The sequence below is a fragment of the Chiloscyllium punctatum genome, chromosome 22, assembly GCF_047496795.1.
Source record: "Chiloscyllium punctatum isolate Juve2018m chromosome 22, sChiPun1.3, whole genome shotgun sequence".
NCBI lineage: Eukaryota > Metazoa > Chordata > Chondrichthyes > Orectolobiformes > Hemiscylliidae > Chiloscyllium > Chiloscyllium punctatum.
The window spans coordinates 77,309,520-77,376,634 of NC_092760.1; the positions used below are offsets into that span (position 1 = coordinate 77,309,520).

The window sequence follows — 67,115 nt, forward strand, 5'->3', positions numbered from 1 at the left end:
AAAAGTGAAGTCAGGTAAACTATCTGGTAAAGATGCTAGAGAAAAAAGACTGTATCAGGTGTGTCATCTAAATATGTTGAAACCTTACCATAATAGAGACAGGAAATTGGAGAAACAGTGTTAGTTACTGCCCTGCAGAATGAGGAATCAAACCCAGGTGTCGTGGAGTTTGATGTGCCTCAAAATATGTTAAACAATGAGGAAGTCCTTGAGGAGTAGGACAGTTTAGTGAACTATCTGTCTCAGGGGCAAAAAGGTTTGTTGCAGCAGTATGAGGACACATGCAGGAATAAGATGGGAGGACTAATGATTCGATTAGATTAGATTCCCTACAGTGTGAAAACAGGCCCTTCAACCTAACAAGTCCACACCGACCCTCTGAAGAGCAACCCACCCAGACCTATTCCCCTACATTTACCCCTTCACCTCATACTACAGGCAATTTAGCATGGTCAATTCACCTAACTCTGCACATCTTTGGACTGTGGGAGGAAACCAGAGCACCCAGAGGAAATCCACGCAGACACGGGGAGAATGTGCAAACTCCACACAGACAGTTGCCCGAGGCGGGAATTGAACCTGGGTCTCTGGCGCTAATATTATTGTGCATGAGGTGGAAGTAGGGAATGCTGTTCTGATAAAGCAACACCCCTACAGACTTAATCCTTTCAAAGCCACATAGGTCCAGAAGGAAGTGAAATTAATGCTCAATGAAGATATCGTCGAACTGAATCAGAGTGAGTGGAGTTTGCCAGTCGTGTTAGTTCCCAAACCTGACAGGACTCAACAATTTTGTGTGGACTATCGGAAGGTCAATGCCATAACAAAATTGGACTCATACCCAATACCAAGATTGGAGAACTGTATAGAGAAAGTTGGACAAGCCAACACACATCACAAAGTTGGACTTACTGTATGGTTATTGACAGGTACTTTTATCAGAGGAAGTGAAAGAATTTTCTGCGTTTGTAATCCCAAATGGGCTATACCAATTCAAAGTGATTCCTTTGGAATGAAGAACACACCAGTCACATTCCAAAGACTCATGAACAGAGTCATGGCTGGATTAACAAACTGTGCTGTTTATCTGGATGATGTAGTGATTTTTAGCAAGTCATGGAAAGATTACTTAGCAGAGTTCTTTGAACGATTACGAGAAACAAAATTGGTAATAAACTTAAAGAAAATAGAATTCACAAAGGCAGAGATGATATTCTTGGGACATAATATCGCTCATGGAAGGTTGACCCCAAGGAATGCAAAGACAAAGGCCATTGAGGAATTTCCACAAACATCCTCAAAGAAAGAGGTGCTTCGATATTTGAGACTAAGCGGATTCTATTGGGAGTTTGTTCCAAATTTCAGCAGGGTGGTGGCACCGCTAACAGATTTACTAAAGAAGAACACAAACTTTCAGTGGACAGAACAGGAGGCATTTGAGAATTTAGAAGCAGTATTAACTACCACATCAGTTTTAGTTACAACAAATTTTTTGAAAGCCTTCAAAGTTGCAATTGATGCGAGCGATATAGGAGTGGGAGCTGTACTGCTACAGGAAGATGATAATGAAATTGAACAGCCAGTTGGCTACTTTTCAAAGAAACTCAACAGCCACCAGTGAAAATACTCTACCATCAAATAAGAATTTTGAGTTTAGTACTGACCTTACAACATTTTAATATTTATGTGGCGAATAATATATCAGAGACAGTTGTGCACATGGACCACAATCTTCTTATATTTTTGTAAAGATTTAAAGACAAAAATATGCAACTATTTCATTGGAGTCTTATGTTACAGACTTTTAATTTATAAATTTTACCTGTTGCAGGTTGTCGCAGATACATTATTGTGGATTTAAAGAAAAACGTATAGATAAAATTGAACAGATATATGTGTGCAGAAATTAATATGAACTCAGATTAATTACCTCTCTATTTCATTGTAATGGGATTAAGAATTAGGAAAAAAAATGAAGCCATCTTTTCATTATGATGGTTCATTTCTTCTTAAGGGGGAGGTGTTATGAAGTTGAAAGCATGTACTGTACCTTTAAGAAAGAGTGAATGCTGTTCTACACTGACACCTAACAAGAGCAGTCTCAAAGTGTACTGGAAATTTGAAAATATGTAACGTTCAGCTGTGAAATAGATACCTGAGTTGGTTGCTGTTTTGAATTTAACTAATCAGTTTAAATTATGCCCCAGGATACTAAAACCCAATCACATATGAATTTATTGTTTTGCCAACATCAGACCAATGAGACGATCCAATGTTGCGGATATAAAAAGTCAGGCATTTTCAAAATCATACAGACTAACTGTCATCAGTAGAGACTCAAGACATTGAAACACTGTCTATCAAAGGTACCTTTTCATATAAAACATATTTTCAGTAAAAGAAAGAAGATGACCCAGGGAGATCTGCAGCCAGAAGAAGAAAGACACTGAAGACAACAGCCGCTGTTGGTTTTGAAATTAAGTTGATGTAATTTTAATAAATTGGAACAGTATATTGTTATAGAGTTGGAGGCATGTAATAAGCAGTTAAAAAAAAGAGGGGCTTAGTGTTGTGAGTAGCTGCCGTTTAATGTTCACTTTTAGAGTTAAAGAATAAATCGATATTATGTTCTTTAAATAGTGGAATTTGGGAGTTCTCTGTCACTCATATTTTAACAGGTAAAGAGGTAAGGTGAGCTTTTCTGGTTCATTAGTTAGTGAGGTGGACCATTATGAATCATAGAATCCTAATGATGCAGACAGAGACCATTCAGCCCATTAAGTCTGCATTTAAGGTTTGTTAGAAAGTTCAAATATAGGGTGTTTTTAAGCTTAGGGGAAGCACCCATAGCTTAGAGGGAAGCTGAATAAATGTAAGATCATGTATATGATAGCTGCAGGAAGACGCTTTCAGTGTTTTCAGTCAAGGTGTTACAATCACAGTTATCTTAAACCTGTTAAGGTAATAAAACATTTTTTTTCTGGTGTGAAGGCTGTAAAACGGGTATTTTAAAGTCCCTGTACAAGGGATTTTTTTGGAACTTGGAAAGGAATATGTTGGGTTTAAAAGGGTTCTATTTTTACAATATGCAATGTACATTATAAGTAATTAGTTTCATTTATTCTATTTTATCTTCATTTCATTTAGTTAATCGACTTTTGTCTTATTATTAACACAAATCTGCAATATTCCATGCTTCTGTTTCAGTGAGAGACCACTCATTAAAACCAAAACAAAAAATGAGTTGTCACACCAGGTTTCAATTTTGGATCTAACCTGTCTAGTGATAAGTTGGAATCATAACTCAAGTTGTTACGCAGGTGTTTTTTTTCTTGGGAAGAAAATTTAGAGTCAATCTACCTCAGCCACTTCCACAAGCAAAGCTGCGTTCTGTTAACTGAGCATTGAGAAGCAGTGACATTATCACCGTTTTCACATCATCCAACAGTCATAAATCATGGTATACCCTAAGAAATCAAAGGCAATAATGAGAGAGCAGATATGCACAGAAATAAAGAGGGAAATAATAAAGTGTGATCGAACGGGTAGAAAATACACATGGATCAGTGTAGCAGAAATGAAAACGAGAATAAGTATAATGGTAAAAATTAAAGCTTCTAGCTCTTTATCAATGGGCATGCAATATTTGCAACAAGGTGATGAGTTGATAACACAAATTGAGATAAATGAATATGACTTGGTAGCTATTACAGTGATATGTTTGCAAGGAGAAAGTGGGGATTGCAGATGCTGGAGATCAGAGTGCAAAAGTATGATGCAGGAAAAGCACAGCAGGTCAGATACCATCCAAGGAGCATGAGAATCGATGTTTCAGGCATAAACCCTTCATCAGGAATGTTTGCAAGGTGACCAGGTCTTGGAAATCAATATTAAGTGATGTTTGACATTTTGGAAAAATAGAATAAGAGTACAAAATCAGAAATTGCAGGGAAACCTCAACAGGTCTAGAACCCTTCTTCGGAACTCTGATTTTTCTCTACAGATGCTGCCAGAACTGGTGAGCTTTTCCAGAAGTTGTTTGTGATTTTGTTTTTGATGTCCTGCATCTTCAGTTCTTTGGGGTTTTTTTGTTTAGAATTACAATTAGCTTTATTGTCACATACGCTGCAATGAAAAGTTTGCAGTGTTGCCACTTATGGTGCCGTTTTAGGTCCAAGATACCTAGGTACAGATAATTAAATATTTGGTACAAAATTGAAAGAATAATAAATAAAAGACTAGCAACAGAATAAAAAGGAAATAAAGTACTCAAATAAAGTCCTTTTAGAAGGAAAAGGGAGGGAGAATAACTTTAATAAAGGAAGGTTTCAGTGCAGTGATAAGTAGTGATATAGATGCAATAGATGTGATATGGAACCAGTTTGGCTGGAAATAAAGAATAGCAAAGTACAGAAGTCATGGGTGTGAGTTGTCTAAGGCTCTTGAAGAGTTGTCTTACTGTGGGACAAAGTAAAAATCAGGAAATAATAGATATGTGAAGATACTCATTACAAATTTTCATGAATGTATTTTAATCTGCAAATTGACCATAGAACTTAGATGGGCCAGGGTAACATGAAAGGTGAATTTGTTGTGTGCATTCAGGGATTGTTTCTTAGAGCAGTATATTGCACAACTTATCCAGGATAGGCATTTTTGGAGCGAGTAATGCGTAATGAGGTGGGATTAATAAGAGATCCCACAGTTAAAGATCCTCTCGGGGATAGCGATCATAACATGGTTTCAGAACTTCCTTATCTCTCTGATTGTGCTCCTGCTTTGTAGTACCATGTTACCTAGTAGGATGATGAAACATCTGGAAACGAACCCTCCAACTCAGCGAGCAAACCTACTTCCAGAACCTCAACCTGAGCTACAAATCTTCTCAAAACTCGGTGGTTGGCAATATTGACTTGAAGTCTAAGGATAATGTCTAACTTCATAAACAGCATACTATTTGCTACATTTGTTGGACTGTCATCCAATGAAAAATTTGGTTGATTTCTCTTTGGACTGCTCTATTCAATTGTGTGGGGTGTAGACACAACCTGAGCTCACCGTTTGGCTTAGAAACTGTTACAAGCACTGAAGAGCACCTTGATGGCTCTGTGTCAGGTGATATAACTCCACTAGAAATGGACTGTCAAACTATGCTTGAACCTTCTTCATCAAAGACTGGTAGCCTACTGGTTGTTTATAAACATATTGGCTTAGCATATTAACATAGGAACATAGAAAATAGAAGGATTAGGCCATTCAGCCCATTTGATTGTCCAACTGAATAGCTTGTTTCCACTTTTCACCCACATCCTTTGATCCCTTTAGCCCCAAGTTCTTTATCCAACACCTTCTTGAAATCATCTGATGTTCTGGACTTGGTTGCATTTGTGGTAACAAACCTCACAGGTTCACCACTCTCTGTGTGAAGATGTTTCTCCTCATCGCAGTCCTAAATGGATTATCCCATAGCCCTAAGCTGTGACCTCTGGTTCTGCACTCCCCCGCCACCAGGAACATCATTTCTGAATCAAACCTGTCTAGTCTTCTTAAAATTTTGTAGGCTTCTATAAGATCCTCCCCTTATTCTTCTGAACCCCAGCAAATATAACCCTAACCACTTCAACTTCTACTCATATGTCAGTCCCGGCCAACCAGGAATCAGTCTGGTAAACCTTTGTGCGCTCCCTCAATAGTGAAAACATCCTTCCTTCAATAAGATCTACAGGGATGGTGCAGGAGGGAGGGTTTTGGATTATTGGATAATTGGGGCTCTTTCTGGGGTAGGTGGGACCTCTACAAGCAGGATGGTCTTCATCTGAACCAGAGGGGTACCAATATCCTGGGGGCGGGTGCGGAATTCGCTAAGGCTATTGGGGTGAGTTTAAACTAATCCAGCAGGGGGATGGAAACCAAAATTGTAGTTCGAGTATAGAAAAGGTTGAGAGTAGGGAGGTCCAAAACCAAGTTTCAGGGACACAAGATGGCACTGGCAAGCAAGAAGTTGGTTTGAAGTGTGTCTACTTCAACGCCAGGAGCATCCGGAATATGGTGGGTGAACTTGTGGCATGGGTTGGTACCTGGGACTTCGATGTTGTGGCCATTTTGGAGACATGGTTAGAGCAGGGACAGGAATGGTTTTTGCAGGTTCCAGGATTTAGATGTTTCAGTAAGAACAGAGAAGATGGTAAAAGGGTGGGGGGGGGGGGGGTAGCATTGTTGATCAAGGACAGTATTACAGTTGCAGAAAGGATGTTTGGGGACTCGCTAACTGAGGTAGTATGGGCTGAAGTTAGAAACAGGAAAGGAGAGGTCACCCTGTTGGGAGTTTTCTATAGGCCTCCAAATAGTTCCAGAGATGTAGAGGAAAGGATAGCAAAGATGATTCTCGATAGGAGTGAGAGAGACAGGGTAGTTATCATGGGGGACTTCAGCTTTCCAAATATTGACTGGGAACACTATAGTATGAGCACTATAGATGGGTCAGTTATTGTCCAGTGTGTACAGGAGGGCTTCCTGACACAGTATGTAGACAGGCCAACAAGGGGCGAAGCCACATTAGGTTTGGTACTGGGTAATGAGCCAGGTGTTCGACTTAGAAGTAGGTGAGCACTTTGGTGATAGCGATCACAATTCTGTAATGTTTACTTTAGTGATAGAAAGGGATAGGTGTATACCACTGGGCAAGAGTTACAGCTGGGGGAAAGGCAATTATGATGCAATTAGGCAAGATTTAGGAAGCATAGGATGGGGAAGGAAACTGCAGGGGATAGGCACATTAGAAATGTGGAGCTTATTCAAGGAAAAGCTCCTGAGTGTCCTAGATAAGTATGTACCTGTCAGGCAGGGAGGAAGCTGTAGAGCATTGGAGCTGTGGTTTACGAAGGAAGTGGAATCTCTGGTCAAGAGGAAGAAGAAGGCTTATGTTAGGATGAGATGTGAAAGCTCAGTTAGGGCGCTTGAGAGTTTCAAGGTAGCCAGGAAAGACCTAAAGAGAGAGCTCAGAAGAGCCAGGAGGAGACATGAGAAGTTGTTGGCAGATAGGATCAGGGTAAACCCTAAGGCTTTCTATAGGTATTTAAGGAATAAAAGAATGACAAAAGTAAGATTAGGGCCAATCAAGGAGAGTAGTGGCAAGTTGTGTGTGGAGTCAGAGGAGATAGGGAAGCACTAAATGAATATTTTTCAACAGTATTTACTCTAGAAAATGATAATGTTGTCGAGGAGATTACTGAGATATTGGCTACTAGATTAGGTGGGATTGAGGTTCACAAGGGAAGAGGTATTAGAAATCCTGCAGAGTTTGAAAATAGATAAGTCCCCTGGGTCAGAAGGGAGATGTCCTAGGATCCTCTAGGAAGCCAGGAAGGAGATTGCCGAGTCTTTAGCATTGATCTTTAAATCGTCATTGTCTACAGGAATAGTGCCAGAAGACTGGAGGATAGCAAATGTGGTTCCCCTCTTCAAGAAGGGGAGTAGAGATAATCCTGGTAATTATAGACCAGTGAGCCTTACTTCAGTTGTTGGTAAAGTGTTGGAAAAGGTTATAAGAGATAGGATTTATAATCATCTAGAAAAGAATAATTTGATTAGGGATAGTCAGCACGGTTTTGTGAAGGGTAGGTAGTGCCTCACAAACCCTATTGAGTTCTTTGAGAAGGTAACCACACAGGTAGATGAGAGTAAACCGGTTGATGTGGTGTATATGATTTCAGCAAGGCATTCGATAAGGTTCCCCACAGTAGACTATTGTACAAAATGCGAAGGAATGGGATTGTGGGAGATATAGCAGTTTGGATCAGTAATTGGCTTACTGAAAGAAGACAAAGGGTGGTGGTTGATGGGAAATGTTCATCCTGGAGTCCAGTTACCAGTGGTGTACCGCAAGGGTCGATGTTGGGTCCACTGCTATTGGTCATTTCTATAAATGACCTGGGTGAGGGCGTAGAAGGGTGGGTTAGTAAATTTGCAGATGACACTAAGGTTGGTGGAGTTGTGGATAGTGATGAAGGATATTGTAGGTTTCAGAGAGACATAGATAAGCTGCAGAGCTGGGCTGAGAGATGGCAAATGGAGTTTAATGCGGATAACTATGACTCTAAGTGTGAGGTGATTCACTTTGGTTGGAGTAACCGGAATGCAAAGTACTGGGCTAATAGTAAGATTCTTGGTAGTGTAAATGAGCAGAGAGATCTCGGTGTCCAAGTACACAGATCCTTGAAACCCAGGTTGACAGGGCTGTTAAGAAGGTATACAGTGTTTTAGCTTTTATTAATAGAGGGATCGAGTTCCAGAATCATGAGGTTATGCTACAGCTGTACAAAACTCTAGTGTGGCCGCACTTTGAGTATTATGTAGAGTTCTGGTCACCGCATTATAAGAAAGATGTAAAAACTTTGGAAAGGGTGCAGAGGAAATTTACTAGGATGTTGCCTGGTATGGAGGGAAGGTCTTACAAGGAAAGGCTGAGGGACTTGAGGCTGTTTTCGTTGGAGAGAAGGTTGAGAGGTGACTTAATAGAGACATATAAGATAATCAGAGGGTTAGGTAGGATGGACAAGGAGAGCCTTTTTTCCAAGTATGGTGACGGCGAGCACGAGGGGGCATAGCTTTAAATTGAGGGGTGATAGATGTAGGACAGATGTCAGAGGTAGTTTCTTTACTCGGAGAGTAGTAAGGGTATGGAATGCTTTGCCTGCAACGGTAGTACATTCGCCAACTTTAAGTACATTTAAGTCGTCATTGGACAGGCAAATGGATGTACATGGAATAGTGTAGGTTAGATCGGCTTCAGATTGGTATGACAGGTTGGTACAACATCGAGGGCCGAAGGGCCTTTACTGTGCTGTAATGTTCTATGTTCTATGTTCTGTGTTAAGATCAACTCTGCACACAAAGCTCCAACTGTGGTCTCACCAAAGCCCTGTATAATTGCAGCAAAACATCTCTGTTCCTGATTAATCCTCTTACTATGAAGGCTAGCATAGCAATTGCCTTCTTTACATGCCTACCTTCAGCAACTGGCGTACGAAAACACCTAAATCTGATTGCACATTCCCCCCTCTCAGTTTATAGCTATGCACATAATAATCTGACTTCCTGTTTTTGCTACCAAAGTGGATAACCTCACATTTACCCACATTGTACTGCATCTGGTATGCATTTACCCATTCACTCATTTTGTACAAATCATGCTAATTTATCTCTTCATCCTCCTCCCAACTCACTTTCCCAACTAGCTTTATCTCATTGGAAAATTTGGCGATAATAAGCTTTAATTTTACATACTAATCGCTTATGTGGGACTTTGCTAAATGCCTTCTAAAAGTTCAGATAAACCATTTATGCTGGCTCCCCTGCAGCAACTCCACTTAAGAGTCATAGAGCTGTGCAGAACAAAAACAGACCCTTCGATCCAATTCATCCACGTCAACTAGATATCTCAATCCAATTTCGTACCACCTGCCAGCACCCGGCCCATATCCTTTCTTATTCATATACCCATCCAGATGCCTTTTAAATGTTGAATTGTACTAGCCTCCACCACTTCCTCTGACAGCTCATTCCATACCCATACCACCCTCAGAGTGAAAAAGTTGCCCCTTAGGTCCCTTTTATATCTTTCCCTTCTCATCCTAAACCTATGCCCTCTACTTCTGGATTGTCCCACCCCAGGGAAGAGAATTTGTCTATTTATCCTATTCTTGCCCCTCATGATTTTATAAACCTCTACAAGGTCACGCCTCAGCCTCCGACGCTCCAAGGAAAACAGCCCCAGCCTATTCAATGTCTCCCTACAGCTCAAATCCTCCAACCCTGGCAACATCCTTGTAAATCTTTTCTGAACCCTTTTGAGTTTCACAACATCTTTCCAATAGGAAGGAGTCCAGAATTGCACGCAATGTTCCAACAATGACCTAACCTATGTCCTGTACAGCCACAACATGACCTCCCAACTCCTGTACTCCATACTCTGACCAATAAAGTAAAGCATACCAAATGCCTTCTTCACTATTCTATCTACATGAAACTCCACTTTCAAGGAGCTATGAACCTGCACTCGAACATCTCTTTGTTCAGCAACACTTCCTGGGACCTTACCATTAAGTATAGGAGTCCTGCTAAGATTTGCTTTCCCAAAATGCAGCACCTCACATTCATCTAAATTAAACTCCATCTGCCAGTTCTCAGCCCATTGGCCCATCTGATCAAGATCTCATTGTAATCTGAGGTAACCTTCTTCGCTGTCCACTACACCTCCAATTTTGGTGTCAACTGCAAGCTTACTAACTATTCCTCTTAAGCTCACATCCAAATCATTTATATAGATGAAGAAAAGTAGTGGACCCAGCACCGATCTTGTGGCACTCCACTGGTCACAGGCCTCCAGTCTGAAAAACAACCCTCCACCACCAACCTCTGTCTTCTACCTTTGATTCAGTTCTGTATCCAAATGGCTAGTTCTCCCTGTATTCCATAAGATCTAACCTTGCTCACCAGTCTCCTTTGGGGAACCTTCTCAAACGCCTTACTGAAGTCCATACAGATCACATCTATCAATCCTCTTTGTTACTTCTTCGAAAAACTCAGTCTAATTTGTGAGACGTGGCTTCCCATGCATAAAGCCATGTTGACTATCCCTAATCAATCCTTGCCTTTCCAAATATATGTACATCCTGCCTCTCAGGATTCCCTCCAAAAACATGCCCACCATCGACATCAGGGTCACTGGTCTATAGTTCCCTAGCTTGACATTACCACCTTACTTAAAGAGTGGCATCACGTTAGCCATCCTCCAGTCTTTCGGTACCTCACCTGTGACTATCGATGATACAAATATCTCAGTAAGAGGCTCAGCAATCACTTCCCTAGCTTTCCGCAGAGTTCTCGGGTACACCTGATCAGGTCCTGGGAATTTATCACTTTTATGCATTTCAAGACTTCCAGCACTTCCTCCTCTGTAATATGGACATTTTTCAAGATGTCACCATCTATTTCCCTAAAGTCTATATCTTCCATGTCCTTCTCCACATTAACTGCTGACACAAAATACTTGTTTAGCATCTCCCCTATCTCCTGCGGCTCCACACAAAGGCCACCTTGCTGATCTTTGAGGGGCCCTATTCTCTCCCAAGTTACCCTTTTGTCCTTAATATATTTGTAAAAAACCTTTTGGATTCTCTTTAACTCTATTTTCTAAAGCTATCTCATGTCCTCTTTTTGCCCTCCTGATTTCCCTCTTAAGTATACTCCCACTTCCTTTATACTCTTCTAAGGATTCACTCGATCTATCCCATCTGTACCTTACTTCTTTTTCTTAATCAAAACCTCAATTTCTTTCATCATCCAGCATCCCCTATACATCCCAGCCTTTCCTTTCACCCTGATAGGAATATACTTTCTCTGTACTCTTGTTATCTCATTTCTGAAGGCTTTCCATTTTCCAGTTGTCCCTTTACCTGCGAATATCTGCGCCCAATCAGCTTTTGAAAGTTCTTGCCTAGTATCGTCAAAATTGGCCTCCCTCCAATTTAGAACTTCAACGTTTAGTCACCTGCCCTGCCTTATTTCCCAAGAGTAGGTCAAGTTTTATACCTTCTCTAGTAGGTACATCCACATACTGAATCAGAAAATTTTCTCATACACACTTAACAAATTCCTCTCCATCTAAACCCTTAACACTATGGCAGTCCCAGTCTATGTTTGGAAAGTTAAAATCCCCTACCATAACCACTCTGTTATTCTTACAAACAACTGAGATCTCAATACAAATTTGTTTCTCATTTCCCTCTGACTATTAGGGGGTCTCTAATACAATCCCAGTAAAGTGATCATCCCTTTCTTATTTCTCAGTTCCACCCAAATGACTTCCCTGGACGTATTTCTGGGAATATCCTTCCTCTGTACAGCTGTAATGTTTTCCCTTATCAAAAACGCCACTCCCTCTCCTCTCTTGCCTCCCTTTCTGTCCTTTCTGTAGCATTTGCATCCTGGAACATTAACCTGTCCACCCCTGAGCACATTTCTGTAATTGCTATGATATCCTAGTCCCATATTCCTAACCATGCCCTAAGTTCATCTGCCTTCTGTTCGGTCTCTTGCATTGAAATAAATGCAGTTTAATTTATCAGACCTACCTTGTTCTCTGCTTTGTCCCTGCCTGCCCTGACTGTTTGACTCATCTTTGTTCTCAACTGTAACAGTCTCAGACTGAAATCTTTCCTCACTATCTCCCTGGGTCCCACACCCCCCACCTTACTAGTTTAAATCCTCCCGAGCAGCTCAAGCAAATTTCCCTGCCAGTATATTAGTCCCCTTCCAATTTAGGTGCAATTCATCCTTCTTTTACAGGTCATTTCTACCCCAAAAGAGCTTCCAATGATCCAAAAATGTGACTCCTTCTCCCATAGACCAGCTCCTCAGCCATGCATTCATCTGCTCTATCCTCCTATTCCTGCCATCACTAGCTTGTAGCATCTGGAGTAATCTGGAGTAAACTAGTCTTAAGGACCACCTTTTTAAATTCCTGCCTGACTCTCTATAATCTCCCTTCAGAATCTCAACCTTTTTCCTTCCTATGTCATTAGTTACAATGTGTACAATGACCTCCTGCTGGCCCCTTTCCCCTTTGAGAACATTCTGCACCCTCTCTAAGACATCCTTGATCCTGGCACCAGGGAAGCAATACACCATTCTTATTTTTCGCTGCTGGCCACAGAAACGTCTTTGTCACATCCTGAAGAATTCCAGTAGATTTGTCAAACGTTATTTCCATTTTGTAAATCCATGCTGACTCTGTTCAATCATGTCACTGTTTTCCAAGTACTCTGCTACTAATTTTTGCAATGGACTCCAGCATTTTCCCCACAACCGATGTCAAGCTGACTGGTCTATAATTCCCAGTTTTCTTTCTACCTCTCTTTTTTTAAAGGTATTATTATTGAAAAAGGGATTTTTAAAATTACATTAAACCAAAAACAATACAAATTAAAACAATACAAAAAGAACAGAACTACACTCATGTACATATAAGTATAAATAAATAAATAAAACAGCTCAGCGTGACAAAACAAAAACTCTCAATCATCCAGAGTGTTAACTTGCACATATTCATATGTTTATAATTCTCCCTCTCAGGGTGTTAGATTAATTAAATACGATCATCGTGGCTATATAAAAGCTGTTATTAGCGTGGTAGATGAGTCTGTGTCCAGGTAGTCCAAAAAGGGCTACCATGCCTTATAATAAGTTTTCAGTTTTTTGGTGTAGCCTACTTTTAAGAAAATCCAGAGGAATATGCTCCATGACTAACTTATGCCAACCCAACAGACCCAGGGGTGGAGTTTTCAAACACCCAACATTGTAAACGTTTCCCTGCGCAGAATGTAAAGGTATTGAAAGCTTTTTTCCTATGTGCGTCTAAAGGAAATGCACTGGGCAGGCCCAGGAGAAGAGAGACCGGGTTCATCTCCAATTCTGTGTCCAAGATCCTCTCTATTTCATTTACCACAGCGCTCCAGTATGTCTGAAGCCTGTGGCAGGACTGAAGACAATGAGTGAGAGTACTCAGACTCGTTTTGCATTTGGGATACGTTGAGGATACTCCCACTTTGAATTCTGAGAGGCAATCTGGGGCCAGTTGGACCCTGTGGAGAATCTTCAGCTGTAGGGCATGGGTCCTGCTACAAATTGAAATCTTTCTTTCATTTTCCCAAATATCCTCCATGTCTCAGAAGAGATCTTGACTCCCAGCTCTCTCTTCCAGACCCTGCAAAGTTGCTCGGTCTTGTCCGAGAAGCCACTCCTCAACAGGTGATAAAGAGTACTAACAGAGAGTGTGTTCTTCGCACAAAGCACCCTCGTCTCTGTGTCAGATCTATAAGGGTCGGTTAGAAACGTAGTTCTTTTCTCGATGAAATCCCTGATTTGGAAAAAAGAAGAGGTGTCTGCTAGGTAGTTCGACCTTCTGAGTTAATTGATCAAAGGACATCATTGTTTTCCCCTCAAATAAGACACCCAGGCAAGACACAGCCCTAGGTGCCCAGAGTTTGAACCCGGAATCCATTGTCCTTTGTTGGAAGCCCACCAATGATGCTTTAGTTATGTTGCCCTCGGTCTGCCGCATTGCCCTCCACTCCCCCCCCCCCCCACCCCGCCATGCTTTAATGGTAGAAATAATTATTGAATTATGGCAATATTCCTTAACTGTCCGCATTTTGTCCAAGAACAGTAGACTAATGAGAGGGTGCTTTGCCTGAGAAGTTTTGATGCCCAAACATATTGAAACAGAGTCTCCGTAAGCCCAATCACTCACATAATTAGTTGTTTTTAATATCCAGGAGGTCAACTCCCCCCCCAGTCTGTGGGGCAATTGCAATTTGGTTAATTTGATAAGGGGCCATTTAAAGTGCCAGATGAAAGAATGTTTGTCAAGTGAAGATTAAAGGAAGCATTTGCATCGGATATAATAGGTGAGGGAGAATATTCATCTTAATAAGGGCTATCCAGCCTAGCCAGGAGATTGGAAATGCCTTCCATCTTTGGAGGTCTTGATTGATTTTGTCAAATAACGTTAGCTTAGTTGATCCTGTAGCCCAAACAGATGCCAAATGAATTGATATATCGCATTAGATGAGGTACCGAACCTGCTGGGTTTGACAGTAAGATAAGGACATCATCCACATACAATGTAATCTTGTGTGACTTTAGTCCCACTTCTGGGGCAGATAAGTTGGGGTCCCTACAAATGGCCACTGACAGCAGCTCAATCACCAATGTAAAAAGCAATGGCGAGAGGGGACAGCTGTGTCGACTGCCCCTGAGGATATTGAATTTACTTGATCGAACACCATTGCTGAGAACCGCAGCCAGAGGTTCACTAAAAAGGACTTTACCCACTTGATAATGGCTTCGCCTAAGCCAAACCATTCTAGAGTAGAGAAGAGGTACAGCCACTTACCCTGATCGAATGCCTCCTCTGCATCTAGAGCAATCACCACAACCTGTACAGCTTGTTGCTGGCACACTTGGATCATATTGAGCAATCTCTGAACATTGTTGGAAGTTCTGCAGCCCGCAATAAAGCCGGTCTGGTCCTCTTTGATAATGGAAGGCAGCACAGTTTCCAGCCTTAGTGCAAGGGTCTTAGACAGGATTTTGAAATCGACATTTAAAAGTGAGATGGGCCTGTAGGAGGCAAAGTCCTCTGGGGTCTTCCCTTTCTTAAGAATAAGAGCGATGTTAGCCTCTTTCTTAAGGATGATGGGATGCAATCGTGAGTGAACGAGTAATTGTACATGTTAGGCATCAGTCCTGACAGTATGTTTATAAATTCTTGATAAAATTCACTCGTAAGTCTGTTAGAACCGAGCGCCTTTCCACTCTAAAACTGTTTCACAACCTCCTGCAGTTCCCGCACTGATCACGGGGCATTAAGGAAAGACTCGTGCTCCAGAGTTACACCTGGAAGATCCAGGTTCTTAAAAAAAGACTCCATCCTAATTCGCCCATCCTCACAGTATTCAGATTGGTATAATTCAGAGTAAAATATCCAAAATGCTGCATTAAGCTTTTTGGAGTCACAGGTAAGGGTTTCCATCCCTTCCCTGCTTGTGGTAGTGGCTTGGGGGGCACTTTTTCTCCTGGCAAGATATGCTAAGTGTCTGCCCACTTTATTGCCATTCTCAAACAGCCTTTGTTTTGCAAAAGTGAGTTCCTTCTTGGTTGTTTGTGTGAGCATAGAGTTCAGTGTAGACCGAAGCACTGTGACCGTCTGCTTAGCCACCAAGGGTATATTATTAAAGTATGCCTTCTCGGCTGCCTTCAACCACACTTCTTACTGGCAGAGTAGGAAATAATTATCCCCCTGGCATAAACTTTAGTAGTTACCGAGAGAATGGATGGGTTTCTGGCTGAGTCTGAATTAATGGCTAGCAAAGCTCTGAACTCATTGGAAAAATACACAGTGAACTTACTATTCTTAAGAATGAAGGGATACATTTGCCAGTCTCCCGGACCTATTAAATTGCCCTTAATCTTAACCAATAAATATACTGATGCATTATCAGAGTTAGTAACATTCCCAATTGTACAGGATGCCACAGAATCCAGGGGTCCTGTGGGGATTCGAAAGAAATCAATCCTAGTGTGGTACCTGTGCAGGTTAGAGAAGAATGTAAAATCTCTGCCCATGGGATGCCTCCAGACATCCACCAGCCCTAATTCTACACACAGATCCACAAACTGTTTAGATTGCAAAGAGGGTATTTGGGCATTCTGTCTACTGTGGGGTCCATAAGACAGTTAAAATCCCTTCCCCCATGATAATGCATTGTGATGTAAGGTTAATGAGTTTGCAATTTAAGAGGGTAGGCCAGGGGACAGTTAACATTTAAAATACTGTATTCTTCTTCATATATCAAGGCTTTGGGAATTATGAATCTTTCATACATGTCTTTACTACAATCCAGTAACTTAAATGGACATTCTTCCTCACAAGTATGACCACTCCCTACTCCTAGTGTTGAAAGATGACAAATAAACCTGATCAAACCCATTCTGTTGTAATTTGAAATGCTCCTTATCATCCAGGTGCGTCTCCTGCCGTAGGGCAATACGCACCCTCTCCCATTTAAGACTTGAAAGTACCTTTTTCCTCTTGACTGGCGTGTGGCTCCCCTTGATGTTCCAGGTACACCATTTAAGCATGTTATTAACCATAACACTCGGTAGTAACATTTGGACTCCAGAGAGAAAGACCTCGAATCATAAATCACTGAACCTTAATGAGAGTAAATCCACAGAACATAAAAATTATAAAGACCAAAATAACTACAATTACCAAACCTTCAAAACGTACAAACACTATATACAACAGAAACCCAAAACAAAACAAAATACAAAGTGCTAATGGCGCTGAAAATGGGAGCTTAATCCCCCCACCCAAAGGGGGTACTTAAACATCCCAAAACTGTGTCTTTTGCCCCATTGCCAATATGGCAACCAGGGCAGTGGAATACAAAAATCGGGCTTGAACTGCCATAAATAGGCATCTAGCCATCGTAAACACCTTCGAGCTACAGCTGCACCACAGACACAAGCATCAAGAAAAAAAGATGGTAGAGTTAACAAAGGAGTTAAAAGTGAGTACTCTGCCCATTCCCAAGTATAATTTAAGCAGGTTAGTACCATGCCCATTCCCAAACATAATTTAAGCTGGTTAGTACCATGCCCATTCCCAAACATAATTTGAGCTGGTTAGTACCATGCCCATTCCCAAGTATAATTTAAGCTGGTTAGTACCATGCCCATTCCCAAGTATAATTTAAGCAGGTTAGTACCATGCCCATTCCCAAACATAATTTGAGCTGGTTAGTACCATGCCCATTCCCAAGTATAATTTAAGCTGGTTAGTACCATGCCCATTCCCAAGTATAATTTAAGCTGGTTAGTACCATGCCCATTCCCAAACATAATTTAAGCTGGTTAGTACCATGCCCATTCCCAAGTATAAGTTAAGCTGGTTAGTACCATGCCCATTCCCAAACATAATTTAAGCTGGTTAGTACCATGCCCATTCCCAAGTATAATTTAAGCTGGTTAGTACCATGCCCATTCCCAAACATAATTTGAGCTGGTTAGTACCATGCCCATTCCCAAGTATAATTTAAGCTGGTTAGTACCATGCCCATTCCCAAGTATAATTTAAGCAGGTTAGTACCATGCCCATTCCCAAACATAATTTAAGCTGGTTAGTACCATGCCCATTCCCAAGTATAATTTAAGCAGGTTAGTACCATGCCCATTCCCAAACATAATTTAAGCTGGTTAGTACCATGCCCATTCCCAAACATAATTTGAGCTGGTTAGTACCATGCCCATTCCCAAGTATAATTTAAGCTGGTTAGTACCATGCCCATTCCCAAACATAATTTGAGCTGGTTAGTACCATGCCCATTCCCAAGTATAATTTAAGCAGGTTAGTACCATGCCCATTCCCAAACATAATTTGAGCTGGTTAGTACCATGCCCATTCCCAAACATAATTTAAGCTGGTTAGTACCATGCCCATTCCCAAGTATAATTTAAGCAGGTTAGTACCATGCCCATTCCCAAACATAATTTAAGCTGGTTAGTACCATGCCCATTCCCAAACATAATTTGAGCTGGTTAGTACCATGCCCATTCCCAAGTATAATTTAAGCTGGTTAGTACCATGCCCATTCCCAAGTATAATTTAAGCTGGTTAGTACCAAAGAATAGAAAAAAAAACAAAAGAAAGAGAAGTTGAGTGACATGATTGTCTGTATCCATTAAATCGTCCAGTCTAATTTAGCGAGTCCACAGAACGTTTTCCTTTCTCTGGAGAGTTGAATGAATGTGTGGATCCATAGAAAGTAAATCAAAGCACAGCTGGGTACCTTAAAGAGTACTGGATCCCAAGCTCCCCTAAACTTTTCTTGATGTCATTATAAGATTTTCTTTTTCGGACCACCACCGCTGAGAAGTCCTAATAAAACATGATCCTGGAGCCCTTGTGAACTAAAGCCTTCGGATCTTTTGCCTGGGTTCTAGAGGCTTCCATGATTCTTTATATATCCACTTAGCTGTGAAACCACATGAGGACAGGGCGAAAGCGCTGGTCCACACCTGACTTTTACGCCATAACCCAGTGAGCTCTTTCAATTTCAAATTTTCACCTGCCCTGTTTCGACTTCTAATTTGAGGAATCACGACAGCCAGTCCTCGAAAACTGACCATCCCTCCGGTAGACCAATAATACAAACATCTTTCCTCTTGCCCCTATTCTTGAGATCATCAGCTTGATCAGTGAAGTTACGGACCTGCTTTTCAAGGGCTTGGATCCAATCTTTGTATGAATCGATCATGGTCTCTGCCCTTGTCGTTCGGAGCTCAACATTATCCACTCTCTTCTCAAGGTCTTCAAGCTGTTGATTATGTTTTTGAGTTATGGCAGACAGTGGGTCCAACTTACTGTTCAACTTTTCTTTGATCCTACCTTCGAGCTTTTCGTGCATCTTCGCTAGCTCTGTGATTAGCGCCTGGTGAGTAATTGGGTCCATCGGACTTGTAAGGGGGTCCACAGCTACGGATGTGGGCAAACTCAATGCCTCCAGCGAGTGCCGCATCTGTTAGGAATTACTCAACTTTCTTCCTTTTTCTTGTCATCTCCACTTGACAAAAAAGTGATTGATAAAGATTCTATGGCTATTTCAGTGGTTAGATTTAGCGAAATGGTTTGAGTGGGGTGGGTTCAAACACTGCTTTGCTTTTGCTGTGGTGCAGAGTCCAGCAAAGCAGTCTGTTCAGGTCGCCACCATCTTGGACAACCTTATTGTCCTGCCTCTCTTTTTTAATAGATGGATTATGTAGCTATCCTTCAATCTTTTGAAACTGTTCGAGAGTCCACAGAATCTTGAAGCTGGCTGCTAATGCATCCAATATTTCTCGGGCTACTTCCTTAGGTACTCTGGGATGTAGATTTAGGCTCTGGGGATTTATCAGCCGTCAATCCCATCATTTCCCTACTAATTCTGATTTCTTCCAGTTTCTCCCTCTCATGAAACCCTGTGCTCCCCTATATTTCTGGTACGTTGTGTGTGTCCTCCCTTACGCACACAGAATCAATGGGCATGCTTAGATGGTCAGCCACTTACTTAGCCCCAAATGAATTCTTCTCTATCTGATTGTAAAGCATTTAGATTTGTCTTCACCAATCTATTTCTTTTCACATAATAGAAACTTTTAAATTCAGTTTCTTATGTTCCCCGCACATATGTGAGAGTGTGTTATTCTCACACTTTATTTTCATTTCCTTAATCTCTTTGTCCTCCTCTGCTGAATTGTAAGCTGCTCCCAATCCTCAAGTCTGTTGTTATTTTCTGGCTAATTGTGTGCTTCTTTCTTGGATTTAAGTATTCTGAAGTAATGAGATATGATGTTCTTCATGGGCCTTGAAAGAGGTCATAGAGTCATAGAGATGTACAGCACGGAAACAGTCTGTTCGGTCCAACTCGTCCATGCCAATCAGATATCCCAACTCAATCTAGTCCCATTTGCCAGCACTTGGCTCATATCCCTCCAAACCCTTTCTATTCACGTACCCATCCAGATGCCTTTTAAATGCTGTAATTGTACCACTTTCTCTGGCAGTTCATTCCATACACCCGCCACGCTTTGCATGACAAAGTTATCCCTTAGGTCCCTTTTATATCTTTCCCCTCTCACCCTAACCATATGCCCTCTAGTTCTGGATTCCCCCAGCCCAGGGAAAAGACTTTGTCTATTTATCCTATCCATGCCCCTCATGATTTTATAAACCTCTATGAGGTCACCCCCTCAGCTCCAGGGAAACAGATGAAATGTTATCGTTTTGACATTATAAACACTCGTTCTTACAAATGCAATCCCATACAGAGGTGTAATTTTAAAGACCCAAAATACAAACATTTCCTGTATTTATGAATGGTTCCTTTTCGTGTCATGCATTGTGTTGCAACTTATGTACAAATCGACAAGCGAACAGACTCCAGAACTGAACCCATTCACAACCTGGGGACTGCTTGTACATGCATTCCCACTTAGAAGAGATGTTAATTGGTTATTTAAGACATGAGAATCTCCTTGATCTCTTGGTAATCACAGAGGAACCTTGATTATCCAAACGATACACGCGGGGAGTATTTTGTGCGGATAACACGGATAACACAGTTTAGCCAAGCATCTTGTTCGGATAATCTGAAGTTCGGATCATCAAATGCCGAATAATCGAGGTTCCTCTGTAGAGCAATTAACTGACCTCAGCTTTTAAGTTCTTAGCCCCTTAAACCTTGTAGTTTAATTCTTACTTTATAGGCATCTACTGCTTGAAATTAAAATTAAAAGTTAATCTGCTGCACCACAATCTGATTTAAGATCTATCATGAAGCCTTTCACTTCTGGTGCTAATATCCAGAATCTCTGTTTGCACCTAAGAAAATGCTTTTTCCCCTTGGTGCTCTTCATTTGCAATTTCTTGAATTTTCTGCTTTTCAAAGTATTTTCTTCTCAGGAATTTTCTCCTTACTGCTTTTGTGCTGATAATGTGCATTTAAATTTGCAAAAGCTCTTGATATGTCCAATCATGGCTACATTGGAAATTCTCAGGACCCCTGCTAAGCATTCATGATGTTTGCGGAATTGCTTTGCTCCACCATGTACAGTAAACATCCTAAAGTGGCTTTTGGAGGCAGTTTTCCAATCTCTGTATTTTTGCAGGCTTTTGGGAGGATAATGCTGCCCTCTTGTGGCCTACACAGCTGGCCAAGTCAGTCAAAGCCTCAGTATTTCTTCAGATTACAGACCAATTCTGAGGTCTGCGCTCACCCCGCACCACAGATTGGATCGCTCCCTCCAAAGTCAAATCCTGCTTTAATTGTAAAAACAAGCTGACCTTCTCATCACAGACCCTTACTACAATCTAATCACGAATCAGCTCATCTTGTAACGCCTCATATCTGCAATGGCTAGTTAGTAAAGGTCACAAAGGAAGATGGTTGTGGTTGTTGGAGATCAAGGTAAAAACAATGACTGCAGATGCTGAAAACCAAATACTGGATTAGTGGTGCTGGAAGAGCACAGCAGTTCAGGCAGCATCCAACGAGCAGCGAAATCGACGTTTTGGGCAAAAGCCCTTTATCAGGAATAAAGGCAGTGAGCCTAAAGCGTGGAGAGATAAGCTAGAGGAGGGTGGGGGTGGGGAGAGAGTAGCATAGAGTAAATGACCTGGGAGTTGCAGTGGGAGAGGGACTCCCTGAGATTCTTGTAGAGAGAGGAGGAAAACTTCTTCAAGGCAGGCATCCTTGCAAGAGGATTCGCAGTAGGGTTAAAATCAACTAGGTAAAAACAATGACTGCAGATGCTGAAAACCAAATACTGGATTAGTGGTGCTGGAAGAGCACAGCAGTTCAGGCAGCATCCAACGAGCAGCGAAATCGACGTTTCGGGCAAAAGCCCTTCATCAGGAATAAAGGCAGTGAGCCTGAAGCATGGAGAGATAAGCTAGAGGAGGGTGGGGGTGGCAGGTCATTTCCTCTGCTCTGAAGCTCTATGCTACTCTCTCCCCACCCCCACCCTCCTCTAGCTTATCTCTCCATGCTTCAGGCTCACTGCCTTTATTCCTGATGAAGGGCTTTTGCCCGAAACGTCGATTTCGCTGCTCGTCGGATGCTGCCTGAACTGCTGTGCTCTTCCAGCACCACTAATCCAGTTGTTGGAGATCAATCAGTTCAGCTCCAGGCATCTCTACAGGAGTTTCTCACAGCAGTGTTCTAGACTGAACCATCTTCAGCTGCTTCATCAATGACCTTCCCTTCATCATAAGGTCAGAAATGGAGATGATCACTGACGGTTAAACAAAGGTCAGCACCATTTGCGACTCCTCAGAAGCAGAAGCAGTCCATGTCTAAATGCAGCAAGACCTGGACAAAATCCATGCCTGGACTGAAAACTGGCAAGTAACGTTCATGCCACACAAATACTAGGCAATGACCATCTTCAAGAAGAGACAATCTAACTATCACACATCGATGTTCAATGAATACTCCACTGTCAGCATCCTGTGTGTTACCATTGAAAGGAAACTGAACTAGGTTTGTGATATAAATACAGTGGCGACATGAACAGCTCAGAGGATAGGAATCTTCACTCACCAAAGCTTATCCACCATCTAAAAGGCACAAGTCAGGGGTGTGATGGAATACTCCCCACTTTCCCAAATGAGTGCAGCTTCAACAACACTCAAGAAATGGTAAGGTCCTGGGGAGTGTTGCTGAACCTTTTTTAAAAAATATTTATTTAATATTTATTTATTTTTACAAATACATTAAGGACAAAAGGGTACCTAGGGAGAGAATAGGGCCTCTCAAAGATCAGCAAGGGGAGGCCTTTGTGTGGAGCCACGGAAAATGGGTGAGATACTAAATGAGTATTTTGCATCAGTATTTACTGTGGAAAAGGATATGGAAGATATAGACTGTAGGAAATAGATGGTGACATCTTGCAAAATGTTCATATTACAGAGGAGGAAGTGCTGGATGTCTTGAAATGCATAAAGGTAGATAAATCCCCAGGACCTGATCATGTGTACCCTAGAACTCTGTGGAAACCTAGAGAAGTGATTGCTGGGCCTCTTGCTGAGATATTTGTATCATCGATAGTCACAGCTGAGGAGCTGGAAGACTGGAGGTTGGCAAACGTGGTGTCACTATTTGAGAGGGGTGATAAGGACAAGCCAGGGAACTATAGGCCAGTGAGCCTGACGTCAGTGGTGGGCAAGTTGTTGGAGGGAATCCTGAGGGACAGGATGTACATGTATTTGGAAAGGAAAGGAGTGGTTAGGGATAGTCAACATGGGAAATCATGCCTCAGAAACTTGATTGAAGTAACAAAAATAATTGATGAGGGCAGAGCAGTGGATGTGATCTATATGGACTTCAGTCAGGCGTTTGACAAGGTTCCCCATGGGAGACTGATTAGCAAGGTTAGACCTCATGGAATGCAGGGAGAACTAGCCATGTGGATACAGAACTGGCTCAAAGGTAGAAGACAGAGGGTGGTGGTGGAGGGTTGTTTTTCAGACTGGAGGCCTGTGACCAGTGGAGTGCCACAAGGATCGGTGCTGGGTCCTCTTTTTTTTGTCATTTATATAAATGATTTGGATGCAAGCGTAAGAGGTACAGTTAGTAAGTTTGCAGATAACACCAAAATTGGAGGTGTAGTGGACGGCGAAGAGGGTTACCTCAGATTACAACAGGATCTTGACCAGATGGGCCAATGGGCTGAGAAGTAGCAGATGGAGTTTAATTCAGATAAATGCGAGGTGCTGAATTTTGGGAATGCAAATCTGAGCAGGACTTATTCACTTAATGGTAAGGTCCTAGGGAGTGTTGCTGAACAAAGAGACCTTGGAGGGCAGGTTCATAGCTCCTTGAGAGTGGAGTCGCAGGTAGATAGGATAGTGAAGAAGGCGTTTGGTATGCTTTACTTTATTGGTCAGAGTATTGAGTACAGGAGTTGGGAGGTCATGTTGCAGCTGTACAGGACATCAGTTAGGCCACTGTTGGAACATTGCATGCAATTTTGGTCTCCTTCCTATCGGAAAGATGGTATGAAACTTGAATGGCTTCTGAAAAGATTTTCAAGGATGATGCCAGGGTTGGAGGATTTGAGCTATAGGGAGAGGCTGAACAGGCTGGGGCTGTTTTCCCTAGAGCATCAGAGGCTGAGGGATGACTTTATAGAGGTTTACAAAATTATGAGGGGCATGGATAGAGTAAATAGACAAAGTCTTTTCCCTGGGGTCGGGGAGTCTAGAACTAGAGGGCAGAGGTTTAGGGTGAAAGGGGAAAGATATAAAAGAGATCTACGTGGCAACTTTTTCACACAGAGGGTGGTACATGTATGGAATGAGCTGCCAGAGGAAGTGGTGAAGGCTGATACAATTGCAACATTTAAGAGGCATTTGGATGGGTATATGAACAGGAAGGGTTTGATTAGATTAGATTACTTACCGCGTGGAAACAGGCCCTTCAGCCCAACAAGTCCACACCAACCCTCCGTTGCAACCCACCCAGACCTATTCCCCTACATTTACCCCTTCACCTAACACTACAGGCAATTTAGCATGGCCAATTCACCTAACCTGCACATCTTTTGGACTGTGGGAGGAAACCGGAGGAAACCCACGCAGACGCGGGGAGACTGTGCAAACTCCACACAGACAGTCGCCTGAGGTGGGAATTGAACCCAGGTCTCTGGCGCTGTGAGGCAGCAGTGCTAACCACTGTGCCACCGTGCCGCCCATTGAAGGGATATGGGCCGGGTGCTGGCTGGTGGGACTAGATTGGGTTGGGATATCTAGTCAGCATGGACGAGTTGGACCAAAGGGTCTGTTTCCATGCTGTACATCTCTATAACTCTGTCACATTATGACCTTGCAGTGCACGTTCATAGTTTCTTCAAAGTGGAGTCTCAGGTAGATAGGATAGTGAAGAAAGCATTTTGTATGCTTTCCTTTATTGAGCACAGCATTGTGTTTTGAAGTTGGGAGATCATGTTGCTGCTGTACAGGTCATTAGTTAGGCCACTTTGGAATATTGTGTGCAATTCTGGTCTCCTCGCTATCGGAAGGGTGTTGTAAAACTCGAAAGAGTTCAGAAATGATTTACAAGGATGTTGTCAGGGTTGGAGAATTTAAGCGATAGAGGGAGGCTGAATACTCTTGTGCTGTTTTCCCAGGAGCATCAGAGCCTCAGGGGTGATCTTATAGAGGTTTATAAAATCATGAGGGGCGTGGATAGGGTAAATAGACAAGGTCTTATCCTGGGGTACAGGGGTCCAGAACTAGAGGGCATAGGTTTAGGGTGAGAAGGGAAAGATTTAAAAGAGACCTAAGGGGCAACGTTTTCACACAGAGGATGGTATGTGTATGGAATGAGCTGCCAGAGGAAGTGGTGGAGACTGGTAGAATTAGAGCATTTAAAAGACATCTGGATGAGTATATGAATAGGAAGGGTTTGGAGGGATATGGGCCAAGTGCTGGCAAATGGGAACTAGATTAGGTTAGGATGGTCTACATGGACGAGTTGGACCGAAGGATCTGTGCACATCTCTATGACTCTATGACCTGACATCATCCAGGACAAAGCAGCCAACTTGATTGGTCCAAGATCCATTCCCACCACTACCAGCACAATGTGTACTATCATGCATTGCAGAAATTCACCAAGACTCCTTGTGTATCTTCCAAACTCATGACCACTATCTTCTAGAAGGACAAAGGCAGCAGTCACATGAGAACATTACCACCCGCAAATTCCAATCCAAGCCATTCACTAACCTGTCGTGGAAATATATTGGAGTTGATAAAGCGTGGCGCTGAAAAAGACAGAGCAGGTCAGGCAGCATCCAAGAAGCAAGCGAGTCAATGTTTCAAGCAGGACCCTTCTTCAGGATGGAAACATATTGCCATACTTTCATTATCCCTGGGTCAAAATTCTGGAACTCCTTCCCTCATAGTACTGTGGGTCTACCTACACCAAATGGACTGGAGTTGTTCAAGAGGGCAGATCATCACCACCTTATAAAAGGCAACTATGGATAGACAATAAATATTGGCCCAGCCTGTGATGCCCACATTTGATAAGTGAATTTAAAACAGAAGAAACAATTACTGAATTCCCCTGGTCGGTGGGATCTTTGATAAGTCACATCACACAATTTATGATTCTGTTTTGGGCTTCAAATTTCCTAAAAATGAACCTGAAATCTATAAAGATCACACAAGAACATTAAAAGCAATAGCCTGATTGCAAACAGGAACAGATTAACCTGGTGCTTCTGCTCCTTGATTAGCAAACCTGTTGTTCCACAATTCCCAACACTGACCTTTCTGTGTGTGTTGTGCATTTTCAAAGTGCTGTGGCAGGGACACTAGTGCTGCCATCCCATTTACAAGTTCGTTGATGACATCACTATGGTCGGTTGAATCTCAGATGGCGAAGAAACAGACTACAGACAGGAGGTGGAAGACCTGGAAAAATGGCACACTGAGAACAATCTAGCTCTCAATGCCGGCGAAACCAAGGAACTCATTATTGACTTTCAGCAGGATGTTATTCGTGCCCCCTACACATTAACAGCATAGAGGTGGAACGAGTGGAGAGTGTCAAGCTCCTGACAGTGGTCATCCACAACAAGCTTTCTTGGACTCTTTGTGTGGACACACTGGTTACAAAGGCCCAACATCTCTTCTTCCTCAGGCAGCTGAGTAAATTTGGCATGACAGTGAATACCCTTGCCAACTTTTATAGGTGCACCAACAAGAGCATTCTGTCTGGATGTATCACTCCCTGGTATGGCAACTGTACCATTCAAGATCAGAGACGGTTACAGAGAGTGATGAACTCGGCCCAGACAATCACAAAGGCCAAACTCCGATCTACAGAATCCATCTACCAGGCCCGCTGTTAGCATTCTCAATTATCCATCCCACCCTAGCAATATTTTTCTACAACCTCTACCATTGGGGAGAAGGTCAGAAGCCTGAACACATGCACCAGCCGGTTTCTAAACAGTTTCTACCCTACTATTGTTGGAATACTGAATGCACTCACAAACTCTTAACAATCACCTGTACCTGTATTTTCGTTTTTGCCACTGTTTACCTATTATTTACTTTTCTATGCTACTTAAATCTGTGATCACAAGACAAAGCTTTTCACTGTGCTTTGGTACACGTAACAATAAATTCAACTCAATTCAATTCAGTTCAATTGTGGGTTTAAGTATATCTCTGACCTAAGAAAATATCTGATTTGTTTTTACCCCTGAAGTCTGCGGCTGATTTTTCTCCTCATAGATTTCAGCCTGTAGCTGTAACGTCTCACTGATTTGGAGTCCCTATTGCTGCCAACATACTTTGATTTGTTTTTACCCCTACAACCCTTAGTTGATAGGTTCAAAGTTTGTGAGAAGATTTGTAGCTCGGGCGCTCATTGTTGTGGTTCTGTTCGCCGAGCTGGGAATTTGTGTTGCAGACGTTTCGTCCCCTGTCTAGGTGACATCCTCAGTACTTGGGAACCTCCTGTGAAGTGCTTCTGTGATCTTTCCTCCGGCATTTATAGTGGTTTGTTTCTGCCACTTCCGGTTGTCAGTTCCAGCTGTCTGTTGCAGTGGTCGGTATATTGGGTCCAGGTTGATGTGCTTCTTGATTGAATCTGTGGATGAGTGCCATGCCTCTAGGAATTCCCCGGCTGTTCTCTGTTTGGCTTGTCCTATAATAGTGTTGTCCCAGTCAAACTCATGTAGCTTGTCATCTGTGTGTGTGGCTACTAAGGATAGCTGGTCATGTCGTTTCGTGGCTAGTTGGTGTTCATGGATGCGGGTCGTTAGCTGTCTTCCTGTTTGTCCTACGTAGTGTTTCGTGCAGCCCTTGCATGGGATTTTGTACACTACATAATAGGTCTTCAAGCTAAAGTTCCCATGAGGTTTGCAACTTCAGGTTCCACTTTGCACTGCTAAGAGACTGCTTCCTTAAATGTCCTGTCTCCAGTGCATCTCGGTCTCTGTCTTCTCTAAGATTCGCCATTTCTTATTCTTGGGAATTCCGGCAACTCTTCTATTAGAATCATTGAATCCCTACATGTGGAAGTAGGTCCACACTGACCCTCCAAAGAGCATCCAACCCAGATCCACTCACCTACTCTCTCCCATCCCATAGCATAACCTACACATCCCTGGACACTACAGACAATTTAGCACAGCCACCTAACCTGCACACCTTTGTAGTCTGGGAGGAAACTGGAGGCCCTAGTGTAAACCACGCAGACACGAGGACAGTGTGCAAACTCCACACAGAAATGGATAGACTCTTTAACTGGAACACTTATACAACATCAGAAAATGCTGGGTTCAGCTCCAGTGACTGTCCCCTAAATATTCTACGATTCGACCATACTCTAGCAATCCCCTTACTGTTGCACTGGGAACATGTTGCTGCGGAACAGTTTTTGTTCAGAACGATCCTGGAAGTGGGTCACCTACACACCTACTATCACAATCTACATTGGGATAATTAATGTTCCCCCAATTAGATCTATATCGTTTTTGCTTCTCTCTGTAATTTCCTCATAATTTGCTCCCCATATCATTTATGGTGGCCTTGAGCCTACACCAAGCATTGTAAATGGACCTGATTTGTTCTTTAACTTTAGCAAATCAATTCACGAAGTCCACTTTCACAATATGTCACAATTTGGACTTTTGAAAGCTTGGTTCCCTAGATTTCCACCAATTGCAATACTTTGCTTTCAAATTTGAGATATTATGACGCATCTCTGGAGCAGGTGGGTCCAGAAACAAGGCCTTCTGGTCCAGTTTTTAATTTTTGACTTTTAATTAATGTGTTATTGTTTTTTCTGCTGAGAACGGGATGGTCCTGGCGCCAGAAGATCTGGAAGCTGCCCAATCTGGGGGTGACGGTGTCGCTGGAGGAACTGAGCTAAAAAACGTGTTGCTGGAAAAGCACAGCAGGTCAGGCAGCATCCAAGGAGCAGGAGAGTTGACGTTTCGGGCATAAGCTCTTCTTCAGGAATTCCTGATGAAGGGCTTATGCCTGAAACGTCGATTTTCCTGCTCCTTGGATGCTGCCTGACCTGCTGCGCTTTTCCAGCAACACATTTTTAGCCTCTGATCTCCAGCATCTGCAGTCCTCACTTTCTCCGAGCGGTAGGTGGCGGTGTCGTGTGAGGACGCCCTGGTGGAAGGAGGCGATGAGGCTTGAGGACTTCCGGGCGGAAGGTGGCGGTGTCGGTGGAGGAACTCCCGGGCGCAAGGTGCGTGTCACTGGAGGAACTCCCGGGCGGAAGGTGGCGGTGTCAGTGGAGGAACTCCCGGGCGCAAGGTGGCGGTGTCAGTGGAGGAACTCCCGGGCGCAAGGTGGCGGTGTCGCCGGAGGACTGTGAGGTTGTCGCGAGGTTTACCGCTTGATTGACAGGCGGCAGCGAAGAGTGTTGAGTGGTGGTCTCACGGTCTCATCAGTAACCGCAGTACAGTCGGTGCCGGGGGCGGGGGGGGAGATTAAACAATGACCACGGTGGAGGAGTTGTACCGTAACTACGGCATTCTGGCGGACGCCACGGAGAATGTGGGCCAGGTGAGTGCGCGGGCGGCGGAAAACAGGCGGTGAATGCGCTTTGTTTAGGCCGGGCCTGGGGACAGGGGCCTGGGGAGAGAGGCCGGGCCTGGGGACAGGGGCCTGGGGAGAGAGGCCGGGCCTGGGGACAGGGGCCTGGGGAGAGACGCCGGGCCTGAGGACAGGGGCCTGGGGAGAGAGGCCGGGCCTGGGGACAGGGGCCTGGGGAGAGAGGCCGGGCCTGAGGACAGGGGCCTGGGGAGAGAGGCCGGGCCTGAGGACAGGGGCCTGGGGAGAGAGGCCGGGCCTGAGGACAGGGGCCTGGGGAGAGAGGCCGGGCCTGAGGACAGGGGCCTGGGGAGAGAGGCCGGGCCTGAGGACAGGGGCCTGGGGAGAGAGGCCGGGCCTGAGGACAGGGGCTGGGCCTAGGGACAGGGTCCTGGGCCTGGGGACAGGGTCCTGGGGAGAGAGGACGGGCCTGGGGGCACGGGACAGGGAGGTGCTGTCGGATTCACTGTTGGCTCAGGCTTTAGTCCAGGTCCAGTCCCCTCCCCACCACCCCGTCACACCCACTCCCGTTACTCACTCCCTCACTCTTCTCCTCCCCTCGCTCTCTCCCCCCCCTCCGCCGTCTCGCTCTCCCCACCCCCCCGCCATCTTGCTCTCCCACCCCCCGCCGTCTCGCTCTCCCCACCCCCCGCCGTCTCGCTCTCCCCACCCCCCGCCGTCTCGCTCTCCCCACCCCCCGCCGTCTCGCTCTCTCCCCCCCCGCCGTCTCGCTCTCTCCCCCCCCGCCGTCTCGCTCTCTCCCCCCCCCGCCGTCTCGCTCTCTTCCCCCCCGCCGTCTCGCTCTCTTCCCCCCCGCCGTCTCGCTCTCTTCCCCCCCGCCGTCTCGCTCTCTTCCCCCCCGCCGTCTCGCTCTCTTCCCCCCCGCCGTCTCGCTCTCTTCCCCCCCGCCGTCTCGCTCTCTTCCCCCCCGCCGTCTCGCTCTCTTCCCCCCCGCCGTCTCGCTCTCTTCCCCCCCGCCGTCTCGCTCTCTTCCCCCCCGCCCTCTCGCTCTCTTCCCCCCCGCCGTCTCGCTCTCTTCCCCCCCGCCGTCTCGCTCTCTTCCCCCCCGCCGTCTCGCTCTCTTCCCCCCCGCCGTCTCGCTCTCTTCCCCCCCGCCGTCTCGCTCTCTTCCCCCCCGCCGTCTCGCTCTCTTCCCCCCCGCCGTCTCGCTCTCTTCCCCCCCGCCGTCTCGCTCTCTTCCCCCCCGCCGTCTCGCTCTCTTCCCCCCCGCCGTCTCGCTCTCTTCCCCCCCGCCGTCTCGCTCTCTTCCCCCCCGCCGTCTCGCTCTCTTCCCCCCCGCCGTCTCGCTCTCTTCCCCCCCGCCGTCTCGCTCTCTTCCCCCCCGCCGTCTCGCTCTCTTCCCCCCCGCCGTCTCGCTCTCTTCCCCCCCGCCGTCTCGCTCTCTTCCCCCCCGCCGTCTCGCTCTCTTCCCCCCCGCCGTCTCGCTCTCTTCCCCCCCGCCGTCTCGCTCTCTTCCCCCCCGCCGTCTCGCTCTCTTCCCCCCCGCCGTCTCGCTCTCTTCCCCCCCCGCCGTCTCGCTCTCTTCCCCCCCCGCCGTCTCGCTCTCTTCCCCCCCGCCGTCTCGCTCTCTTCCCCCCCGCCGTCTCGCTCTCTTCCCCCCCGCCGTCTCGCTCTCTTCCCCCCCGCCGTCTCGCTCTCTTCCCCCCCGCCGTCTCGCTCTCTTCCCCCCCGCCGTCTCGCTCTCTTCCCCCCCGCCGTCTCGCTCTCTTCCCCCCCGCCGTCTCGCTCTCTTCCCCCCCGCCGTCTCGCTCTCTTCCCCCCCGCCGTCTCGCTCTCTTCCCCCCCGCCGTCTCGCTCTCTTCCCCCCCCGCCGTCTCGCTCTCTTCCCCCCCGCCGTCTCGCTCTCTTCCCCCCCCGCCGTCTCGCTCTCTTCCCCCCCGCCGTCTCGCTCTCTTCCCCCCCGCCGTCTCGCTCTCTTCCCCCCCGCCGTCTCGCTCTCTTCCCCCCCGCCGTCTCGCTCTCTTCCCCCCCGCCGTCTCGCTCTCTTCCCCCCCGCCGTCTCGCTCTCTTCCCCCCCGCCGTCTCGCTCTCTTCCCCCCCGCCGTCTCGCTCTCTTCCCCCCCGCCGTCTCGCTCTCTTCCCCCCCGCCGTCTCGCTCTCTTCCCCCCCGCCGTCTCGCTCTCTTCCCCCCCGCCGTCTCGCTCTCTTCCCCCCCGCCGTCTCGCTCTCTTCCCCCCCCGCCGTCTCGCTCTCTTCCCCCCCGCCGTCTCGCTCTCTTCCCCCCCGCCGTCTCGCTCTCTTCCCCCCCGCCGTCTCGCTCTCTTCCCCCCCGCCGTCTCGCTCTCTTCCCCCCCGCCGTCTCGCTCTCTTCCCCCCCGCCGTCTCGCTCTCTTCCCCCCCGCCGTCTCGCTCTCTTCCCCCCCGCCGTCTCGCTCTCTTCCCCCCCGCCGTCTCGCTCTCTTCCCCCCCGCCGTCTCGCTCTCTTCCCCCCCGCCGTCTCGCTCTCTTCCCCCCCGCCGTCTCGCTCTCTTCCCCCCCGCCGTCTCGCTCTCTTCCCCCCCGCCGTCTCGCTCTCTTCCCCCCCGCCGTCTCGCTCTCTTCCCCCCCGCCGTCTCGCTCTCTTCCCCCCCGCCGTCTCGCTCTCTTCCCCCCCGCCGTCTCGCTCTCTTCCCCCCCGCCGTCTCGCTCTCTTCCCCCCCGCCGTCTCGCTCTCTTCCCCCCCGCCGTCTCGCTCTCTTCCCCCCCGCCGTCTCGCTCTCTTCCCCCCCGCCGTCTCGCTCTCTTCCCCCCCGCCGTCTCGCTCTCTTCCCCCCCGCCGTCTCGCTCTCTTCCCCCCCGCCGTCTCGCTCTCTTCCCCCCCGCCGTCTCGCTCTCTTCCCCCCCGCCGTCTCGCTCTCTTCCCCCCCGCCGTCTCGCTCTCTTCCCCCCCGCCGTCTCGCTCTCTTCCCCCCCGCCGTCTCGCTCTCTTCCCCCCCGCCGTCTCGCTCTCTTCCCCCCCGCCGTCTCGCTCTCTTCCCCCCCGCCGTCTCGCTCTCTTCCCCCCCGCCGTCTCGCTCTCTTCCCCCCCGCCGTCTCGCTCTCTTCCCCCCCGCCGTCTCGCTCTCTTCCCCCCCGCCGTCTCGCTCTCTTCCCCCCCGCCGTCTCGCTCTCTTCCCCCCCGCCGTCTCGCTCTCTTCCCCCCCGCCGTCTCGCTCTCTTCCCCCCCGCCGTCTCGCTCTCTTCCCCCCCGCCGTCTCGCTCTCTTCCCCCCCGCCGTCTCGCTCTCTTCCCCCCCGCCGTCTCGCTCTCTTCCCCCCCGCCGTCTCGCTCTCTTCCCCCCCGCCGTCTCGCTCTCTTCCCCCCCGCCGTCTCGCTCTCTTCCCCCCCGCCGTCTCGCTCTCTTCCCCCCCGCCGTCTCGCTCTCTTCCCCCCCGCCGTCTCGCTCTCTTCCCCCCCGCCGTCTCGCTCTCTTCCCCCCCGCCGTCTCGCTCTCTTCCCCCCCGCCGTCTCGCTCTCTTCCCCCCCGCCGTCTCGCTCTCTTCCCCCCCGCCGTCTCGCTCTCTTCCCCCCCGCCGTCTCGCTCTCTTCCCCCCCGCCGTCTCGCTCTCTTCCCCCCCGCCGTCTCGCTCTCTTCCCCCCCGCCGTCTCGCTCTCTTCCCCCCCGCCGTCTCGCTCTCTTCCCCCCCGCCGTCTCGCTCTCTTCCCCCCCGCCGTCTCGCTCTCTTCCCCCCCGCCGTCTCGCTCTCTTCCCCCCCGCCGTCTCGCTCTCTTCCCCCCCGCCGTCTCGCTCTCTTCCCCCCCGCCGTCTCGCTCTCTTCCCCCCCGCCGTCTCGCTCTCTTCCCCCCCGCCGTCTCGCTCTCTTCCCCCCCGCCGTCTCGCTCTCTTCCCCCCCGCCGTCTCGCTCTCTTCCCCCCCGCCGTCTCGCTCTCTTCCCCCCCGCCGTCTCGCTCTCTTCCCCCCCGCCGTCTCGCTCTCTTCCCCCCCGCCGTCTCGCTCTCTTCCCCCCCGCCGTCTCGCTCTCTTCCCCCCCGCCGTCTCGCTCTCTTCCCCCCCGCCGTCTCGCTCTCTTCCCCCCCGCCGTCTCGCTCTCTTCCCCCCCGCCGTCTCGCTCTCTTCCCCCCCGCCGTCTCGCTCTCTTCCCCCCCGCCGTCTCGCTCTCTTCCCCCCCGCCGTCTCGCTCTCTTCCCCCCCGCCGTCTCGCTCTCTTCCCCCCCGCCGTCTCGCTCTCTTCCCCCCCGCCGTCTCGCTCTCTTCCCCCCCGCCGTCTCGCTCTCTTCCCCCCCGCCGTCTCGCTCTCTTCCCCCCCGCCGTCTCGCTCTCTTCCCCCCCGCCGTCTCGCTCTCTTCCCCCCCGCCGTCTCGCTCTCTTCCCCCCCGCCGTCTCGCTCTCTTCCCCCCCGCCGTCTCGCTCTCTTCCCCCCCGCCGTCTCGCTCTCTTCCCCCCCGCCGTCTCGCTCTCTTCCCCCCCGCCGTCTCGCTCTCTTCCCCCCCGCCGTCTCGCTCTCTTCCCCCCCGCCGTCTCGCTCTCTTCCCCCCCGCCGTCTCGCTCTCTTCCCCCCCGCCGTCTCGCTCTCTTCCCCCCCGCCGTCTCGCTCTCTTCCCCCCCGCCGTCTCGCTCTCTTCCCCCCCGCCGTCTCGCTCTCTTCCCCCCCGCCGTCTCGCTCTCTTCCCCCCCGCCGTCTCGCTCTCTTCCCCCCCGCCGTCTCGCTCTCTTCCCCCCCGCCGTCTCGCTCTCTTCCCCCCCGCCGTCTCGCTCTCTTCCCCCCCGCCGTCTCGCTCTCTTCCCCCCCGCCGTCTCGCTCTCTTCCCCCCCGCCGTCTCGCTCTCTTCCCCCCCGCCGTCTCGCTCTCTTCCCCCCCGCCGTCTCGCTCTCTTCCCCCCCGCCGTCTCGCTCTCTTCCCCCCCGCCGTCTCGCTCTCTTCCCCCCCGCCGTCTCGCTCTCTTCCCCCCCGCCGTCTCGCTCTCTTCCCCCCCGCCGTCTCGCTCTCTTCCCCCCCGCCGTCTCGCTCTCTTCCCCCCCGCCGTCTCGCTCTCTTCCCCCCCGCCGTCTCGCTCTCTTCCCCCCCGCCGTCTCGCTCTCTTCCCCCCCGCCGTCTCGCTCTCTTCCCCCCCGCCGTCTCGCTCTCTTCCCCCCCGCCGTCTCGCTCTCTTCCCCCCCGCCGTCTCGCTCTCTTCCCCCCCGCCGTCTCGCTCTCTTCCCCCCCGCCGTCTCGCTCTCTTCCCCCCCGCCGTCTCGCTCTCTTCCCCCCCGCCGTCTCGCTCTCTTCCCCCCCGCCGTCTCGCTCTCTTCCCCCCCGCCGTCTCGCTCTCTTCCCCCCCGCCGTCTCGCTCTCTTCCCCCCCGCCGTCTCGCTCTCTTCCCCCCCGCCGTCTCGCTCTCTTCCCCCCCGCCGTCTCGCTCTCTTCCCCCCCGCCGTCTCGCTCTCTTCCCCCCCGCCGTCTCGCTCTCTTCCCCCCCGCCGTCTCGCTCTCTTCCCCCCCGCCGTCTCGCTCTCTTCCCCCCCGCCGTCTCGCGCCCTTCCCCCCCGCCGTCTCGCGCCCTTCCCCCCCCCCCCCGTCTCGCGCCCTTCCCCCTCCCCCCCGTCTCGCGCTCTCCCACCCCCCCCTCGTCTCGCGCTCGCCCCCCCACCCCGTCTCGCACTCTTCCCCCCCCTGTCTCGCACTCTTCCCCCCCTGTCTCGCACTCTTCCACCCCCTTTGCTCTCTCTCTCCCCCCCTCGCTCTCTCTCTCCCCCCCGCTCTCTCTCTCCCCCCCCGCTCTCTCTTCCCCCCCCCCACCCGCGCGCTCTCCCCCCCCCCGCTCTCCCCCCCCCCCGCTCTCCCCCCCCCCGCTCTCTCCCCCCCCTGCTCTCTCTTCCCCCCCCGCTCTCTCTTCCCCCCCCCACTCTCTCTTCCCCCCCCACTCTCTCTTCCCCCCCCACTCTCTCTTCCCCCCCCACTCTCTCTTCCCCCCCCCACTCTCTTCTCCCCCCCCTCTCTTCTGCCCCCACGCACCCCCCCACCCCTCCTCCCACCTACCCCTTCTCAGTCACACTTCCTGCCCCACACCCCATCTCTCTTATCGCCAGTCTCATCCAGTTACATATTAGTGCAGAATGCAGATAGACCCTTCAATCCAACTTGTCCTTGCTGACCAAATATCCTAAATTAATCTTGTCCCTTTTTCAGCATTTGACCCCTGTCCCCTTAAAGCTTTTCTATTCATAGACACATCCAGATGGTTCTTGATCCACCCTGTGTTGGGAAAGGTTGCCCCCTTAAGTCCTTTTTAAATCTTTCCCCTCTCACCTTAAACCTGTTCCCTCTGGTTTTGGACTTCCTACCCCGAGGAACCTTAGTTATTCATCCTTTCCATGCCCTTCCTGATTTTTATCAACCTCTATAAGGCCACCCCTCTGTCTCTGATGTTCCAGGGAAAATAGCCCCAGCTTATTCAGCCTCTCCCTGTAGCTCAAGCTTTCCAATCCCTTTTTGGCCACTTTCATGTTTATCAGCAGCTTTCCTGTAGTCAGAATTGATCACAGAATTCCAAAAGTGGCCTAACCATTGTCCTGTGCAGCCGCAACATGACCTCCCAACTCAATGCACTGACCGAGCATACCAAAAGCCTTCTTCAGTACCTACCTACTTGCGACGCCACCTTCAGGGTACTATGTACCTGTACCCCAAGGTCTCTTTGCTCGGCAACACTCCCCAGCACTCTTACATTAAGATTATAAATCCTGCCTGATTTGCTGTACCAAAATGCACTACCTCACATTTATCTCAAGTAAACTCCATCTGCTGCTTCTCAGCCCATTTGATCAACAGTCCATTGCACTTTGAGGTGGTATCTTCACTATCTACTACATCACTAATTTTGTTGTCATGTGTAAACTTACTAACAATGCCTCCTTTATTCACGTCCCCATTTTGTCGTACAGCATGGAAACAGACCCTTCAGTCTAACAAGTCTGTACCTAACGTAATCCCAAACTAAGCTCGTACCACCTGCCTGCTCCTTGCCCATATCTCTCCAAACATTTCCAAACCACGTATCTATCCAAATGTCTTTTAAACCTTGTAATTGAACCACTTTCTCAGAATGTTCATTCCACACGCAAACTACGCTCTGTCAAAAAATTTTGCCTCTTATGTCTTTGTTAAATCTCGCTGCTAGCGAAAAGCAAACAAACTTTAACTCTACCTATATCTCTCATTATTTTGTAGACTTCTATCAGATTGCCCTCCCAACTTCCTACGTTCCAGTGAAAAATGTCCCAGCCTATCCAGTCTTTCTTTATAACTCGAACCTTCCATACCTGGTAAATTTCTTCTGAACGCTTTCCAACTTGGTAATATCCTTCCTATAACTGGATGACCAGAACTGGACACAGTATACCAGAAGATGCCTCACCAATGCCCTGTACAACCTCAACATGACTTCCCACTCCAATAAACAAATGACTGAGCAATTAAGGCCAACATGCCAAATGCCTTTTTAACCACCCTGTCCATATCATTTGCGTAAGTGACGAAAAGCAGTGGCCTCATTACCGTTCCTTGAGACACACTGCTAGTCACAGCCTCCAGTCCAAAAAACAACCATCTCTGGTCCTCATCATCTTCCAACCCCACCTCGCTCTCTTCCCACCTTCCCCTCCACTCATCCTACTGCTCTTCCATAAGGCCATTAGACATAACTCTAGAAATTAGGCCATTCAGCCCATCAAGCCTGTTCTACTATTCAATCATGGCTGATAAGTTTCTCAACCCCATTCTCCTGTAGCCCTTGATCCCCTTGACAATCAAGAGTTATCCATCTCAGTCTTAAGTACACTCAGTGACCTGGCCACCTTAGCCTTCTGTGGCAATGAATTCCATAGATTGACCACACTCTGGCTGAAGAAGTTTCTCCTCATCTCTGTTCCCTTTACTCTAAGGCTGTACCCTTGGGTCCTAGTCTCTGTTGCTAATGGAAGCATCTTCCCAATGTCCACTCTGTCCAGGCCGTTCAGTATTCTCTAAGTTTCAATTCGATTCCCCCCTCATTCTTCCAAACTCCATCGAGTATAGACGCAGAGTCCTCAAACTTTCCTCATACATTAAGACTTTCATTCCTGAAATCGTGCTAATGAACCCTCTCTGGGCCTGCTCCAGGGCCAGTACATCATTCCTGAGGTATAGGGCCAGAATTGTTCATAATACTCTAAATACGGTCTGACCACATTCAGACTTCACCCCTTGCTCATCCTTGTCCACTCCCCCTCTCTCCCAACCTCCCCATACTTATACATGAAGATGTATAAGATGCTCAGAGAGCAGTTTCCCTAGGTAGCCACCATCTAAGTTCATGGTTCCTCTTTATACTTTCTTTACTTGTATGTGTATGAGCTTGAGAATTAGGAGGAAGAATAGGCAATTCAGCCCTTCAGCCTGCTCTGTCATTTGGTAAAATCGTGGCTGAGCCTTTACCTATGTATTTCAGTACAAAACAACACCCATTTTTAGAGAGAGATTTCATAAGGCTTCAGGGAGGTCAACTTACACACTAGCATCCGTGACAGGTGATTTCCATTGTGAAGCCAAGTCACAACCTGGATAAGAGCCAATCAGTTTCCATAGACGTTTTTGTCTCCCTTTAAGCAAATCATTCTAGTCGCAGCTGCTTACTCTATTGTCATGTCCCCTCAAGCTGGTTACTTCATCCATTTTTCAGTCTAATCTGGATGTATTCAGAGTCCCAGAGACTCCTAATTCTAAGGAAACTTTTTTCCCCTTGAATCTTGTTTTATTTTGTATCTATAGATTTTTTTTCTTGGATGTCTCAATGACTAGTTTGTTTTCACCCAGTAGGATTGGTTGTGTATTATTTGCCTTAATATTGTGTGTTTAATATATTACGGTGCATGATCAGTGGTATTTTTATAAAGTGAGGACAGCAACAGTTCTAGAGATCAATGCCTATGTTTTGTTCTTCTCTACTAATTTTTTTTCCTTAATGTTTGTGCCAATTAATCTTGATTGGACCTATTTGAGAAAAAAAAGCATTATGGTAGGAATCTGAATGCCCTACGCGGGAAGGCAGTCGAGGCTAGAAATAGAACAAATATTTTAAAACCTTTTAAAAATATTTTAATGAGCATGTGAAATATCATAACATACAAGGATGTGGGAGAAGTGCTGAAAATTGGGGTTCGCGCACCTTTAGTGGTAATTGTTTTTGGTGCAGAGTTGATGCGCCAAAGGGCCTTTTCTATGCTGCGTGAGTCTACGACTAGAAACATGTTGCTTTGATCTGCGTTGATCGATATTCTCGTAGCTTTAAATTTTGCTATTGTTTGTCTGTATTTATATTTGTAATATTCAAACAAAATACAATTCAATATTTAGTATTTTTATTTCCCAATGGCAGACAACATTGTAACGAAACAAAAACAGAAATTACTGGAAAAACTCCAAGCTGAAGAGTGACAGGATTTCTCTGATTTCTGTTCACAGATGCTGCTGTACCTGCTGAGTTTTACCAGCAATTTGTTTTGTTTCTGATTTCCAGCATTCAGAGTTCTTTCCATTTAACGTTGTAATTAATCTATGTTTGTCTTTGAAAGCCTCAATACCCTTGCTATTGTTCATATCTCAATATAGAAACACAGTACTTTATTCAATATGGAGGTGCAAATTTGTAACAAATTTTGACAATTGTGACAAAATATTACAGAAAGATTTTATATTCAAAAGTCTCATTTGATTTGAGGTTTAATGTAATTGCTGTGGTATTGCAGCAGTAACAATACTGGAGTTATTATACCTCTGGAACTGACAGCAATGTCTGGAATTTGTTCAAGTGTAAATGCTGAAGTTGCTGTCAGTGTTTGTAAGCTGCGTGAGATATATTGCTGGGTGAAAATCTTTGAGAATCATTGAATTTCAGACAATTTTATTCTTTTATTCCATAATATTCTCTGCAAAAACCCTTGACATTACGACAGCTTCTTAAATGGTTTGAACAATATACTCATTACTTGACTACTGCTGCTTCTGAAACCTGATTTTATACTTGTGGCATGTCAATTTTGTCCATTAAGATGAAGTCCAATTTTAACTTTTAGGTTATAATATTTCACTTTCCACTACAATTTAAGAAAAATTTAATTTAAGAACAAGATAATTGGTTCATTTTACTTCCTGGTTTGCTGTCTGAGAGTGTAATTTAGTGTGGTTGCCTGTTTAGTGATGCTTGATTACATCGCTACTACTAGACAGATTAGATTACTTATAGTGTGGAAACAGACCCTTTGGCCCAACAAGTCCACACCAACCCTCCGAAGAGCAACCCACCCAGACCCATTCCCCTACATCTAACACTACGGGCAATTTAACATGGCCAGTTCACCTAACCTGCACATTTTTGGACTGTGGGAGGAAACTGGAGCACCCGGAGGAAACCCACACGGACAGTTGCCTGAGGTGGGAATTGAACCCGGGTCTCTGGCACTGTGAGGCAGCAGTGTGAACCACTGTGCCACCATGCCGCCTGGTAGAACATTATTCCAACACTTCACTACCAGACACTTGGTAGACCTCTTGTCTTTATGCCATTTTCAAATTAAACCCAGAAAAATCCACAGTGTAGATGGTCGAAGCTATTAAGCTAGTTTTCTTTGAAGTCAGTAGCTGTTGCTTTGCTATTAATTTTGAAGCCTGGCCATTGTGAATGTGTTTTTATAACTGATTAAAAATGGATGCCATTCTTGTGTATACAATATGTATACAGACAAAGCACCAGTGTAAAAATGCTAGGCTGTTCTGATCTGTGCTTTCTGTTATTTAGAATAGCTTGACCATATTTGTTGCAATTTGTCAAATTAAACTTTTTTTAAAATTCTAATCTATGACCCGTCATTAAATCTCAAAAGCACTATGTACGTCTTGTAGATTCAATCACATATCTATATGATCTAGCAATAGAATAATGTAACGTGCCCTGCATGCGTAATTTTGCTTCCCCTTAGAAAAGAGCACTATAATGTACTGTGAACAATAAACTAAAGATGCTATTATTGATAACAGCAAGTTTTGAGAAGATTAGTAGCTCAGGTTGAGGTTCTGGATGGAGGTTTGCTCGCTGAGCTGGAAGGTTCATTTTCAGACATTTCGTCTTCATACCAGGTAGCGTCTTCAATGAGCCTCCGGACGCAGCACTACTGATTACTCCTGCTTTCTATTTATATGTTTGGGTTTTTTGGGTTGGTGATGTCATTTCCTATGGTGATGCCATTTCCTGTTCTTTTTCTTAGGGGGGTGGTAAATCTGGTCCAATTCAATGTGTTTGCTGGTAGAGTTCTGGTTGGAATGCCATGTTTCTAGGAATTCTCATGCATGTCTCTGTTTGGCTTGTCCTAGGATGGATGTGTTGTCCCAGTTGAAGTGGTGTCCTTCCTCATCTGTATGTAAAGATACTAGTGAGAGAGGGTCATGTCATTTTGTGGCTATTTGATGCTCATGTATCCTGGTGGCTAGTTTTCTGCCTTTTAGTCCAATGTAGTGTTTGTTACAGTCCTTACATGGTATTTTGTAAATGACATTAGTTCTGCTTGTTGTCTGTTTGGGGTCTTTCAAGTTCATTAGGTGCTGTTTTAGTGTGTTGGTGGGTTTGTGGGCTACCATGAGGCCAATGGGTCTGAGTAGTCTGGAAGTCATTACCGAGATGTCTTTGATTTAGGGGAGAGTGGCTAGGACGTGTTTTGTCTGCGTGTTTGGATTTGTTGCAGACTGTGTTCATTGGGTATAAATTGATTTTCGTCTGCTCTGCGGAGCTCCTCTATGCTGCAGTGTGTGGTGGCTTGATGGAATAATGTTCTGATGTAGCTTCATTTGTGGATGTTGTGGTGATTGCTTGTGTAGTTCAATATTTGGTCTGTATGTGTTGTTTTCCTGTAGATGCTGGTTTGAAGATCCCCATTGGCTGTTCGCTCTAATGTGATATTTAGGAATGGCAGTTTGTTGTAGTTTTCCTCCTCTTTAGTGAATTTTATGCCAGTAAGGGTATTATTGATGGTTGTCTCTTCCCCCCCCCCCCCCCCCCACCGAGAAAAAGAACAGGAAATGACATTGCCATAGGAAATGACATCAGCAACCCAATGAAACCCAAACATATAATTAGAAAGCAGGAATCATCAGCAGTGCTTCGTCTGGAGGCTCACTGACTATGTTACCTAGTATGATGACGAAACATCTGAAAATGAACCTTCCAGCTCAGTGAGCAAACCTACATCTATGTTGATAAGGATGACTTAGAAAAGTCAAACTTTATTGAAGGCAGTGGTTTTAATGTGCTGGATGGGCAGATCAGGTATGTATCTTATACATCTCCAGAGTTTGCTGTCCTGAGCCTTTAGTATCTTAAAATACCACACCTCCATCTTAATACGTGTATTTTGTTTTATGTGACATAAAACAGGGTACTGTTGGTAATATGTGAAAATGTATCCATCTGCAATACAGATAAGAGTTGTCCAGCTGCAAGGTGATCTTTAAAATGTGTACAATTTCTGAGTTACACCTTAAAACTGCAAGCTTTATTCACCTGCTAAGCTCTTTGCTCAGTCAACCAGTTTTGAGTGATTGTAGTCTGTATATTTGTAAAAGTTATGTTTTCTGACATCCCAGAGGAAGTTTGCTAAAAGCAAACACCAAACCAGGTTGATAAACTGCAGTGTTTCCCATCATGTACCAGTCATTATCAAAGATAACGTTTTCTGTGGGAAGTGCTCAGGAATCCACTATTGTCTGCTTGTATTGAAATGTGTGTTGTATTGATATGGAAACTGTCATTCTCATAAAAAGTCCTGTGAATTGTGTAGTTAATCTTGAGTCTGTTGTCTTAAAGTTTCGTGGGAGGTTATGCAGTTATGGGGGTGTGGAGTGCAGGTGGGGAAAGAAAATGGATTCAGACTTCAATCAGAGCAGCCACGATCTTATTGAATGGCAAAGATGGATTGGGCTGAAGAGCCAACATCTCTGATTCCTAATGTTCTTATCTTTAATTATTTTTGTTGAATTAATATGATTTTCCCCTTTATTCATTTTCTGATGCTAAAATTTAGAACTGAAAATTAAATACAAACTTGAGTCTTTAACCAGCAATAAAATATGACATCACAGGTCCTTTTTATAATGCTAAATCATCTGGAAAATCTGCCAATAAAAGAACATGTGAACCAATGAAGAGCTCATAATATGGATGGGTGCTAGGGAGTGAATGGAGAGAACCATGCATTGTTTAGAACGCAAGTATTTTATTCATTCAAGAGATATGGGAATCCCTGGCAGGTTGAGCATTTATTGACTATCAGTAATTACTCCTTAGAAGCTGATGGTCACAATCTAAATTGTGCTTCTGATAAGATTTCTTTTGAAGTTACCTGTATCAAACCAGTATTATAAAACCTAGCTTCTGAAAGTTCACAGTTCCACATAGAGTGCATCTCAATCTCTGCAACAAGTGATCTCTATTAAGCTGAATGATCTGAATATTATGTGGGGCTTCTATCAAAGTATGGCAAAATGTATTTTTATTTTGCAGTACAAAGATGCATATCAGGGCATTCTTGATGGTGTGAAGAGTGGTGCCAAGGAGAAAAGATTGGCAGCGCAATTTATTCCCAAGTTCTTCAAACATTTTCCTGAGTTGGCAGATAGTGCTATCAATGCCCAGTTGGATCTCTGTGAGGATGAAGATCTTTCCGTAAGGCTTATGTTCCTTTTCTATTTCAATCTGAATTTGTTGGTTTTGATTGGGTGGGTATGACAAGGTGAAAAAAGAGGATACAACTGTATTCTTTTCTTTCTGATTTTCCATTTGGCATAAGTTTGGTTTCATTAATTTTGTTCAATTAACTTTCAAAAAGCAATACATTAGAAATTATGTGCTCAGTGCTGAAGAATTAATGCTGAAATTTTGAAGAATTATCATAAGACAATATTAGATTGTCTAATACGTATGATTAAGTAAATTTTGCATCATTGCAAATATGTAAAATCTAAGAGGGTGGAATTTTGTATTTAGATTCGTCGTCAAGCCATTAAAGAACTGCCTCAGTTTGCAACAGGTGAAAACCTACCAAGAGTTGCAGATATATTAACACAGCTTTTACAAACTGGTATGTGTTTTGTTTTTGATGTAGAGCTTTAGTTCACCTTGTACTGTTGTGAAAATTCCATTAAATGTGTTACTTCTTACAAGATTAATAACAATGCTTTATATTGTATGAATGATGTTTGTACATTTTGTGATTTGATCTTTCTGCCTATGAAGTTGAACAAAGCAGGTGGAAAATGGTTAACTAGTCACCATTATTTCTTTGGGAAGAATTTTCTTTTTAACTGAGTCCATATCAGTCTGAATTTGCATAACTTAAACAAGAGATATAGCAGTTTTTCCAGATTAAAGTTTATATTGTGGTTCTCCGTGGGTCAATGTTGGCATCCTTTCTCTCCCTGAATTATATTAATATTATTGTACAAGGCACAATTTGAAAATTTGCAGATGATATCAAACATGGAAGAACTATGAGCTGAAAATTTTTTAAATCCTCGGTTGTCAGGTCCAGAGTTCCTGACAAGGCCAGCATTTGAGGCCTATTCCTTTTGCTGTTGAAATTGCAATCTGAAAATAGCAAATAACAGTCAACCACATTACTGAGATTCTGGAGTCTAATGTAGTCCAGAACAGGTAAAGATAGCAGGTTTCTTTCCCTGAAGGATATTAGTGAACCAGGTGTATTTTTAAAACAATTGATAGTTTCTTGGCACATCATTAAACCTAGTTTCCAACTCTAGATTTATTTAATTGAATTTGCATTTCACCAGCTGCTGTGGTGGGATTTGATCCCATGTTCCAAGACCAGGGACTCTGGATTGCTACTCTAGTGATGTTACCATTACACCACCAACCTTTCCCATTCTCCATATGATGAATCTGGATATTCTCAAAATTGTTGCACTCTAAAAGGAAGCTGTGTTTAGCCCACTGTGCCTGTGACGCGTCTCTAAGCATTATGATTCAATGGCATTCTCTTTCCTTTACCCCATATCTGTGCCACCTTGTTCTCAATTCTTTTATGAGACTGAACAGGTTATTCTTTTATACTGTATCTATATCCCCCTCATAATATTGAAAGCAACCCCCAAATCCTCTGTTCGATATTCACAACTGAAGCTCTTATCCTTGGAGCCATTCTCAAAAACCTCTTCTGCACTCTCTCCAGTGTACTCACATCCTTCCTAAAACGTAGCGCCCAAATCTGTAGACAATAATCTAGCTGAGGTCTAACTAATGTCTTCTACAAGTTTAGCATATGCCTCTATTCTGTCATCCTATTATTAAAGCTTAAGTGAAAATATTAGGAGAGCTTCAACTTGAGTATTTGAACACCGCACTTTTGAAAGGATGTGAAGGATGCAAAAAAACCTAGAATGATTTCATGGATGAGGAACTAAGTTAAAAAATCGCTTGGGGTGGTTCTCCTTTGAGAAACAAGGTTAAGAGGGTATTCACAAAAGGTATTCTGGATGAAGTAGTTTAGGAATAGCAGTTGAAGAAAGGGATGATTGAGAACCAGGGGCAGTGATTTAAGATGCATGGCAGAAGAAACAATAGTGACGTGAGGAATGCACTAGTCTGTGGTGAAGGAAGACTCAGTTGTGGGTTTCAGAATAGCACAGAATCATTTTTTGAAATGAAGCATTTGCAACACTGCTATGAGTAAGTTGAAGAATGGGGACTTTGGCAATATTGCTAGGTGAATTGTTCTTGGAGCAACCGGCTGCTGGAGCCATATGACCTCCACTGTGTTGTAATCGCTCCATGATTCTATTTATTATTGCTTAATCTAAAGGATGTGACTACCTCCTAGTTCAAAGTGTGATGGTAACTCTTTTACCCTTACTAATATCTCTCAATGTTCATGCCTTGAGCACAAGCTGAACAATTTAATTGAATTCCTGTGAGATGCAGATACTTACCAGAGTTTTGGTCGCCCAGGGTTGCCAAATATTTAATTGTTGCTTGTCCTCACCACCCCTGTTTGTGCTCTAACTTGCTTTTAGGTGCTTTTTTGTGTGCCTTGCTGATCGTTCTTTTTCTATCACTCCACTTCAGTCTAATCTATTTTCTAGACCGTGCAGTGTTTATGTATGCTAACCTTCCTACTATTAAGGAAGTTATCACAGAAAATCTTAAAGCAATCATTCAGAGTCGCCATTTCTTTGTGAAAGAAATATCATATTTGACAAATTGATTAGAGATTTTTCAGAAAGAAATAAGCAATATAAATAGCAGTGGATGTCCTGTACTTAGATTTGACAAGGTGCTATAAAACAAGAGCCCATGTTGTAGGGAAAGATAGAGGATTAGCAGGCTATTCGGAAGCAGCAAATGGACATAAATGCATTTTTGGATTGGCAGGATGTGATGAGTGTTGGGACATAGTTGGGGCAGCAATGATTTAGAGTCTCCGAAAATGACTTGGATAAAGCGTCAAATATATGATTGCTAAATTTGCGTAAAAAGGTAGTAGTATCTAAGTTGTGAAGAGGTCATAAGTCTGCAGAAGAATATAGTTGGTTTAACTGAGTGGAAAATAATTGGCAAATGAAGTATAATTTGGGAAAATGGACTTGTCAACTTTAACAGAAAATGATAAAGCAGTGTATTATTCAAATCTAGAAAGATTACAGAACTGAGAAGCACAGAAGGATCTGGGTGTCCTGGTACGTGAATCTTAAAACCTTGTATGGTAAATGTATGTTGTTGGCTACTAAGGGTATCAGAGTCGAAAAGTATGGTGCTAGAAAAGCACAGCAGGTCAGGTGAGGAGCAGGAGAATCGACGTTTCGGGCATAGGCCCTTCATCCTTCACAGTCCATTCAGCTTTGATTTTATTGAACAAGCTTGAGGAGCCAACTCTTGCTCCTAAGTCATATGTTTATATGTGATTGCATTTGACGTTATTCCTAACTTGATTGTTTTGTGCTTTGAAAACCATAAGCTCAATTATTTTGCAGCACAAATTCAGTTTATCATCTAGGATTTTTTAAAGTCTGGAGCAGTTAAGGGCTGTTGGATTAAGTTTATCTTTAATGTGGTTTTTATCAGTTCACGTTAAAGAGAAATGATTTCTAAACCTTGCAGTTACTTTAACTAGTTACTTTCTGTTCTGAATTACAAGAACTTCCTCTTTCTTGCAGATGATAGTGCGGAGTTCAATTTGGTTAATAATGCATTAATATGTATATTCAAGATTGATGCCAAAGGTAACTGTCATTTTCTTTCTAATTATTGAGACTATTTTACTAACCTACATGTTACTTGAATAAATGTTCTGTGAAATGGTATGAAAACAGAATGGCTGTTCAAGCCATACTTGGGCACAAAACAATTTTTTTTCTATCATTGTTCATTTAGTACACACTGTTGAACATGTAGTTTGTTTGGAGAAGGTGCACAAAATTGAAAAGTTTAGTGTGTCAGTTTCTATTATTTAAGATTGTCATAATGGCAGAGGAAGCCATTTATCTTTCAACTAGCTTGAATTTGTCAGAGTAAAATGTTATCTAGTAGCAATTATTAAGACTGACAAGTTATCTACCTGTAATAAGATGTGGTGGGAAAAAAAGTTAAACATTTAGAAATTGCAGGAAAATTATTATGACTGAGAATAAAAATTAAAACCAGCAACAGTTTTTTTAAAAATGTTAAGTACTGACATTTGTAAAATCTTTAGAGTTGAGGAGGCTAATTAGGGCTGGAGGCATAAGTTTACTCTTAGGCATAATATTGACAAGTATTTAAATTTGGGTCATTTGATACATTATGAAAATGCATTCTGAAATAACAGTTTTTTGAGTGGACATCTGTACCACTTGGTTATTATTGGCTAATCCTGTACTTCTTTTACAAACTTTCATGGTAGTAGGTCCACACTGAGTTTAAAATTAATTGTCTTCTTAATTTTCCCTGTTACTAAAAGGAACCTTAGGTGGTCTTTTCACACAGATTATACAAGGGGAGGATATTGTGCGAGAGCGTGCGATAAAGTTCCTTTCTACAAAACTGAAGGTAGTACCAGAGGAAGTTATGACCAAAGAAGTAGAAGAATACATTTTTGTGGAGTCCAAAAAGGTAACTCATTAATCAAGCAATATCTATGTAATTGCTATTGGGAAATTTATAACGGTTCTTATATTTAATAGATTGACTAAATACTCCTTGTAATTAGTCTCAGGTGAGCATTAAAAAAACAAACCGTGGTACTCTCAAAAGTGAGCAAGACAGGAACAGTATTCCTGGGTGATTTTATGGTTCTGGTTGAAGTAAAGCTATTCATGTAGTGCAACTGTTCACTGTGTTTGCAACAGAGCAGATTCCTCACAATTGTGTGCTAGAAAAACTGTACTCTGTTCTTGAATTGAAGTAGCAATGAAGGACTCTCTTCAACCAGTCCCCTCGTGTGACATGATTAAACTACCAGCGTCTGTCACTAATGCGAGCACATTCTGGATTAGTGGTGCTGGAAGAGCACAGCAGTTCAGGCAGCATCCAAGTAGCTTCGAAATCGATGTTTCAGGCAAAAGCCCTTCATCAGGAATGCTTTTGCCCGAAACGTCGATTTCAAAGCTACTTGGATGCTGCCTGAACTGCTGTGCTCTTCCAGCACCACTAATCCAGAATCTGATTTCCAGCATCTGCAGTCATTGTTTTTACCTTACTAATGAGAGCACAGTCCTATGGTCTGATAAGACTTCGGTGACTTTACTTATACCTATATCCTTTCGATATTTGAGGGGCTGTTCAGTACAGTAAATGATCTAAATTGTGAGCTAGGTTGTGTGGCATTAGAAATTGCAAGACTCTCTTTAGACAGTCAATGCTTTAAAATCAGTTACTTTGTCAGTCGATTAATTACTTTGAAAGCATTGTAATTAGTGTTTTGTAGATGCAAGCATAGGTATTGTTTTTAGAGAGATGAAGTGACGCTGGACATTTCTGAGAACTCGATGTAAAACGATATTGTGGAATGAACGTATTTTTATAACCTGTAACTGCATGTTTGAATACTGGTCAGAATTTGTATGAATTAGTGGAGATTGCTTTTTCCTTGTACCTAACATGATTATGTATCTGCATTCCAACAGATGGCAATGATTTAAGAACATAACTCGCTACCAATACCTTCTCAAGTGTAACTAGAAATAAACTGCTATAGTAATCAATTTCAGAATTGCTCTGAGATTTGATCAGAAATTCCTTGGAACCAATCCCAATTTGCTGCCTAACTAGCCAAAATGTTGTTTATGCATGTCAACAGGATTTCTGCTGCACGTCTGGCAATGTTATATTAGTTATGGGCATCAAATGGTGGCCTGCTAGTGACCTCACATCCCAGGAAATAATTTTTTTTTAAAGTTCACATTTTAGGTAGTTAACCTTTTGTCAGAGCACATTCTGGTATGGAGTCCTCCTAATATTGTAAAATGTACTAACAAAGGAAATAAGGATTTTAGAGGGCAGGCAGGAAAGTGGGTAAAACTTTGCATCATTTGATACGTTATCAAAGGTTTAATGGATCATAAAATGCATTCTGAAATACCAGTTTTTTTAGTGGACATATGTATCTCTTGGTTATTATTAGCTAATCCTGTGCCTCTTTTGCAAACTTGCATGTTAGTAGATCTACACTGAGTTTAAAATTATTTGGGGTGAGAAATAAGCTTCTCAAACAGTGGGACATGCTTGATGGACTGAATGACAGTCATCTGCTCCTATTTCTTAAAATTTTCACTGAACTTAATGTTTTGTATAAGGCAGGGCATGACTGGAAAGGGTATATGTCATTGCTTCAATTCACCTTGAGATTCAGTACAATCTCAAATGGTGTGATTTGGAATCCATTGCAGTTGCTAATAATGAGAGGAATCAAACATGGTATCTTATTTTCAAACAATAATAATGCCACCAGCAAATGCTAATGGAAGTAGATTGGACATATATTTAAGCACCTGTTGCAGGTGTTTTCTTTTTGCACAAAAGAGTTGTGAATGATAATCCATTAATTAAGGAAAATCTCAGCAGGTCTGGCAGCATCTGTACGGAGAGGAAAGAGCTGACGTTTCACATCTAACTGACCCTTTGTCAAAGCTTTGGCATAGGGTCTGTTAGACTCTAAACGTCAGCTCTTTTCTCTCCTTACAGATGCTGCTCGAACTGCTGAGATTTTCCAGCATTTTCTCTTTTGGTTTCAGATTCCAGCATCCGCAGTAATTTGCTTTTATTCATTATTTAAGCCCTTTTTCTGATGTGCACCATAATGAATTTGCAATATCAAAGTATTTACTGGTTCAAAAAAAAGTCCATATAATTGAGTACTAATAGCTTTTATGTTCTTCATATTTTTTTTTACACATTTCTGCTACTTGGTATTTAAAAGACAAATATTAAAAAGAAAATCAGTCCAAAGTATACTTTTCCTTCACTTTCTTTTTTTTATTTTGGACTGAATAGAACTGAAAAGCTCTTAGACCTGGGCAGCCTAATTTACATATTTTCAATGATGAACATGTCCCTTACCCTCCACCTCAAGGTTTTTCAGTGCAAGAAGTATTTTGTAGCGAGGGCCATCTTATTCCAGATATATATGAAATTATTTTGTTTTTAGGTACTGGATGATGTGACAGGAGAGGAGTTTGTTTTATTCATGAAGATTCTGTCCAGCCTTAAGAATCTTCAGACAGTAAGTGGTCGACAACAGCTGGTGGAGCTGGTGGCTGAACAGGCAGATTTAGAGCAGGTGTTTAATCCTGCAGATCCAGATTCTGTGGACAGACTACTACAGTGCACAAGACAGGCAGTTCCACTTTTTTCGGTAAGACTAAACTTAATTTGTGTATTTCGGAATTGTTGATCTGTGTTGTTGAGATTTTGCATTTGAATTTCAGTTAACATGTAAAAAGAAATCTTGGAATCAGTTGTCACAAATAGCCGTTTGAAAGTGAGAAAAGCCTAGAGTTTTACTTGTCCCTGAGTCTCAATCAGAAACTTGAAGCTCTGGGTGCTCTCAATGTAGCATTTTAAAAAAAAAGATTAACTTTCGCAATCTATTCTATCTTTAAATGGATCAGATATAACTAATGCAGACTTTAATCATCTCTCATTTAAATGATTAACATTCATCCATGTCATCCAACATTTCACTAGTCATACTTTATTCATGTCTTTCAAATGGACTTGAATATGTCAATTTTGGATATTTCATACTGCTGTTGAAGAGTTCTTAAGAGTAGCAAGGATAATTTGTGAAGTGCTTAGTCAAACTATAGCCAGGTACAAGGAATGGATTTTCAAGTAGAAATTGAGCTCCTCTCAAACAAAATGGAGGGAATTTCATTTTGCCAGTAGTTGGAGAATTGTAGCTAATCATCAGCTTAATGTTGGCAGAGTTTCCAAATAGTGTCATAAATGGAATTAGAAACTGCAGAGCGGCAAAGTTGAGTATTGTTTATGCACCTGTGAAACATGATCACACATTTATGGGTGGCAAATGCTTTGCCAAAGTGTATAATGCAAGCAAGTGCAGTACTGAAAACAATAGCCTCTGTTGTATATTTGCTTAAACTTTTACGACTAATAAAATTGTCAAGCTTTAAAATGGACCTTGCAACTTAATTAAAGTGCATTGTATGGCAGGTGTTCTACATTAAAAGCCTTTCCCATAACTCTACAAGTATATGATGTTGCTTAACTATATTGTGAAGCGATTTGTAAAGTTAGAATATGTTCCATAAAATGCCTTGGATAAATATTAGCATAAACGCGCTTGTTGATTCTTGACCAACTTAAAATCGTTATTTTAAGATGCAGTAAATTTAGAAAGAAGTGGTTACTTTAGCCTTGTCTTGTACATTGTTTTATTTGTGCTTATTTTTCAGAAAAATGTCCATTCAACCAGATTTGTCACCTATTTTTGTGAACAAGTACTACCAAACCTCAGCTCTCTTACCAGCCCAGTAGAAGGTCTTGACATTCAGTTGGAGGTAAGGTGTAAATCAAATTAATTGACTGTTTATAACCCATTATAAAGTATTTGTGAGCCATGTGTAAAAGTTTCTTTGTAACTGGCTCTCTCCTTTGCATACTCACATCCCCATTTCCCCAGCACATGCACTTTGAAAGATGTTTTTCCAATTGAAAAAGCATGTTCTTCTGGATCTGTGCCAATGGTTTTGCACATTCCACTGTAGTGCTGGAGGCCTGCAGCCACTTGCACCCCCTGGAAGTTCCAACCCTATCCATTACTGCACACCAGATCAGGCATGCGCACACACCCCCATACTCCCTCTCTCTTCTCATTCTCCCATCTCCCCGCCAATGTAGCTCCTCAAAATGTTGACATAATGTTGCAAATTAGATTCAAATCAAGGTCCATTGCAGAATTCTCCATAGGTTTGTATTTAAGGTTTATTGTTAAGCAGTACTTTAGTGTTTTTTTTTCAATTCTTCAGTGACAGTTCAATATTTTAATCTTGCAGGTTTTAAAGTTGCTGGGGGAAATGACACCTTTCTGTGGTGATATGGAAAAGTTAGAAAGTAACTTAAAACAGTTATTTGAAAAATTGCTGGTAAGCAACTTTTTCTGGAAAATGTAATTTTTTTTTAATTCAGTTACTGCAAATGTCTTAGAGCCACACGTTTTTGAATCATTCTTTGCTGATCACATGATTTGTTCATTTCACAATTTTTATTCTGCATTGTATCGACATTTCATTCAGACTAAATTTTACAAGACAGAAGAAGAAACTTCACATTTGGCTTAAGCTGATTTCTTACAAAGCAGATGGCTTTGTCAAGCACTTGCTGAAATATTTATCTGGTTTGAATTGTTAATGGTTTCAAAGGCATGGAACAGATCAACATTTTACGAACTACAGCTGCATGAAAATTGTACATTTGAAGATTGTACATGTGAATACTTTTGCGCAAACACATGAGAAATAATGTTGTGTAACTTTGAATTTTGTAAAAACCTAGGAATATATGCCATTACCCCCAGAAGAAGCAGAAAATGGTGAAAACGCAGGCAATGAGGAGCCAAAACTACAGTTCAGCTATGTTGAATGTCTGTTATTTGGCTTTCATCAACTTGGAAAGAAGCTTCCTGATTTCCTCACAGCGAAACTCAATGCAGATCGACTGAAGGATTTCAAAATAAGGTGGGCAAATGTTATTTATGTTTATGTTGTTCTACTAAAAGTTGTTCTGTGCTAGTAAACTGACTTGATTATGATCATTCAATTTTGGTTGTCCAGTCATTTCAAGGTATGTGATTTAACTCAAATTACTATTTGCAAAATTCATTTGCCAAAATGTTGTAATGGGTGCATAGTTCACATGCTAGATAGCTCAGACTTAATTACTGGTGCTTTAGAACTGCATTTGATAATATAAAGAGGCTAGAAATCTGGGATTGTTCTCCTTAAAGTATACATGAGTAAGAAACTTGATAGTTCCTCAGAACCATGGAGCTTAATTGATTAAATGAGAAACTGTTTCCATTGTCAGGTTGACCAGTAGCAATAGGACACAAACTTAAGTTATTTAAAGAACTTAAAGCAACATTAGGAATTATTTTGACGTATATAAAGTTGTTGGTGATCTGGAATGCTCTGGCCAACTAAGGTGGTAGAAGCAGTTTCAAAAGGAAATGAGATAAATGAAAGGGGAAAGGCTTGCAGGGCAATTGAGAAAGAGCGAGTAAGTGGGACCACTTCAATAACTTGATCAAGGAATTGGCATAGGTCCGTTAGGCTGAATGATTTCTTCTGCTGTACCATTATACGATTGTATAAGCATATCACTGGCATAGAAAAATAGGTAAGAGCAGTAGTAGGCTATTTGGCCCTTTTGAGCCTGCACTGCTACTCTGTTTGAACATGGATAATCATTGAGCTCAATACTCCCAATCCTGCCCTTCTCCCACATCCTGTGATCCCCTTAGCCTCACAGCACCAGGGTCCCAAGTTTGATTTCAGCCTCGGGTGATTGTCTGTGTGGAATTTGCGCATTCTCCCCGTGTCTGCGTGGGTTTCCTCCCACAATCCAAAGATGTGCAGGTCAGGTGAATTGGTCATGTTAAATTGCCCACTAGTGTTAGTGTTAGGAGGGAAATGCTTCTGGGTGGGTTACTTTTCGGAGGATCGGTGTGGACTGGTTGGGCCGAAGGGCCTGTTTCCACACTGTAAGGAATCTAACCTGATCTAAAAGCTATATTTGCTACCTCCTTAAAAATGTACAATGTTTTGTCCTTACCCACTTCTCGTCAATTCCACAGAATCTCCATTCTCTGGGTCAAGAAACCCTCCTCATCTCATTCATTAAAAAGTTTACCCCTTATTCTTAAATTGTCCCCAGTCTGAACTCCCCCAATATCAAGAACATTCTTCCTGCAGCTAACCTGCCCAGTCCTGTTAGAATTTTGTATATTTCTGAGAGATTTCTCCCCTCATTCTTCTAAACACCAATGAATATAATCCTAACTAATTTGTATATTAATCCTGCCATTCCAGGAATCAATTTGGTAAACCTTCACAACACTACCTTTATAACAAATACATCCTTCTTTCGATAGGAGACCAAAACTGTGTACATGTTCTCGGTGTGACCTCGCCAGTGCCCTGTATAATTGCAGCATGACATTCTTGTTACTCTAATCATCGAGCTATGTAGGATCAACCTAAAGTTTGCCTGCTTTAATGCCAGCTGCACCTGCATGCTTACTTTCAGCTACTCCCTATTTCTACCGTAGTGGATAATCTCTGATTATCAACATTATACAGTATTTGCTTACTCACTCAACCTGTCTAAATCACACTGCAACTTTTCTACATCCTCCTCATAGCTCATCCTTCACCCATTTTTCATCTGCAAATTGCGATATTAAAAATGTTTCTTTACCTAATCATTAACATATATTGTGAATTGCTGGGGTCCTAGCACCAATCCTAGTACCCCTCTGGTTGCTGTCTGCCATTTAGAAACAGACCCACTTATTCTTACTCTTTGTTTCCTGTCTGCTAACCAATTTTTTTATCCATCTCAATACACTACCCGCAATTACAAGCAATTTAATTTTATACATTAATTTCTTATTTGGGACTTTGTCAGGAGTCTTCTAGAAGTCCAAATAAACCACAAACATTGGCTCCTCCAGTCAACTCTTCACGTTACATCCTGTAATCCTAATAGATTTATCAAGCATCATTTCTGTTTTATAAATCCATGTTGACTGATCCTACCCATGTTTTCTCAATGCACTGCTATAAATTTCTGGATAAATGAAGCTCTAGAACTTTCCCCTCCACCAACATCATACTTGCTGGTCCATAATTCCCTGTGTTCTCCCTTAACTCCCTTTTTTTAAATAAAAGGGTTACTTTAGCTACCTTCATATTTGTAGAAACTATTCCAGAACCTTTGAGAATGGTCACTAATGCATCTGTTATTTCTAGGGTCACATCCTTAACTACTCTGGGATGTAGCTTGTCAGGTTCTGTAGATTTTCAGCTTCAACACAATTAATTTCTCAACACCATTTCTCTACTGATGCAGAATTGCTTCCGTTTGTTTCCCTTTACTGAGCACTGTTCACGTCATTTCTGGTTTCCTTTTTGAAGACAGGTGAAGCATGAATTTAGTTTGGGGAAAGTGAGGACTGCAGATGCTGGAGATCAGAGTCAAAAAATGTGGTGCTAGAAAAGCACAGCCAGTCAGGCAGCATCCAAGGAGCAGGAGAGTCGACGTTTCAAGCATAGGTTCATCCTGGTGAAGAGCTTATGCTCAAAACGTCGACGCTCCTGCTCCTCGGATATTGCCTGACCGGCTGTGCTTTTCCAGCACCACACTCTTGAGTTTGGTTTGTCCGTCATTTCTTTGTTCCCTATTATAATTTCCCCCATTTCTGACCCAGGAGTCTACATTAATTTTCGCCAAACTTTTTCTCGTTGCATACCCTTAGAAACTTTTACAGTCGGTTCTTATGTTCCCTGCAAGATTACTCTCATACCCTATATTCCCCATTCTTGATCAATCCTTGGTACTCCTTTGCTGACTCTTAACTGATCCTAATCTTAATGTTCATTCTTGCCAATTTGTATGTCTCTTCCTAACACTAACCTCCCTTGTAAGCCATGATTTGGCTACTGTTCTTTTTGCATTCTGGCATGTTGTGGAATAGGCCAAACTACTCAAAACATTCTTAAGCTAAGACTTAAACCTAGACTAAGTTGACTACGAGATTTTAAAACTGACAAAAAATGTATTCACAAAATTATGCAATGAAACATAAAGAACCCCTGAGAACTCAAGCTATCCAGCTAGACTTAATTATGCTGTTCTGATTACACACAACAGTCCCAATAAGCAAACTCCCTTTAAAAAGCAGTATAAATGGAACACATGCTACAGGCTGAAATTGAAAGGCAGAAAAGAGAGAGATTCCAACAGCTCCCTGCTGAACTTCCCAGCTCAAGACTGAACTAAAGCTGCTCAGCTGGCTAAAGAGCTGACCACTCCCCTCTCTTTATACAGGTCACTTCTAGAGCGTGACCACTTTGGCCTAAAGTCTTATCTATTTACATATAAACAAAAGGTCTCTCAAAATCCTTTTCATCTTTGTACCAAACCAGACTGATCGGGGTCCGGCCCAGTTTATTGCCCCTCTGAAAAAATTCAAGGATAGAGTCTCCTTGAGCCAGGAACAGCTTTTAGAAAAAAAGGGACTAGCTTTGTGACAGGTGCCAGAAAGGAATACACAATTTTTGTAGTTTACCTATTTGCTGTTTGAATATTTGTTATTCCTTTCACTAACATTTCCCAACCTATTATAGCCATTGTAGTTTCCCCAATTCAGATTCAGGAGGTTTTTCTCCATCTTGATGGAAACTTCTGTCACGCTATGTTTGCTCATCCCCAAGCTATCTCTCACAACTACGTTGCCAATTATTCCTTCCTCATGGCTTAATACCAAGCCTCAGGTGGCCTGTTCTCTCATTGATTCCTCAACATGCTTCAGTTTAGACTTGTGACAATGATACTCTGTGTTCCTTCAATCAAGTCACCTCTCTTCTGAACTCCAGTAGAAAGAAGTTCAGTTTGCTCAACTTTTCCTCATTAAAAGAAGCTACTCATATGCCTCTTCTACACGTTATTGTGTTATTGCAGTCCTCAGTGACCATAATGGCCACAATATTGGATTTGAACTTTAATCTTGGAACTTAAAGGACAGTGTGGAATATATTACAGTCTCCTCTGATTTTAATTGTATACTTTCATGTTCAGATTACAGTATTTTGCAAGAGGTTTACAAGTTTATATCAGACAACTACGTCTTGCTTTACAAGGAAAGACAGGTGAAGCTTTGAAAACAGAAGAGGTATGTATTCTAGCCAGTTGTTATCTTTCAAACTTAAGTAAGGAGACTTGAGAGAAACTTAGATACTTCTGGTAACTACATTGTATTAAATTGTTTCTTAGAGCAGAATTGTGCAATTTGTAGCCATGTGTTTTGGAATATATCTCCAACAAAATGTATCTTTCACAAAGTGTTGTTTCTTTCCAACAGAACAAAATTAAAGTTGTTGCATTGAAGATAACCAATAACATTAATGTTCTCATCAAGGTAATCATTTTTATAATACTGATTGCAGAAAAGGGCAACTTTGTGTTATTTTGGGATTATTGTTCCTGTCAAAGCTTAGCACACAGTCTAAAATGCTGTCATAACAGCAATTTTGTAAAGGGGGTTGATGTTTTAAAAACAAATTGCAAAGAGAAGCTAAAGTATTGCACTGCCATGTGCACATACCTGCCTTGTTTGGATGGAAATCTTTAAATGCTGTTATTTACTGCCTTGTCCATTTGTGCAGTTAGGCAAATAGATTGAATTATGACTTCCTTTCTGGGTGACATAGATGAATTCTGTAAACTGACCTGTTCGGATAGCTCATTTGGCTGAATAGAATGCAGTGCATACTGGTGCCAACAGTGCGGGTTCAGTTCCCACACTGACTGAGATTATCATGAGCATTCTGCCTCCTCATCCTTGCCCCTAGCCTGAGGCATGGTGATCCTGCGGTTAAACTCACCACTAGTCCTGTCTTTCTAATAAGAGCACAGCCTTATGATCATCTGGGACTATGGTGACTTTATCTTACTGATCTGAAAAGGCATTGAGTAATTTGCACATTTCTTTTGGTTAGGATCTGTTCCACAACCCTCCCTCTTATAAAAGCACAGTCACCCTTTCTTGGAAGCCTGTACAGAAGGCTGAAGTAGGGTAAGATTATCCTTGTATCTCCTGTCGTAGTATGCTGTTTTCATTTCTCACAAATAAACTAACTGTAAGAAATTGCACTTAAACTATGTTCACTTTGAACTGTGTCACACTATGGATATGTGTTTTTATACAAAATCTCTGGAATAAAACTTGTATTTACTTGAGTGTTTTAAGATTAAGATCACAGTTGTCGGTTTGTCTACCTTTATTAGTTTTCTTTCAATTGCACAATATAAGTTGACAAAGAGGAACTTCCCAAGAGCTTTAGGTAGGCAAGGGTAAAAGACCAATGACCACAATAATAAAATACTTAATTTCTGCATTGTCAGAATGCTGCTTGTCAGAATTGAGTAACTTTACTTAATAGGAATGTCGAGGATAAATCATGTCTTTCATGTTAATAGGCAAAAACGAATGGCTGAGGAAAACACTTCATCCCCTCCGAAGAAACAATCCCCAGCACAAAAACGGGATACCAGACAGATTTACAATCCACCCAGTGGCAAATACAGCAGTAATCTTGGTAATTTCTCCTATGGTAAGCTGTGTAAATCCAATTGTAGATCTAGCAATTTAGTTTTTCTATAATGATGTAACAACTTAAATAGCATCATTGGTGGAATGAGAGTTTATCTGTAAGCTACTAAGTGACTAGATTTCTCTTCTCAGTGGTGCTGTTGTGGAGAAAATGACACGTACAAAACTCTTAAATGTTCTGGCAATGTGACCAGAGAAAGCATCGTTGTCTAGTGCGCACCCTGTATTTGATAGCTGGGCCAGAGCAGCATTGATTGAATTTGGATCTAGTTGGCTGTCTTCATTTAGCTTATTTTTTCAATAGAGAGAGTAAATAACTAGGAAAGCAATTCATACCTTTGGAGGAAGAAGAGGCCAGAAGTAATGTAATATAGTTCTTCTGAATTTTTCTTACCTCGGCTAGTTAATTTGGAAAAGGAATACCTTGTTAGGATAAAAGGTCAGCATTTAAATTAAGTGTCAAATTTTGAGTAAACTGTATGCTCATGTGACAAGTAGGCGCTTGTGTAATTCAGTATAATTTTCATACCTTAACAATGTTATTCAAGTTGCAATTAGATAAGAAAGCTCATCAAGCACACTTTTTCCTTTTTCTCTAACAGAACAGCGAGGAGGTTTCCGTGGAGGTAGAGGTCGAGGCTGGGGTGGACGAGGAAATCGTAGCAGGGGACGTCTCTATTAGAACGAAAGGCTCCTTCACCATTTGTCCATTGTGCAGTAGTTACTGTGTATTATAATCTTGGGATTGCTACACAGCACCTATAAGAACAGCTAGTAGCCTTCAAAGGAGAATTCTGTATTTAAGAAAACCTAATTCCTAGAAGATACCTTTGTACATTTCGATCTATGTTTATATGTGGGAATGTGAAACTGTTTTTCCAAGCCCACACGATTGTTCTGAAATGTGCTTTTAATTTCTTTTTCTTTGTTTTATACTGCAGTTCTGACATTTATAATAATTGTAGGCTGAAAGGAATTTTCAAAACATAAAGCACAGCAACAATTGACATTCCAAAATCCATCTTGGCAAAAGCAGTAGGATAATTTGAAATATGGTAGGAAATTTATGAGTAACTCTCGTTATGCTACATGTTCTCCAACTGGCAGTTTCCCACTATGTGATATAAAATCTGCATTTGCAGCAATATTTGAAAATAGTCCTTTTGTGATCTCTGGCCAGTATGGGAAATGTCAAGCCGTTCTGAATTGCCAGTGCCATTGTTTTATTTCCAAATAAATATGTGCCGCTAGACAAAGTAACATCATGGTAACAGTTCATGAGAAGACTCTTGCAGCACTAGCACTTCCAAACTTTGGATTTCATGCTCCTCATGTTGAAATACCTAACCTTTTAATTCCCTACAATAGAATCCTACTCTGATAGTAGATTGGCAGTAGTTTTCAAAGGCTGGCTAACAATTGATAGGAACTTCAAATTTTTTTTTTCCCCAATTTCTCTCTCTGGATTATGTTTTGCCTTTTCGCAGTAGTTCACTGCTTCCTGGTTGAAATTGGTGAATTTAATTTGTGTCGAAACTATGGTTAGAAGCACACTTATATAGCGGTATATTCATATACAGTGTGCTCCTCCATTGGGGCTGGGTCAGGAGTTCTTCTGAATTTAGGCAGATGCAGCCCAAACTCAGTTCAGTATGTATCCCTCGGCAAATGAATGGCACTATCCCTATTGATGAACATAAGACTTCATGCTGTGATAAAACTACTTAGTGCTGTGCAGTATTTACATAACCTGTTGCATTTTTATGATCTGTGTGGATTAATTGTTGAGTGCTATAGTACTGAAGTACTGTATTCAAAAAGTACCTGTAGTTTTAAAAAAAGAATGATTTGCTTGATTCCAAAGCTTTGTCTGCATTTGTGCTTTGATCCCAACTTCATTGCCGAGCTGCGTGGCCGATAATCTTTTGACAGCAATATTACTTTATTGTGCGTTTGCATCGTCATGAGGTAAGTTTGCTAATCTATTCTTGTCCATTCTTCAGTTTATATCCCTCTGTCCCAGTAAACTGACAACTAACAACTTTCTTACACTAATTTTTTTTCTGATCATTATATGAGTATATTTTAAAATGAGAACGAAAACCATTGCATTATTAGGCTGAACACCATATCTATATAACAGAATCATATACGGTTTGATTGTGGTTTTGAGCAAACCTATGTAACAGCAGGTTAACTCTTTCTAATCAATTTTCACTAGCTTTCAAATGCTTCAAGAGATGATACACTATCACACATCAGGTCTGGTTGTGGGAATTAATGTCCAGCATGCTTACACAAAACATTACATTATGGTTCTAGTTATTGTTATATGGATGCTACAGTCACCAGTATGACTGTGACTAAATTGCAAGTTGTCAGATGTTATTGCATCATGATCTTGCAGAAAATTCACTTGCATTGGTGATCTTAGGAGTCGAGCTTTAAAAGCCCTGTTATCTAAATTGAAAAAAAAACATTAATTCAAGGCAGTAACTTGTGAATTGGTGAAAGCTATACAAAAACTTGGCAAAGTACTTTCACTGTGCACATGGTGGTGATGAAAGCCACTATGGGATTGTTAATGTCAAAATTTGAACTGTGAAAAAAATCTGAATGCTGAAACAAAATGGTCTTGACCTAACATTCACATATGTATTTTGGTTCTTTAATGTCAATTGTCAATGTTACAGTTGTTTCAGAATATGAGTGATACAGAACTATTTAACTGCTTAACTACTAGATTTTAAATTTATCATCGTGCAGACTTAAATAGTAGAAGCTGTATTTTGGAAGCTTGTTGGAGGTGAATGAATGCATTATGAGCAAATCTGCATGAATGATATTTTCATATTCATTTTCTAAAATCCAGGTATTGTACAGTTTCTTTGTGTGGAAGCTACCTAATACATTACCGATAAAGAAGGTATTTCAGGGAAAGATGCTTGTAAAAAAGAATACAGTGGAACCTTTTCATTTATTTAGTCTTTGATTTGCGATTTAACAGTGCAAGACCTTTTAGCAGCATGTGGAAAGTTTCAATTGTCTTTCTCTTGTGCAGAAAGATTATTTCAACATTGGGTTTAAATGCAAATTGAGATGTAGAAAGTAATTAATGAATTCTATCTCTATGGCTGTAGATAAAGCAGTTTGTTCAAATTTTATTGAGAAAAGATATAATTGCATGTGACCTTTTTATAGGGATATCCATATTTAGAGAATGCAATTTGTAGAATTTTGCTAGTTTTTAAAATGTCATTGTAGCTTTTGTTTAGAAATGCGACAAAGTTGACTGTTCACTGCCTCATTTTCCTTTAGTGAAAGGAAATGTAAGCATTGCCCCATCCTTTTGGAATAAAACATTTTGTACAGTAATAGTGCACAGTGTATTTTTTACTGTGCACCTGTAATCAATTTGTAAACTATGATGGAAGATAGAAACTAAATTGTCAACTATCAGGTTTTCGAGAATTATGCTTAACCAATAACTAATGAAAAGGTTTTTAAGTATTTTTATATAGTCTGTTATGTTCGATCTGTTTATATGTTCGATCGTTAACTGAGGTAGTATGGGCTGAGGTTAGAAACAGGAAAGGAGAAGTCACCATGCTGGGAGTTTTCTATACGCCTCCGAATAGTCCCAGAGATGTAGAGGAAAGGATAACAAAGATGATTCTCGATAGGAGTGAGAGAGGCAGGGTAGTTGTCATGGGGGACTTCAACTATCCAAATATTGACTGGGATCACTTCAGAACGAGTACTATAGATGGGTCAGTTTTTGTCCAGTGTGTCCAGGGAGGGCTTCCTGACACAGTATGTAGACAGGCCTACAAGGGGCAAAGCCACTTTAGATTTAGTACTGGGTAACGAGCCTGGCCAGGTGTTAGATTTGGAAGTAGGTGAGCACTTTGGACACAGCGAACACAATTCTGTCAGGTTTACTTTAGTGATGGAAAGGGATAGGTGGACTCCACCAAGCAAGAGTTACAGCTGGGGGAAGGGAAATTGCGATGCAATTAGGAAAGATTTAGGAAGCGTAGAATGAGGAAGGAAACTGCAGGGGATGAGCACATTAAAAATGTGGAGCTTATTCAAGGAAAAGCTCCTGTGTGTCCTAGATAAGTATGGACCTGTCAGGCAGGGAGGAAGATAAAGAACGCATGAGCCGTGGTTTACTTAGGAAGTGGAATCCCTGGTTAAGAAGAAGAAGAAGATGACTTATGTTCGGACAAAATGTGAAAACTCAGTTAGGGTGCTTGAGGGTTACAAGGAAGTCAGGAAAGACCTAAAAAGAGAGCTCAGAAAAGCCAGGAGGAGACATGAGAAGTTGTTGGCAGATAGGATCACGGTTAACCCTAAGGCTTTCCATAGGTATGTCAGAAATAAAAGAATGACTAGAATTAAATTAGGGCCAATCAAGGATAATAGTGGGAAGCTGTGTGTGGAGTCAGAAGAGATAGGGGAAGCACTCAATAAATATTTTTCAACAGTGTTCACTATAGAAAATGAAAATGTTGGTGAGGAAGATTCAGAGATACTTGCATCTAGACTAGAAGAGGTTGAGGTTCACAAGGAAGAGGTATTAGAAATACTGCAGAGTGTGAAAATAGACAAGTCCCCTGGGCCGGATGGGATCTATCCTAGAATCCTCTGGGAAGCAAGGGAAGAGATGGCCGAGCCTTTGGCATTGATCTTCAAATCATCATTGTCTACAGGAATAGTGCCTGATGACTGGAGGATAGCAAATGTTTCCTTGTTCAAAAAGGGTAGTAGAGATAACCCTGGTAATTACAGACCAGTGAGTCTCACGTCAGTTGTTAGTAAAGTGTTGGAAAAGGTTATAAGAGGATTTATAACCATCTAGAAAAGAATAATCTAAACAGTCAGCACAGTTTTGTGAAGGGTAGGTCGTGCCTAATGAATCTTATTGAATTTTTTGACAAAGTGACCAAACAGGTAGATGAGAGTAAACCGGTTGATGTGGTGTATATGGATTTCAGCAAGGCGTTCAATAACGTTCCCCACAGTAGGCTATTACACAAAATGTGAAGGAATGGGATTGTGGGAGACATAGCAGTTTGGCTCAGTAATTGGCTTGCTGAAAGAAAACAGAGGGTTGTAGTTGATGGAACATGTTCATCTTGGTGTCCAGTTACTCGCGGCGTACCGCAAGGATCGGTGTTGGGTCCACTGCTGTTCGTCTTTATAAATGACCTGGATGAAGGCTTAGAAGGGTGGATTAGTAAATTTGCAGACGACACTAAGGTCGGAGGAGTCGTGGATAGTGACGAAGGATGTAGTAGGTTGCAGAGAGACCTAGATAGGATACAGAACTGGGCTGAGAGGTGGCAAATGGAGTTTAATGTGGACAAGTGTGAGGTGATACACTTTGGACAGAGTAATCGGAATGCAAAGTACTGGGCTAACGGTAAGAATCTTGGGAGTGCAGATGAGCAGAGAGATCTCAGTGTCCATGTACACAGTCCCTGAAATTTGCCACCCAGATTGACAGGGTTGTGAAGAAGGCATAGTGTTTTGGCCTTTATTAATAGAGGGATCGAGTTCCGGAACCAGGTAGTTATGCTGCAGCTGTACAAAGCTCTGGTACGGCCACACTTTAAGTATTGTGTACAGTTCTGGTCACCGCATTATAAGAAGGATCTGGAAGCTTTGGAAAGTGTGCAGAGGAGATTGATGAGGATGTTGTCTGGTATGGAAGGAATGTCTTACGAGGAAAGGCTGAGGGCCTTGAGATTGTCCTCGTTAGAAGAAGGTTAAGAGGTGACTTAATAGCGACATACAAGATAATCAGAGGGTTAGATAAGGTGGACAGGGAGAGCCTTTTTCCAAGTATGGGGATGGCAAACACAAGGGGACACAACTTTAAAGTGAGGGGAGATAGGTATAAGACAGATGTCAGAGGTAGTTTCTTTACTCAGAGAGTAGTAAGGGTATGGAATGCTCTGCCTGCAACAGTAGCAGATTTGCCAAGTTTAAGTGCATTTAAGTCATCATTGGACAGGCATATGGACGTACATGGAATCGTGTAGGTGGGATGGGCTTCAGATTAGTATGACAGGGCGGTGCATCATTGAGGGCCGAGGGGCCTGTACTGTGCTGTAGTATTCTATGTAGATGGGTACTTTCTTTTTAAATGTACAGCAGTGTTGAGAGCAACTTTGAGTGACTGGGTTGTGTGACCTGGCAAAATCTAGAAAATAAGTAGATGATGCAGATCCCCAGTAAATTGCTGAATACTAAAGTATTCAATCAAAATTTAGATGTTGACATTAAATGAAAGGCAAAATGGGATGCTCATTTGCATTCTAGCAATAGGAATTCTAATTGTGTACGTTGTACTTGGGAACGTTTCGAATTGTGAGGATGTGTGCAAAGGTGTGTTGCCAAAAGGTGGCCTATTTGGATCTGTATCAGAAAATTGATATTTGCTGATTCCTACATGTTTTGTCACCTTGAATTAAATGTCTTCCTTTGCCCCCAAAACACAATTACTTCTCCTAATTTGGAAAGATCTTGGTCTGACAAATCATGCAAATAAGTAGTGCTATGAGGAAATTTAGTCGTGTAAATCACTTGAACCAAAAGAGAACATTGCAATGTTTGTCCTGTGAGCTAATATCTGACTGCCTGTAATGTGCACGCTATCTTCAGCTACTTAGTAATTCTAACATTTGAATGAATTAATGATTCATTGTCACGTGTATGAATTATCAAAGTATGTGGTAATTGTGGATTCATTTAGTTTTCATCTAAATTCTGTGATTGCAAAGTTCATTCTAATGTTGACCTTTTAGCTTTACCTTTACACGTAAATGCTTACTGGAATTTCATAATACGCAAACTTGACTTAGGAGCAAGACTAGGCCACTTGGCCCTCCATTCCACCATGCAATACAATCATTGCTGACCTGATAACTCATCTGGGTGTAAGCAGGAAAATGGAGTATTCACCCCCTTGCTTACCAAGTATTTATCTATTGCTGCCTTAAAAATATTTGCAAGCTTTGATTCCTCCTTTTAAGGTAGAGGAACCAAAATCTCTCAACCCTCTTGACATCCTCGAGTTAAATGACTAATCCCTTATTTCTGAACAGTGACATCTATGTCTAGATTGTCCAACAAAAGTAAATATATGAAAAAAATGCAGGAATCACATGAAGGGAATTGAACAATTTTTCAAATGAAATATAAATGGATTAAAGATGCATGTAAGCTCTAGTGCCTTGCTGTAATACTTCAATGTGGTTTCTACAGCTTCACGAAAATACTAAAATATCAAGTACATTTAGATGTAGTGTATTTGCTGTGTACATTTTTTGCTGTCCGCAATTTGATGTCAAACCTGGTCATTGTTAATTCTTATTCTAAGTATGATGTTGAAATTTAGGTCTAATGGAAGTAGAATTTCTTTTGGGAAGGATTTTTCAAAGCTTAGTTCCAATCATAACAATTTAACCATATTGCTTTCCTACACTGCCTTGTACTAAACTTGTTCTGTACTCTGTCTTGAGTATCATTGAGTGGGTGACAAGAGGGACACAGATTGGTCATACAATGTGTAGTACCTTTGGACTGCACTTTTATTGTGAGGCTTTTTCCTTCATCTAGCCTGGGTTAGTAAGTGATCCTTCATGGATTTCTGGAAAGATCTATATATCCCACCCTGATGGTGATACAATATTGGTGTAATAACTTTTTCCAAAAAGATTAGGATGTGTGGGTGCGTGTGATTTTTCACAAAGTTGAGTTCCTAGTGCCTGAAAAGAAGAGCAAGTTGTTTCTGGATTAGAAGAGGCAGTTACCAAGATGATTTATGGAAAAAATTGAGTGTCGTAATCAGCTGTGATAACCAGAGCATCATATTCAAAATATAATTGGATCAGGAAACTATGGTCTTATTTTCTATGATTCGGGTTTGTTGTGCCTGCTTAGTTCACCGTTCTCTTTATTGTTTACTGCTGTACATTGGTTGGATACGTTGACTGTAAATATACCAGTGTCTCTTCTATTGGCTATTTAAACACTATTCACAAAATAATAAGTATTTCCCATTTCTTCCTTTTCTGTATAGTTTATCTTTTTTAAATCTTCTACGTGCTTGCATTAAATGTCAAATAATTTTTCTACCTAGTTAACACTGTATTTAAATCGGTAAATTCTGACTGCCTCCTTTTGATTTCAGTTCCCTTTGTAGCTTTGTTTCTTCTGAAAATGTTCCCAATTTACATTTGAATTCCTAAATTCAATTGTGTAAATTAGAAAAGTTAGTCGTAGCCCAGCTTAATCTTTCACTCATTTCTCCCCCATTCTCCCCACCCCACCCCTAACACACATGCAGACGTGCACACAAGTTCAATGTCACTTGTTTTAGCAAGTACCTTACCTGAATCCTGACAATTTATGGCTGGTCAAATAGACTTTCATGTAAAATGTCAGACATCTTTTGGAAATAGAGATATGGTGCATTTTAGTGAATCCTGGACTTTTCTTAAAGATATCAAGGAAGTTGTC

At 43.3% G+C, this 67,115-nt stretch overlaps 1 protein-coding gene across 1 annotated transcript; it reads left to right on the forward strand.

Moving 5' to 3' along the window:
• Positions 1 to 29,520: 29,520 nt before the first annotated feature.
• Positions 29,521 to 60,446, forward strand: api5 (apoptosis inhibitor 5). The gene is made up of 14 exons (XM_072592664.1): positions 29,521 to 29,710; positions 43,244 to 43,405; positions 43,727 to 43,820; positions 46,909 to 46,974; positions 47,691 to 47,842; positions 50,376 to 50,582; positions 51,646 to 51,750; positions 52,246 to 52,335; positions 52,745 to 52,926; positions 57,050 to 57,143; positions 57,333 to 57,389; positions 57,970 to 58,046; positions 58,451 to 58,584; positions 59,186 to 60,446. The coding sequence occupies exons 1-14, from the start codon at positions 29,642 to 29,644 to the stop codon at positions 59,263 to 59,265; spliced, it is 1,569 nt and encodes a 522-aa protein (XP_072448765.1). The 5' UTR covers positions 29,521 to 29,641; the 3' UTR covers positions 59,266 to 60,446.
• The last annotated feature ends 6,669 nt before the right edge of the window (positions 60,447 to 67,115 follow it).

Bases quoted from the DNA above. Each gene is read 5' to 3' on its own strand.
- api5 (XM_072592664.1), top strand. From the start codon at position 29,642: ATGACCACGGTGGAGGAGTTGTACCGTAACTACGGCATTCTGGCGGAC. The intron at 46,975-47,690 runs GTAACTGTCATT...TGTTACTAAAAG, and splicing joins ATTCAAGATTGATGCCAAAG to GAACCTTAGGTGGTCTTTTC. The intron at 58,047-58,450 runs GTAAGATTATCC...TCATGTTAATAG, and splicing joins GTACAGAAGGCTGAAGTAGG to GCAAAAACGAATGGCTGAGG.